Source organism: Lepisma saccharinum, chromosome 16 (assembly GCF_977018435.1).
Source record: "Lepisma saccharinum chromosome 16, izLepSacc3.1, whole genome shotgun sequence".
Classification (NCBI taxonomy): Eukaryota; Metazoa; Arthropoda; class Insecta; order Zygentoma; family Lepismatidae; genus Lepisma; species Lepisma saccharinum.
This window is the reverse complement of record NC_139244.1, coordinates 27,331,811-27,403,899: the sequence shown is the minus strand read 5'-3', so window position 1 is coordinate 27,403,899 and position 72,089 is coordinate 27,331,811. Positions and strand designations below refer to the sequence as shown.

The window sequence follows — 72,089 nt, the reverse complement described above, 5'->3', positions numbered from 1 at the left end:
ACTGCTGTGTTGAAAGGTAATTTCTGCCCAAGTACTTCTGCTTAGATGTGAATGTCACCATAAGTTAAAATATTGAAATACTTAAAATAAAAACATTAAAGTTTTTATTTTTATTTACTTCCATCTCTTTCTTTGGCTTAATTTCGTTATTAACAGGAAACAATAGGCACAAGGAAAAAGTACTGTAGTAATATATAAAGATAGCAAATTACTGTTATAAAAACAATAAGTATAGTAAGCGATATTAGTTATATCTAATGAGTTCCCTATTTCAATGGCTGTGTTTCGAAATTTAAATATAATTTACGCTTTGAATGAAAATTTACGGCGAAGCCAACGTTAATGTTATTTAATTACGTGACTATCGTAAATTTCTATGCTACTTGATATCACATGCACGTATCAGACTGGCAAAACTGTATGCATGAGTATGTATGACATTCTCGAGGACATCTGGTGTCAGAACGAGAATCTGATCAGAGGAACTGTTTCTAAGAAAAGTTATTAGCTTTCTGTGTGCCTGCGTAGTAATATTATTGCGTGTTTCACACAGTCTCAATCCAACTTTAAATATTTAGATATCCGCCAACAATCAAAATTCGCAAGCTACAAAAGCGACCCTTTGTTTTGATTGCATCATCTTTTCGTCATTTTCCCCGCATTTGAATCATCATACCATCATTGAATAGCAGAAATAGAAATCCAAAAGATACCAAACGAAGTGAACTAAACATTTATATTCTAACCGATGTGAATGTGAATGTGAAAGACAACCATTTAAAAATCTTCTTAAAAAATAATCACTCATAAAATGAACCAATCAAAAAGAAATGAATTTTGTTAATTCTTTCATTTATCTTGTCATTCCTACAATCATTTTTGGACAAGCACGCATCAGCCACGCTCTTTGTGTCCTAAATTTATGTATTTTTATTATTTTCGAGACGAATTTCTTCATTTGAGAGACTGGAAAAGTAAATATATGAGTTGATATACAAAAATCTGTAGCTCAAACCAAATGTTAAAGTGCATCATCAAGAAAGATGCTGAAGGTGCATCAAAAAACGCATAAATTGATGCAGTGAAGTTCAGCTCAGCACAAAAAGGAATACTCACATGCATCACATGATGCACTTTGTGCAAAAATGCATCAAACTGTAAGCCTGATTCTTGACAACGGCCAAAAATATACACTTAAGTGCATTAATCGATGCGTTTTGGCGCACGAAATAGATTTGATGCATTTATTTTTGTATGTGTACAATCCCGCATTGTGGCTAATAGTGTAATTATCTCAATTTATTTTCTCAACACCCCCTCCCCCAAATTAATATATCAGATGTAGAAAAAAGCATAGTGAAACATAAAAAAATAGACAATTTTGAGTCAAAATTGACATTTAAATTTTAAGAGAATAGAGAATTTTGCACAATATAGCCATACTTGGAAGCAATAAATTGAACACAAAATGTAGCGAATGTTGTAGGTAATTATTTTGCAAGTCAAGAAAAGGCAAAAGCAAAGAAAATAGAAAACAAAGAACGATGACAAAAACTAAAAATGAAACGAAAGATAGGAAGGGAAAAATTGTTAGGTGACAATAATTCTAGCACACAAGGGGTCCCGCGTTCGAATCTCGCCTGGGCATGACTGTTCTCAATGTGTTCCCTCATCAATTTCATCATATCATCACTCATCCTCATCTTCGCGATTAACCAAATGTGGTAGAAATGCAAAGTAAAATACACCCTATCAATCAACACCTATAGGATTTGAACCAGGTAACATGAAACTAAGAAACTATGTTAAGTTAATGAGAAATACATTATTTAGCCCAAGAAAACGCAGATAAAATTTTCGAAACTGCTGCCTTCATCTCCAATAGTCCACAAATTTCTAACTGGAATGAGGTATTATTATACTCCGCTCTGTAATACTCTCTAACAATTTATGTGGCTTTAAAACTTTACGAATAATAAATAAAACGCTTATTCACCCTTCAGCGGCATTGTAGATTCTGCTGTAAAATAAAAGATGGCAACACTTTTCATCTTACTTGAACCTATATTTATATATAAAGAAGAAGCGTAAAATGTTAAGGAATTATTACGTAATTTTCAATTTTCTTTCATACTCTGTGTTTTTCTGTGGCATCTTTATCTATCTTACACATATAGCCTTTTCCAAGCTTCACATATGATTCCCCTGATTATTATATTATTTCTCAATCATAATAATAATAATTCCCTTTATTACATTATTACATTACATACTGAATTTGCATAATCCTATAATTTATACAATTATCAACTATAAGCAACAAATATACACAAATATACAGCTATTCTTTACATGCAATAAGGGGGGAACCCCCGAAGTAAGCCCGCCTCCTCCCGCCTACATTCGAGGGTATGGTCTTATTGTCCTGGTTCCTAAAAATATACCAGGACGTCAGTTGCTCCGAATTTGACGTTTCCCCCGACTTTATTTCCTCTATTTATTACTATTTGCATTTTAAAATAGGTATAATAATAATAAATTGTAATGCTATACAAGGAATATATACATTATATAATTGATGTATACAATACTTTATGTGATATTATTTCTGTTCTGGGATCCAGAACAGATGACATGAACCTCGTGAGTGACGTTACATTACATAACAATATTAATAATATTATTTTAACAACATCATGAAGAACATCTTCAATAACATTCTCGATAACGTTTCCCTGGCAGTGAGACAAGCATGCATAATCTTGGAGTCACAGTGGATTCCGTTCCGGCATTCCAGAGCGGTTTGATATACAAGATTATTTTCCTCATCAAACCCACAGAACCCAACTCACAAGTCGAGAACCACAGTCTGGCATACGAGAGCAGGGAGCCCAAAGAAAGGCCGCACCCTGCGCCCACACTGATTGCTATTCATTCAATAAGAAAGAAGAGATAAAATTAAAATTTGGGAGTGTGATATTTGTATTTGTATTTGAATTCTTTAGGGTCGTTACCGCGGCGTGCACAACTGCTGATCTGGCACACGTCCATGCAAGGGTGCAGCGTCTGCATTCCAGGGAGGGGACAAGGGATCACGACGGACAAGGAGCAATGTCCGTGTGAAGAACGATGCTTTATTGTCGTTGCGTCTCTACATTATTCTAAGGGCCGTGCATTATGTTTCCTGCATCGAGTTCGTTGGAAATGCCAAAAATAGGATAACGTGTAGCCTAATTAAAATAAAATGGCATCCTATCACGCCCGTCTCACTACCAGGGGTCATATCAACGAAAATCAAGTCTGATATCATATTGTATATTTAACTATTTTAGACTGGTAGAGTCGGTGTTAAAAATTTTGAATTTGTTCCAAGTATGAGATTGACATCATATAACCATATAATTTGGAAAACGTAAATGACTAAATTATAAGAACTTTTGTTTTATTACATTATTATTTAATTATTTAATCAATGTAACGGGAGTGATTAATGTTTATGAAACTAAAAATATCCCTTTATTACCTTCACCTGTTAAAATTATATATGTTTAAAGTACAAGAAATATAAACATATTAATATTACATAAGAAAAATAGAATATGTTTAACCATGCTAAGCGTACAACTTGTGTAAGTTAATGTAAGTTAATTAATATAATCATATAATATTACATTAACATTCCACAATGATCCGGCCAACTACAGGGGCTGTAAAATGTTCCAATCAGTACACCAGACGAAACCAAAAGCCAGATGATGGGAAGGAACAACAGAAACAACTACCATTCAGCTTACCACAAGAGAAGCCACCTGCGAAGACCACACCACCGACTACCATGAATTATAGCCAGACACTTCAGACTCCAACTGAAGAGCAAGAAGAGAGAAATGAAATCGTCAAATGGTTACTGGCAAAACTGCAAGACAAGAAAATAAGAACGCTCATCAAAACGGCGAAAGACAAGATCGAAAAGACGAAGAACGAGTCAGATAGAACTGTCGTAGCCCTACAGGCACTAGTCGAGTTCGTCACAGAAATATTCTAAACAGACAACCAACAACAACTCAGATATAACACGAAATGCCATAGCAAAACGGCCCATTTAGGACCAAAAATTTAGTTAGGCCCTTCTTAGGACCAAAACTCTATCGGCCCTTGTAAGGACCACAACACTCAGTTCGTAATTGAACTGCCATCACAGACCGAACCTCGAGCGACAGTTGCAGAGGTAACAGAAGCCAATTCATCGCACTACGCCATTACCACAACTTTAAAACAGATGGGAGTCAAGGAAACGGTACTTCTACAACAAAACTTCAAGACAATTCAACTTCAACCACAATGATATTTAAATGAAATTTTTTGGACGTGCACCCAAACTAGACTTTACAGATTGATTGAGTAGGTTTTTAGCTCCACTTTACGCACAGGAAGGCTAAACTGGACTGGAACTATAGTGTAAAGTGGGGTCCTAACCATTATGTGCATTCACTTGGAATCAAATCCGGAACCCCTCGATTACAAGGCAGCGACGCTATCACTGCGCCATCGGGGAGGCCAAAATTATGCTTAGCATAAGTATTTAGAATGAAATAGTGTGTGTAGGTTAACTTCAACCTATCTATTTGACTATTCCTCTTTGTCATACGAGTATGTTGTACACAGCTCTACGGACGGGCAGTTCCGAATCGGAATTTTTTATACTTTTTTTTACGCTCGCGACGATGACAATGAGTGATGATTAGCTGAAATTGATGAAGGGACACATATACAACACCCATGCCCAAACCGGTACTCGAATCCGGGGAATTTCTGTTTGATGGACACTTTTCATGTGGAAAAACCGTGCCGAACCCAGTAGATCTAAAAATTCGTACGATATTTGTATAAATGTATGGTTTGAACGTCTCGAGAGTGAAGGTCACCTTGAGTGCACTTTGTGGAGTTTAAGGATAGGCCCCCAACATTATAATTACCCACATGAAAGCCTTAAAGTACCCAGCATTCCTTCTTGGATTCCAGAACCGTTCCTTGCGACAATAGCGGCTCAATTTGTCGACAAAGCATTTAATCAAACCGTCACTGGAAGACTAAACGGTAAAAACAACACCCACTCCAAATAAACAGGAGCGTGACAAGGGGAACTGATTGCATTATTGAAAGTATATCCCTACAAGGAAAACCGGAATCCATGTTACCAATTTATAGTGAGTCCCATCGGGAACCTGTTTTAAGAATAACAAAGCGAAAATTCTGCACAAACATGTGCGGAAAACCGGACATGCACCAATAAACTAAACTGTATCGAATTAAATATATGACGCACAGTGAATAAAGATCAATATTTGCACAAATAACATCAAATAATGCACGGTTTTACACACTTAATGTTTACTGTTATGTGTTGTTTTCCAATACGCATGAGTACCTTAAATTCAACCAATGGTCGTTTTAATTTCCAAATGTAGAGGTCAGCCTATTATTATTTATACAAGTATTAATATAATTGCATCTTTTAAATCGGATTTAAGATATCTCTAACTAATTGAATTTCATTGAAATATAACCTGCAACTAGTATTGAAATTTGTGTTAATTTATTGCATAGATTTTCTTGTTCTGCATTCTTGAGTGCAGGTTCTGTATATCCTCACCCAAAAGTATTCAATTAATAAAACATGTAAGAGTTTCAAGTTACAATAATCATGTAAATGTATATTTTGAACCTCGTGGATACGGTATATTGTGACAGATATATACTCTATTTAAAAATAGTATGTATTATTATAATTTTGGAGACACAAAATGTATTTCATGCTGTGTGAGTTTTTCCGTTGTGCATATATTGATACATGAATGGCTTACATGACATTATTGTATGTGCTATGGTTACGGTAAAGTAACACTTAATATGTTCTTGCCGACGTGTAATGTACAAACATCTGAGAACTAAGATTTAATCCTAAGATTTTGGTTGCCGACGCAGGTTATCAGCAAGACAATTTCTGGGAAAAAGTTCCATGATTTCTGTAGTTAACGTCACTTTCATCTTGAGTGCAGGTTCATCCAAACAATTCCACGATTTCTGTAGCTAACGTCACTTTCATCTTGAGTGCAGGTTCATCCAAACAATTCCATGATTTCTGTAGCTAACGTCACTTTCATCTTGAGTGCAGGTTCATCCAAACATTTCCATGATTTCTGTAGCTAACGTCACTTTGATCTTGAGTGCAGGTTCATCCAAACATTTCCATGATTTCTGTAGCTAACGTCACTTTCATCTTGAGTGCAGGTTCATCCAAACAATTCCATGATTTCTGTAGCTAACGTCACTTTCATCTTGAGTGCAGGTTCATCCAAACATTTCCATGATTTCTGTAGCTAACGTCACTTTCATCTTGAGTGCAGGTTCATCGAAGCGATTTCTGGAAACAACTCCCAAGTTTTCCTAGACTTACTCACTTTCATCGTGAGTGCAAATTAGACAAACAATTTTCGGAGACACTTTAAGACGTAGAGAACTAAGGTTACTTTCAACTCCAGTGCAAGTTAACAAACACATGATTTCTGTGTATAATTAATTCTAAGAATTGTTATTTTCGACGCTGTTTTCCTCGTACTTGGTAGGCAAAACTCGTGCTCCACAATCCCTTCAACACCCTCTGACAAATCTTGTATTTGTATATTATAATGCGAAATATGCCTTGAACATGCAAGTACTGAATATAAACAATCGTCGAAAACATAGAAATGACAAAAATATGAGCATGTACCTCACTGTTAATCAACAATGTGTCTTAAAAAGGCGGGAAATTTTTAAACGTACCTATAGGAAGACAGTAAATATTTGCAAGAGACTTAATCATAGAAATGAATAGTATAGAGGAGGCCATTATATATATTACAAGCTGGTGAAGAGATGTGTAGGTTCATGTCCTGAAGATGACGTCCAATAGATGGCAACCTTTTCTAAGCAACCATTCCTGCAGTTGTAGAGGGGCATCCTGCATAGTTTGGCGTAACATGTCTGCAAAAAGTTGGGCTATTTCCTCACGGATCATTTCGACTCCGCCTGCTACAACTGAGGAATCGCTCAGAGTTGGAGAAAGGTTTGGAGCTAGAAATGCTACTAAACAAACAATTTGTCCTTGATGCAACAAACGAACAGATATGGAGGTCGAGTATACGAGAATCTTCCTCCCCCCTGACCGGCCCCCTTCGAATTTCCTGGGTCAACAATTTATTTTCATGTATTTCAAATCCTTTCTTGTATCATCTCTCCTGTCTATTCATCGGTCTTCTAACTGTAAGTTTTTACTCAACCATTTGTTAATCAACATGTCTAGCGCTTGAAGTGGGGATTTTTTAGTCAAGGTATGTTTACTTGAGCTTTGGCTTAACTCGCAGCACCGAACCCATCTTCTTTCATACGATTTCAATGTCAAGAACATTTATTATGTTCTCATTCTAAGTTAATGTGTCCAATTCTGCTTCTGTAGTAGGCATTAGTCGTTTCGTTTCGTGAATTATTTTAAGACCTGTCTCACATACAATATGTGTGTTGTCTGGTGAGGTGGTTTATATTCAATCTGGACCACCCTTTCCCCCCCCAAAATGTTTGAACGTCTTAAAAGAACAGTGACAGATTCGTTGGTTTAGAGTCCAATTTATGTCATCTCTAACTAGGCATGGATTCTGTCACAAGATAAGGAGAAGTGAACGAAAAATATGTTCCTCAAGAATGTATGGAGGGGGCGGTATTCGCTTTTAGTGCAACTCCAAACCAACTTTCAACAACGTAATTTTGCATTAGGAATGGAAAATACCTATATTCAAGAGCTGTATTCTAAGTAACTCTCTAGTTATAACACCATTAAGCCTTGTTTCCATGATTATGAAGAACTAAATATGCTGACCAAGGCAGTAATTTATTTTATTAGAAACATAAACTAAACGTAACGTTTCAACCTTCTAGCAAGGTCTTCTTCAGACTCTGTATCAAGTACAAAAGTAACAAGATACAAAAACAGGGCATTATATATACCCAAACATTACTCCCTCCAGACTATTTAGAAAGTTGTTTGGAACTTTCTAGCAGGTGACTTTCATTTGCCAACTTTACTTTCACCTAAAAGGCTAAACACAATTACTTCCATATAGAATGTGGTTGGACATTTAATCTCATGATCTTTTCCCTTCATTTTTCTTCCTTCTCCTCTCATCTTTCTCTCTTGTCCTTTCCACTCTTTCTAACATCTTCTTCCATTCTTTGTTTAACTTCAGTCCCCCATTCCAGTTCATTGTGTCTTCTTCACCTTTCTTCTCTATTTCCTTGGCTTCCTTCCATTTTCTCACTAGCATTCTCTTCTCCCTTCCTATCTGTTTAGCCTCATCCCACTCTATGTCATGTCCTGTTTCTCTCGTGTGTTTAAATATTGCATTTCTCTCTCTCTTAAGTCGTACATCATCCCTATGTTGTTTCAACCTGTCTTTCAGCCTTTTTTCGTTTCTCCTATGTACACACTCTGACATTATTTACATTTCACTTCGTAGATAATCCCTTCCTCTTCCTCTTCTCTGTTTTCCTTTTTCTTGTTTGCATTCCTCGCTATTCCTAAGATGCTTCTCCCTCCCTTCCTGTAAGTTTTAATTCCCGCTTTCTTAAGCACTTTGCATATCTTTTCTGTGGTCTTCCCCATACGCCTTATTCCAAACCTTCTCTCTTTTTCTTTCTCTTCCTCTTTTTCTTTCTCTTCCTCTTTTTCTTTCTCTCCCAATTCTTCCCTGCCCGTTTTCTTCCTTCTTCTGTTTATGTCCAGTCTATCCTGCTTCTTATAGCCATTCTTTTCCAGCTGTTTCCATAGGCTATTTATTTTGCCTTCTTTTTCACATTCTATCATGCATATTTTCTTGATTCTGTCCTCCATATTCTTTATAAAATTTATTTTTGTCACCTCACTTACGTCACTTCTTTTGTGGCAGAATACCCCTGCTGCACACTTCTTCTGATGCCAAGCGGTTTCAATTTCTTGTCCTCTCTTCCTTTTCATCAATATATCTAGAAAGCTTAACTTGTCTTCTTCTTCTATTTCAAGTTCCAATAATACAGAAGTATCCCTCTTTCTTCATCACCTGCTAGAAAGTTCCAAACAACTTTCTAAATAGTCTGGAGGGAGTAATGTTTGGGTATATATAATGCCCTGTTTTTGTATCTTGTTACTTTTGTACTTGATACAGAGTCTGAAGAAGACCTTGCTAGAAGGTTGAAACGTTACGTTTAGTTTATGTTTTTAATAAAATAAATTACTGCCTTGGTCAGCATATTTAGTTTTTCATAACTCTCTAGCCTTCCCAAACCTGAAGGTTTATGGCTGCAGCAACACAAGTCTTCCATCTGTCCTTATCCTGAGCAAGATCAATCCAATCTTTTCCATCCTTAACGATTCCCTTCAGGTCCATCTAAACGTTATCCCTCCATCTGCGTCTTGCTCTTCCTACTGGTCTCTTACCATCAGGTTCCCCAACAAGAATCCTGTAAACTCTTCTTTCCTCTCCCATTCGTGCCACATGACCTGCCCACCTCGCGATTTAATCATTCTAATAATATCAGGAGATGAATACAAAATATGCAGTTCTAAATTATGTATACAAGAGCTGTATATTTTCATATTCAAGTAAAGCTGTAAATATTTGATAATAAGCTCATTAGCAAAATATGTGTAATTGACTGCAAGATACATTAGAACAAGATAATTATGATTGATTTGCTTGCTCTTAAAAAAAAAGTGTGGGTGTTGATGCCAATGTGACGCACACGATAATTATGGTTGTTTTCATTTCTAGTTAAATTGCAATTCGAATTTCTCAACTTTGATCTTTTTTAACACTCTGCTATATCTGTGTGAAAGTTATGTCTGAATAAAGTTCATACTGAAAAATGTTCTGCAAAATAAAAATGTTTTCAAATGATTCATTTTCAACTAGGAAACCCAGATAGCAATGAAACTTCTCCTAACGAACACACTGATCCGATCCGGTCCGTGATCTTGACGGTTTTGCATTTTTGGAAGTTTCGGCAACGCCTTGCCTTCCAATTTTAGTTTCTTTGGCCTTTTCTTTACATGTCCTGTTTTGTGTTTTCATTGCTTTATGTCGATTTTCCCTTTCGCACAACTGTCATGCGACCTGGGCAATTGACATTAAATATATGGAGCAGGATTTACTTATATATTTCTAGAACTAAGCTAGGCAGCTAAACCTGATCACAATCTAATATATTGGTAATTATTAGAGGCATGCAAATTTTGTTTTTGACGAAAACACGAAATATGAAATACCACGCTGTAATGTTCATTTTTCATGTTTCTGAAAGGTGTGAGGCGCATTATTCTACCCTGTTTTGTCACGAAATGATGCGAAATGAACTGCAAAGTGCATTAAAATTAATTTTCAAGATTTTCATGAAATGAAAGTGACATTTTCAACTATATTGGTTCCTAACGAAATGAAAGGAATCCTATTTACAAAAAATTTCTCTTCTCTTCTATTATCAACTATGGAAGAAGATAAATAGTATGCAAGAAACAACAACAGATGGCAGTCGCGAGGCAAGAGTGGTATTTTCTCCATAAAACACTAGAATATTTCCTATATTAGGTCTCTTCCTAGGTGAGAAATTGTTCGAATTTGAAAGAAAGTGTATAAAAGTTCTCCACACACATCAGCAACTGATACGCAGTATAATTTTCATTTAATTCCACGGCGCTCTTTGCTAAGTTATCACCTTTCGCCATGTTGTTTACATAGATTACGTAATCTACGTGTATAACATAGTCTACGTGTAGAATGTAGACTATCGTTGTTTACGCGTAGATGCACATCACTGGTGCTCTGTTCTGATTTGATGACCAATGGCGACGCTGCTAGACTTCTCGTACATGCTCTTGCTGTAGCTATGTATTCGGTATTAGTCTCCTATAGTACTATGACATTGCAAACTATCTTTTTAAAGCTACGGATATTTTTTTATATATTAATGTATTTGCTTATAAACCGTCTCACTTTCGACAGAGATAACTAAATGTTTGATGCACCAGAAACGCATCGATTGATGCACTTAAGTGCATTGTTTGGCCTTTGCAAAAGAACCAAGTTTACTGTTGCATTTTTGCAAATATTTTGTAAAGAAACGTCAAGGTGCATCATATGATGGATGTGAGTATTCCTTTCAGTCGAGATGCACTTTAATGAATAAATTTATTAAAGAACACACTCCTTCTTTAGGATAAAGAAGGTATATTTTTAGTCTGTTATTATTGGATAACAGCAGCCTTCATGGTAATGAACAAATTATAATTCTGCAAGGAAAAGTACTGACAAGCATTTACTAATAGTTCCGTGGAAAAAACTAAGATATTACACAAATTATGTAATTGCCTTATCTAAGTGCCCTTCTCTTGCTCTCCTGCATAAATTCCTTAAGGATTATTTGCGGTTCGGTACAATTTTCCTTTCCTTGATTATTTTGTTCATATGCCGCATGCATTTTTGAAAGGGGTTAATGCCAGGCTCTGGGGGTGCTTAGGCCCCTAGCCCTTTCCTAACTACGCCCATGCTAGCAAGTGGAGCGTACCATATTGCTTCTTGTAAGTATATTTCTCATTACTATCAATTCCATTCATACATTGTTTAATGATTTGGTTTATTTTACTTCGCATTTCTGATCGTGAAGATGAGGATGAGTGATGAAATGAAATTGATGAAGGGACACACACACAAAGAACATCCATACCCGGGCCGGGATTCGAACCCCGGGACTCCTGTAATTCCGTTCAAACCAAACTATATGAAATGATAAGAAATTAGGGTTGCCTTCACCAGTCACTAAAATCCTTACGGATACTTCTAAATTGGATATCGGAAATGAGGCATATGTTCGATTATTCAGTTATTCCCTAGCGGAATACAATTAGCCCTTCTGGAATTTTGTTGCTAAACCCGGGGCTCCCTCGTTAAGTGCGTAGGGAAAAAAAGAAGGGTGGGGCAAAGGGGGGGCAGATCGAACCTTGCTCGTGTCGCGGAATGGCCTCCTATGTTCGCCTGAATACGAAATGAGTCGGATTGACAGGAAAATGACCAGAATTTGAACTTTGAAAATGGCTGCGGAGGTACGAGTGGCCTAATGTGGTGCGCGCTTGCGGCTGACATTTTGCACTGTCATAACTTCAACGCCATATTGAGTTATGCATTTTGTTTGGTCTTTTGGGACGCATGCACGAAATTTAAGATTGGTGCGGTGACGCGTGTGGAGAATGTGCAATAATGCATGGAGAGGCAGGTTATAATATATGTGTGCGTCATTTCTAATGATTGTAATTCGTATCCATAGGAAATGGAAGGGGGCCCAAGTGTTTAGACTACATGGTAAGACAAGGTAAAGTTCCCCGTGCACAGAGCACCATGCTATGAAGACACATTTAAGGGATGTGGGGGTTAGGGCCCCACACATTCTATATTCTCAGCAGAAACATATGGAATATATCGTGCTTTGCTGAACGTTAATAATATTCCAGAAAAAAGGAAACTGATATTAACAGATGCTAAAAGTGTTCTATACAATGTGCAATCTTCATATAAAAAGTTACAAAAAGCATCAGCATTGACACTATAATAATAGTATGTGATAAGTTAATTACAGAGGGAAGGAAAAATAATTCATTTTGCATATATACTAGCACATTCAGGGTTCCATTATAATGAACTGGCAAAAAAAAACAGTAAAAATGCTAAGCAAGAATAATGGGTCACAGAATGAATATATTATTACCATATACAGATTTGTCACCAAGAGTTAAAAACAAAATTCAAGATGATTGGGAGATATGGGTTAAACAAAAATTTACATATATGGGTCATTCACACAAAAATGTACTAAATGTAAATAGTAAGACTTCATGGTTTTATACATTTAATATACCTAGAAAGTTTTTTTAATTTTAGTACTAAGATTAAGATCAGGGCACATCAGATTCAATCACCATTTATATAAAACTAGCTGTTTGCCCGGCGTTGCCCGGGTATTTATTTATCCCAATCTTGTATTAGACAGGTTAATAATGAATTCTAACTATAGTGTAAATTGTAACTAATTTTATATGTGATCGTGAATGTCACCAATTAGCTTAGCGACTCCGAAAATTACGGATTCGACACTAATCTAGGTCATTTGTGGCATTTTATTTTTCACCCCCTCTCACACCATTGCCGATAGGTGATGAACTTGGAGTTGAACCGCATTGGGAGTGTCACGAAAACTATGGATTCCATTCGCAACACAGCCTGAATGTTATACAACAAGAGAAACACGATCGTTGTGCGGATTGCATAGAGTCACGGTTGTCTGTCTGTGCGGAATTTAATATCGGTCGTTCTCGATTATTTTTACATGTCACCCCTTCCCACCCCACCCGTAGGGGTGCCAGGGGCATCTTACCCCAAAATATTATTTTCAGATTGCAAGTGATACGTGTACCAAGTTTGGTTGAAATTGATCCAGGCGTTCGAGAGTTATGCCGGAACAAACAAATACATACACACACACACGCGCGCGCACACACACACATACATCCATTTTTATATATATAGAAGATTAATTTAATTAATTCACCTATGTGCAAGTGCAATCTAGACCAGGAAGATGCTCATCATGTTATATTTCAATGTCCACTTTATACAAATCAAAGGGAGATCTTATTCAAGAATGTAATATAGAAAAGGAACAATTCTCCCAATCTCTTTATCCTCTTTAATATCGGCACTAGATATAACAATTGTATTTATCATTTTTAGATTTTTAAATGATATTAATGTAGACATATTAAAACTATATGTATTCAAAATTTGTAATTTAATGTAACAATATCATGTATGACTTATTTGTTAAAGAACACTTGGTGTAGAGCTGATAACAGCAAATTCCGATAAAAAAAAAGAATGAATGAATGATCGCGCAGTTCCGATTCCAATGCAGTCTGTTGGATAGACGATATCGAAATATACTTGCCACAAAAGTTAGGCTATAGCTGTTATGGACAGTAGGCATAGGGTGCTACACACACAAGAAATGAATCTGTCTAACTATCGATAGGCTGAATGCTTTAGACACTCACGCAAATGGCTCATGATTTTGTAATCGTCGGTCAAGTACCCTTCGTGGAATTGTTCTCTCCTTTCGGTGGTGATGGAGCATACGAAGAACTACTGATATCTGACTATGATGGACTTCGTTCTGGCAGTGACGCTTTCTAGGGTTCCTATATTTCATAATCCGGGAAGCTGCTGAGCGGAAGCCTGTTGGGGAGGGGGGGGAGCCTGGACCCTACATAGTAGTATGTACACCGTAATTCTTATGAAACTGCCATAAGGTCCGGAAGATGATAATGTATTTCAGAAACTATTTTCAGGGACGCGGAATTAAAGAAAAAACGCCGCCTCGTGTCCTAATTTTAGAAGAAACATCTTTGCAACAAAGTTCGCAAAACTTCAAGACTTAAAAAGCAAAACCATTTTTTACCTTAAAAATACATTCGCGAATAATAATGTATTTAACGAATAACGAAATTTATGCTTTCCCACCCTGCGGGCGCCCTTAGTCTGATGATGTGTGAATCGAATACTTGTAAGCTTTAAAGATACAGTGTGTTATCAATGACTCAAAACTTCACTTACTTCTTTTTTTCCATACAAATTTGTTGAGCGTAACGTATCATTCGACCTATACACTTTAGACCAATTTGTACTTTTTTCTTTGTTGTTGAACGTGAAGTATCATTCGACTTATACACTTTAGACCAATTTGTACTCTTTTCTTTGTTGTTGAACGTAACGTATCATTCGACCTATACACTTCAGACCAATTTGTACCTTTTTCTTTGTTGTTGAACGTAATGTATCATTCGACCTATACACTTTAGACCAATTTGTACTTTTTCCTTTGTTGTTGAACGTAAAGTATCATTCGACCTATACACTTTAGACAAATTTGTACCTTTTTCTTTGTTGTTGAACGTAATGTATCATTCGACCTATACACTTTAGACCAATTTGTACTTTTTTCTTTGTTGTTGAACGTAATGTATTATTCGACCTATAAACTTTAGACCAATTTGTACTTTTTTCTTTGTTGTTGAACGTAACGTATCATTCGACCTATACACTTTATACCAATTTGTACTTTTTTCTTTGTTGCTAAACATCCATTTTTATAGCAAGTTTACCGCCAAAATTCACCAGGAGGGTCTGCCTGTGAAGGCTGACTGTAGGACTAGCTGCCAGAGCCTCATTATTCTATGAAAATATAGTTTATAAAAGAGAGATGATGTTTGAGCATTTTCCTAAAATGTAATCGCTTACACCCCATGACACAATGCTGAACATACATAGAAAAAAAATTACTGAAAAGTTACAATATGATTTTGGAATTAAACAGGAAAACACACCGACTTTCAGCCCCGCCCCCATCCTCTCGGTCGCGGAAATAGGGCGTTAATTTCAGTTGTATTTAATATTTTAAAATATTTCGTTTACAAGTAATGTGAAACTTCAATAGTTGGGCACATTTTCGTTGGATAGTTTCACAAATATGCACACGCAAAAATTCAACATTGTCTTCTTTTTTACTTCAGTTAACTCATCCTACGTTAGTGCATATGTGAGAAATGATTTGCATAAAACTGTTACAATTATAATATTACTTTTTTTTTTCAAAAGTCAAGGGTCTTCATGACGTCATATAATCGTGTTCGTAAATATTCTGGACGGGCTTATCTACATAAATTCCATCTTTCTTTTGTTTTACAGTCACTCCAATTTCTAATGTATAGATGGCAGGCTATAGGTATTACTACTAAAGTCTACTTTCAGTTCACATTTAAGAAACGAAGTATAATTCTTGTCATACCAAGATTCTAAACTGTTGTTGCTGTGAAAATTCATGTTTAAATTATGTAGTTACCTAGTTTTGAAAGTATATTTAATGCGCATACATTGTATCTTCCACACAAAAGATTTCATTACACGTATATCTAATTGATGCATTTCATCTTAAAATGGGAATTCAGCAATGCAGAAGTGTTCTCATCACCGTAAGGAACAACTTTAATTAATTTAGTTTAATATATCATACGAATTATAATGCTCAATACATAAAACAAGCATTCAACGCCTAGTCATTGCAACAAGGGTAGTGGCGGCGATTGGGTTCCAAAATTTGGGGTTCAATCTGCCAAAACTAGGTGGAGGGGGAGAGGACAGTTTCTTTTCCTTGGTAGATAAGGTTGAGCATAGTGCTTAGGCGAAAGTGCCAAAAAGTGGGGGGCAACTACTCATCACGCATCCCTAATCGCCGCCACTGAGCAAGGGCGTACCGATAGAGTGGGGGGTGGGTCGACTCAAGTTGTCCAGAAACACAGTAACAACGATAGTAGCATAATAGCAGGAATTTTCTTCTGCCGCTTCTTTTATGTCGCTAGTGTCGAGGGCCAGATTTAGTCCTAGATCTAGTCCCAGATCTAAGGGCGCACGAAATTAGGGCGGCAAAATTGTTCCATTGTGTAAAGCGATATGGTCACTAACTTTCTCCTTTCACTTCAACTTTCTATATTCAGCTACCACCGGTTTGGGGTAAGAGTACAAGTGTGTGTGTTCCATAAAGTAAAATTAATCCACATGTCCGTGAATAAATCAGACAACACATGCATATATCATCTGAATTGAACCTTTCACACTGTTTTAAAAGTAACTAATTACAAAAATTACCATAATACAAACAGAGAAAGTACAATATGAATTAGCATATGTAGCATATAATAATTATATTGATAATAAGAAAAAAAATAATTAAAATGCCAATGAAGGCTGTAACACACCCAAATGCCAAATCCCTTACACGTAGTACATAGGTGAACTGCATTACTGTAGGATAAAAAGGCTCCTACACATGGATCCACTGCTAGTACAATACTCTGTTGTCATGTGTTTGTCCTTACATGTGCTGAGTGTCCCTTTACAACTTCAACTTTTAGATTTTAGCCATCAGGTGTACTGGATGGCTAGAGGCATGGGTCCACATAGTGTGACGGACCAAATGGTCTAAGTGCTGACGCATACATCATTTTAATTTAAGGCCATCAAAAATGATAAAGAGAAGGAAAAAAACATTTTTCTAAATTGTCCCTTGATTAGTTTTCATCCCGTTGTTGTTCCAGTATTGCTTGAGGATTCTTTCAAACATTGTTTGTGAATTCACAGTTTTCAACAAAACTGCGTTTTCCCAATAAAAATATCTACTTTAAATTTTGGAGATATTATTAATAGAGTTGTGTTACTACTCAATTTCCTGTAGTGTGGGTCTTGGTACTAGCAGTATGAGAACAAGCTTTCAATATTTTTACGGCACGGGCATGCAGAAAAATATGTTTTTAAAAACAGTAGAACGAAAGGCATCCGATCTTACACTGTAGTGCAAATGCTTTAAACTTGTTAATAAAGGTAGACATAGACAAGAGGCAGGTAAAGCTATCCTAGATCCTTGGATAAGGTGACCAGACGTCACGTTTTACCAGGGACAGTCCTTTGAATCTCTGTCAAGATTTTTAAACGTAAAACGGAACGCCAAAATGTCCCTTTTTTGTGACAGTGACTTATCAGCATAGAATTACTGCAACAATACACCTCACCTATTACTATGAACTATGACATACTAGCATTCAATCATTTACATCTGACAACAGCGCGGTTTGTATTAGAGATCTTCAGTGCTGCATGTGGGAGCATAAGAAACGATTGATGTGCCGACTTCGTCGATGGTAAGAAGAAACCGACGGTAGTTCTGTTTGGAAAACACAGATAACATGTAGTGCTCTGCGGTAGATCGTTATCTTCAAACAATTCGTGACCTTTTGAAAAATATTATTTCGAAAGAAGGATCTAATGAATAAGATCCATTCATCGGCAAAATATCAATTGAAGCTCTCGGGTGTAAAACATGCTATGTGAAAGTTTGGTCATTTCTGAGTTCAATAAAAAAAAAAGGTTATTAGAAGCCATACTGTAGATATATTTTTTCATGTTGTGTTTACCAATTTCAGAAGGCTTCAATAAGCCCAATGCAAATTGTATGACATGGCAATTGCACTCGAAAATTGAAAGATGTCACATTTTACTTTGTAACTCGAAAATGACCCAAATGTCACCATGTTTTACATCCGACCCTTCAATTAATGACTTCTAATTCTAAAGAAAACTGCTTGATTGAAGTGCAGTGCGTATCACCACATTATGTAAGTTATTTACACAATATTTACCTTTTAGTTACCGAACATAAGTATTTATGACGAAACAGTTTTTATTCTAAAATGTGTACATTTTGCCGTCCCGTTTTAGCTTCAGGGAAATATTAAAAAGTCCAGTTTTGTTGCTTTAAAATTGTTACTTTATCCTTGGGGCATGAAAACTGCATTTAGTGTTGGTAGTAATTGCACATGCGCGTAATGAATAATTATAACGCAGAGTCCACAATTCCAGTCCATTATAATCCGCCCCTGATAAAATAATGAAACATTTAAAAATTATCTACCATTGCACACCACTTTTATATCGCATTATGCAAGTCGAACAACTTTATTTCTTACTCACAGATGGAGTAGAAGTTTGACATAAACATCTGAAAGCATTGTGCCGCAAAAGAAATTTCTTAAATTACAAAACACTGAATGAATAAGAATATAGTTCCCAAAATACAACAGTCTTGTGCAACGTAAGTCAAAACTAATTTGGTTTGGCTCTGCAAGTGACGACATAGTGTTATCACACTTTCCAGTTCTTGCAAATAACTATATTAGCCTCCAATGGTAATTTTTATATATTTAAATCCGCGTAGTTCTATAACCAATTTAAGGCAATTTAATAGAATTATGACGAAGATACGTAGTAAAATATACTGTGGAAAAAATCAACTTTTTTTTTCTTTCATCCGGTGCTTTTGGAAATGTGAGAACATGAAAGAAGTGCAGAGACGATGGCGGGCAGAATTTGATACTGCGCCACCGTCACGTGTAACAATTACGAAATTCCGCAACAAGTTTGGGAGGGAAGGAACTGTGTGTGATCTGGGACGGTGTGGAAGGAAGAAATCAGTATCGCACGAAAGAGGGATGGAAGCAGTGGTACAACTTTCACAAGATCCCCCAAGAAGTTTATACATCAAATTCTGCCCGCCATCATCTCTGAACTTCTTTCATGTTCTCACATTTCCAAAAAAAACTTTAAAATCCACTTCCGTTGCTCAACGGAAAGGTTCCCAGTCATCTTGTCAACATAACTCTCGAACGCCTGGAGCAATTTCAACCAAACTTGGTACACATATCACTTACAATCTCGAAAGAAGTACTGTGGGGGTAAGACACCCCTGGCACCCCTAGGGTTGGGGGTGGGAAGGGGTAACATGTAAAAATAATCGATATTAGTGTGGAATACATAGTTTTCGGGGTCGCTAAGATGAATAGTGACACTGCGAATGCCGTTCAAACCCCTGACACCCCTAGGGGTGGGGGTGGAAACAGGGTGACATGTAAAAATAATCGAAAACGACCGACGTTAGTGTGGAATCCATAGTTTTTGGGGTCGCTAAGATGAACAGTGACACTACGAATGTCATTCAAGCCTCTGGCACCGCTAAGGGTGGGGGGTGGGAACGAGCTAACATGTAAAAATAATCGAAAACGACCGATGATAGTGTGGAATCCATAGTTTTCGGGGTCGCTAAGATGAATAGTGACACTACGAATGCCGTTCAACTCCAAGTTCATCGCCTATCGGCATGGCGGGTTAGAGAGGGTGAAAAATAAAATGTCAAAAATGACATAGTTTAGTGTCGAATCCATAGTTTTCGGAGTAGCTAAATTCATTGGTGAACCAACCCTTGAGCAAGCAACACTATAGTTAGAATTCATTTATTTTCCTGTCTAATAGAAGATTGGGATAAATAAATACCCGGGCAACGCCGGGAAATCAGCTAGTGTAAATATAATAAGTGTTTCTATATTACGTGTAAATGATATTATAAGACTTTATGACCTAGATTGGAACTTCTGTTCTAAGAACGTAGAACCACAAGTCACTAGTTTCGTTACCTGACTAGTAACATATACACAAATTTGCATGTCTAAAATAGAACTTACCTCCCAAAATCAAATCACATATACGCCCCAAAGCAAGAAGCTTAATTCGCACAGTGGAATAGCATATTTCAGGAACAGAGGAAAGTTATTATTCATGATTATTTGGTACCCAATTCCTAATTATGTGCGTGCTTGGTGGCGTGTGATTGCATTTTAAAAACAGCGGAAAACGAAAATGAGCAAACTTGTCATTTCCCTCTGACTTTGGTCAAATTTATTTATTTATTTAATTCAAATAGTATCGGTAGGTACTGTGGTATACCAAAAATTCCAAAGTACAGTATTTTTACCCATGCACTTATAATCAAATGTCACAAAGTGAAAGAACAAAATTAGAAAATAAAATGATCATAAGAATAAAATGTAAAATGTTTGACAAGGGCAAGAAAGAAAGAAAAAAACTGAACTCTAGTATTAAAGAAGTCCAATGCTCGAGACGCACGCTGAGAACAGAAATTGCAAATAAAACACGTATACATTCAGCTATTCTTAGTGGTATTACATTAGAGTTATTAAATTATGTAAAACTGGTTTATTTCCATTATATTAGTGAATTACTGTCCCTCCCAGATCCCCTGACCATGCACGAATTTTTCCCTCACACGGATTTCCAAGTGACGGCATTTTGAAAATTTCAGTTTTTTTTTTAAAACTACAAACATTTTCCCCTCGATTATTAAATGAGATTCAAACCTCGGAAATCAACCATATTATATCAAGGTCAATATTTTTAATAAAAATGTCACTTGGGGGAATATGCCCATCGGGGATAAATGCCCACCCCCTCGTATCTCGCGCAATGTTAATGTTATGGCAACTCTCCGACTTTTGTTTGAAAGCGCCCTCCGTGGTGAGACGAGGCAGCAGGTTTGGAGCTTGTGAGAAGAATCTGAAGCCATTCAGGGTTCATTTCATGAGGTAAGAAGACAATTTTTGAGGTAATAATTTTCTGGACGTTGCTGTATTAACAGTGTGCAAAAATATTACCAAGAGAGAAAGAAACTGAATTATATTTGGTGTAAAGATCAAGAGTCAGGGAAACATATCTGCAGAGTGAAACTGCCGCATGGTGCTCAGAGTTGCCAACCCAGTGATTCAATTTTCTGCTTGTAGCTGTGGGGTGATATGCCCACAGAAATTAAGTACAATATGCCCATAAGCATTATTATGAGAAGAAGTGACCACAATGTGACTGGATCCAGTGTATTCGTTGTAGTATGTGAATGCATGAAATATGTATCAAATTCACATCCATGTGTCCAAAGTGCAATGCAATTTCTCACAAATGTAAAGAGTAAAAGAAATTATGGTAAATTCAAAATAAATGTTATTAGGAACGCTATGCTTGTCTGTACAAATCATGTTCTGTTTACGAAACAAACGTTAATAATCTTCCAGTTAATGCTGTATATTATTTTCCTTTAAACGTGTCATGTGATCATGTGAAGTATTACAACAATTTTTTCTTGGGCATTTTACCCTGAACACAGGGTGATTTGCCCAAATTGACGTTCATCTGTTTATTTATCTATGGTTCTTTTGCTATAAGACTTACAGTAATAAAACTTATAGGTAACAATAACAAAACATGTAGCTTTCATTTGACATCCTCTTCATTGCGACACTCCATCATTTAGCGAAGCTATAAACCGCCAAAAAAAAAGTTGGGCGTATTCCCATGAGTGACTCTATCCAGCTAGATACACTTGAAGAGTTTGGTGAATATGATTTTCTTTATAATGGAAAAAAATGAATTCTACATGGCACTCATGCACAAACAACGACTCTTCAATGCCCACTGTGCGTTAAGGTTGAGCGATTTTTTATCGAATTTCAAAAACATGTATGCTTTATGTGATAACCATTCAGCATATAAAAATTAAATAGTGGGCTGGAATGCCCCTCCCCAAAAAAATAAAGGAAATCCATAATTGTCATTTTTAAAATTAATTATTTTACTCGCAAAGAAAAGTGGTTTTCTTTGATATCCTCATGTATATTCTGCTGAAAAGTAGTAGGTAAGAAACTAGGTGGGGCTGTCTATCATACACGGAGTGTGAGGAGGGGTACACCTTGTTCAGGTGTAAATTTAAATGTAGTAGGGTCATTCAGGGGCGGCTTAAGGTTTGGGCTACACGGATCGCCGCCCTTGGGGGCGTCAAACCGGGGCGTAACGCCAAAACCTTCTTTCTGATTACATAACCGTGGCTATTTTTTTGTCTGAGTTTAAATCCAATTTGTGCACAGAGAGGTTAATCGGAACTCGGACCTACAGTTTAAAGTGGGATCCGAACCATAGGCCCCGACTTCGGAGGGGCAGGGCACCTTCTGCTCCCCCCTCAAAATTCACGTAAAGGGACAAATATTACATATTTTTACATAAAGTACTGTTTATGCCAACCTTGCCCCCCAAAATGTATTTTAAGTTTCCGCCTCTGATCTGAACCACAATGTAGCTCCACCGGGTGCGTGGCTATTTTTTTTAGAAGATTTGGATTTAATGACAAGAATTAATTGAAGTGTTATTTTGATGTAATTCTTTACGTATTAAACACATACCTACAATAAATGCGTTCTTTACCAGTAAAACTTAAAATATTTTTAAAATAAGGCTATTATTTTTCGTCATTATACCGTAAATACAGGGTATCTATACAAGAGCTCCGGGGTTTTGAAGCTAAATATTTTATTAAAAACTGAAACTAAGGAAAAAGTAAATACATATTTTTGAAGGTAATGTTATCAAGTTTTGTTTACAATTTAGTAAATTCCAATGTGTGCCCCGTTTCTAGCACGGCACACATCCAAACTATAATCAACTTCTTGCTACGTCCTGGCCAGCATGTCTGGGGGTGATGGTTGCCACAGATGCGATAATTCTTTGCCTTAGATGGTTGACATCTTGAATTTTCTCCGTATAAACCATGTTCTTCACATGTCCCCATAGGGAAAATCTAAGGGAGTAAGGTCCGGACTTCTTGGAGGCCATGGAATAGGCCCTTTCCTTCCAATCCACACTTCCAGTTTCCTTAAACGCCTTAAGCCATTGATGAATGTCTTTTTCCGAAGGCTAAACACCACCATACTCCCGTCGAAAGTTCCGCTGTACAGTTTTCTACAAGCCATGTCACACACTGCGCCATCTGTTGCGGCGTCGCAGTTGCACTGAACTGCACTGACTGTGTTCGGCTCGGCCCGGCCACTTCAAGGTCAACGCTGCGCAGCGTTGCCAACCTTTGTTGGAATAAACTCCAAACGGTGTGAATAAAACTTGAAGAGCTACTGATTTCAAAGTAATTAACTAACCTGAGTTACCTAATACCGTTTGAGCGCTATCAATGTTTAAAACCCCGGAGTTCTTTTATAGACACCCTGTATACAATATGGTCTTGCTTTCTATTAGAGAAAGGTAGAAAGTAGAGGAGGAGGTGAATATTTTAACTCGAACCTTTCCTTTCCCTGGGATCATCTGCCACAAGAGCGTCTGATTTTGATAAAAATTTCAGAATGTGTTCCTATCTCTGAACATACAGCTATATTAAATTTATGTTAGGAAGACATAACAATTTCTGAACTACTGTATATTGAAAATTTTAGGTTTTCTTTAATCGTTTATTTCTGCTTAGAATGAGAGGTAGATGGGTTAGCTCTCATAGCAGCACGTAATTCTCTCGGCAGTTACTACCAGAAACAAACAGCATGTAACATGATTTTATTATGTACTTATTCATATTTGGCTGCTTGATGTATTTCATAATTTAATAGCAAAGTATCATTGCCATCTATTATATTTTAAAAGTACTATGATGATTCAAACCCTTAGAAGTACCTTGGTATTTTTTTATCTTCGTCCAGCGGTGGCAGATTAAGGCAACCAACTTGAAATGCCGAATCTACACTATTCATATGTTCGTCGACAGTGGCGTAGCAACATATCGCGAGTCTCCATCGGTTGTTTAAATTTTAAATCTCAATATGAAACGATAGATACAAAATATTCAGGCATACGCCAGCAAAATTATTATCAAATTGAAATAATAATAATAACAATAATGGCTATTACTTATTAAAATGATACTTAATAATTTCACTCACCTTAAAAATGCCTTTCTCTGGTTTTCCTGGAGGTGAATAGTCCGGAGTTGAGGTGATTCGTTCTCTATGGATAATATTCCGTTCGTTCGGAGTTAGGTTTTTATCAACATCAACTTTCAACCCTGAAGATGAAAATGAAAATGATGTTACCTTTGGAAGGCTTGGAATTCTTTTCACACGTCACCTGGTCGACAACCTGAGAGAATCATTTAACCAAATTTGAAGTTCGAGGTGAGGAAACAAAACATCCTAGTTTTCCGCGATCTTAAAATATGGTGGCAAAGACTGCACACAGAGATAAAATCCTTTTACTTGGTAAAGTCAGTGTCTGCTGTTACTGTTACGAAAGAATAAGGCACGGGAATTTGGTTATATCATCCCCCCCCTTTTATAAGAAGGATGTATGATGCGGAGGTGCACAAACTACGTGTCCACCATCTTGAAACACGACGCCATAATTGATTTTCGCAACGCTCTCTTTACAGAAAGTTTTTCCGGTATCTTTTTGTTTACATCGAACGTGTTTTAAACCTCACTTTATACTACGAAAATTAATTCTAATTCATAAAATGCACTTGAACTATTGTAAAAATTTACAAACTAGATGTTAAGGATTAACTTCGTTTCAAATGAGTTTCTACTAAGTCTGAGCCGATATCACGTTAATCCGAGACATGTGCTTGAAAATTGTTAACAATTAAAAAAAATGTTCAAATATGAATTAATATTAGTGGGTGAATATTCTTCCACTCCGCGGCACATGTTCACCAAAGTTTTTCTTTTAAATATTAAAAAATTACACCAGAATTGAGAAATACCTATTATTTAATCACAAAATACATGATATTTGTATAAAACCAATGGAAACTTTGAATTTGTATAGCTTCTAGGATAATTAGATTCCGCGAAAGTGTCGAACGACAAAATGCTGTAAAGGTATGGGTCAGTATCGCAAATAGAATTCAACCGATACATTCCGAAACCGTTACATTGGCATGGGCTCATTCTTGTTTCTAGTGAAAACGGCTAGGACTGGAGTATTTGCAGTTGCAGAGCTTCAACTTTGTACAGAGAATATCTGGTTCCCGGATAGGCTATAGCTATATATTTCCTCCCTTCACAACAATCCGAAGAAATTTTCTCTACATTAAATTAATAATTAATAGCCCTACTTCAAAAGATCTGAAACTGCTTTCCTCTATCGATTTTTTTTATATTTTCATAATGAATTGGACATTATTAAATATTTTGAGTCCATTCTGTCTAATATTATACTAGTAACAATGAATATGTAGAGGAAAATTCTACATGCACACCAGATTTTTTTGGAGGGTAAAGGAGGGTGTCTATAACAAATACATTCCCAATGGATTCCTAATTATATTTTTATGTGAGCAATGGCTCATTGGTATTCCATCAGCTAGTCATTACATGCATGTAAAAACTACACTTCCATTATTTTGAATGTTTTTTTATTATAATCTATCTTCATCATTATTACGTATCATTTTATTACTATTATCAGTTACATGAAATAGTACATGGCTACAATTAGACAAATTGACATGATAGGTCTACCACTTCTATACTAGTAATATGAAGCATAACATATTAAAATATTAGGTCGGTAACACACGAGGCTATGAAAATTTTAATATTAAATAGATATATCTTTTTCAATATAAAAATTCGGAGCGAATTGACAATATAGAGAAAGTCTCCAATTTTGTTAATTTTCGGTATACTAACTAATTATGGCCTCCTAATCACGAATCTGTTGTAGAAAACCGGTGGTCACGTCTGGAAGTTTGAAAGAAAGCCGATTGAATTTATTTTATATAGGTGGTGTAGTATATCCTATGCGGTTTTACGAACGAAATGTTATAAGATTTACAATTTAAATGTTATAACTATGCTTGCCTAACTAACTGAACCTAACCTTCCGTGAATGGTTTGTGGGCCAATGATCACTTTCAATAAGCAATTCCTAGTTTTGTAGCACGTAACAATGTTTCATCACTACGGAACACGCCATATGGAGAATTATCGCGGTAAATAACAAAGTTATTTTACAACATCCACACGTAAATGTACAATTTTAACACGCGACCCCCACATCTTAACTCCAGATACGTCACCGAGAGGGCATAAGAAGTAGGAAGTGAATTACATACTTTCTCTATATTGTCAATTCTTACCAAAAATTGTCAGAAAAATATAAAAAAAGGAAAACATGATATTTTTCGGAGAGTATAGACGAAGAATATCTCGCATAACCATCTGCATATCATAATGTGTACAAAAAATTTACTACTAGAGTCATCTACAGAAGATTTGTGAAAATTCCGCTCTGATTGTTTTCTTATCACTTTCAGGACCGTTGGATCGACTTTCTTTCCAAAATGGTGTACCAATAACATCTGAGGGGATACAAACGCCCTGGTCCTAGCAAAAGGTTTAATCGTCACAACCTTTCAGGTTGGCATCGCTTCATATCACATGTCACAGATAGTTACAAGTAAGTTCCAAACAGCATGTAATTTTTTTTAAAAAAAATAAATATATTCTCCTAAAAGGGTCTCCTATTTCTGATATTTCCCCCCAAGAAAGGGCACAAGAGCAAAATATATATATTATTTAGCGTAGTAACAGAATACCCAGCAGCATCAAGATGCGGATAATCAACGGGTCTTCTTATTTTAATGAATAGCCTTTCCGAAGTGAGAATTAAACATTTTCCTTTTTGTGAGGCAGCTGAAATCAGCAGAATAACTTTCGACTTAACGGGGGGGGGGGGGGGGAACGTGAACTTCAGACTCCAGAAGGTGAACAAAAACCTCTAACATGTAAATGTTAATAAAGTTGGAAATTTTAGAGGGGATGTAAGTGTCTCCCTTTCCCCGCCAAGGTACGCCTATGGTTGTAATGTTCCAAAAGTTACCAAATAAGTATAGGCGAATGTTACGACACGGTTTTAGAACACTAATATAACTGCGAGGAAGGTGCAGCTTTCAAAGTTAACATAGACTCTTTTACTTTATGTGTTTCTAACAAATAAATTACTGAAAGCAGATCTTCATGCTCAAATATAACTCAGAATTGTTACTAAAGTTTGCAATAAAATATATTGGTTGTAAGTGCATTGTTGAACCACGCAAGGAAAAGGAGAATATTTATCTAGAAAATATGCAACTTGTTAATTTAGAGATCATCCACACACTTAGATGAACTTGTGTTTTAAGTTCTGATAAGATTTTACACGTATCATGCTATTTCTTCAGAAGTTTCAAGACTAACCACAAATGAATATTCACTAAAAATAGGAAAATGTCTGTGTTCTGTACAGTCTGGCCCGAATATTATCATGTACGTGCAGTGAATTGTGATGTAGAGAAATGTTGGACCACATAATACTTATTCAATTGTTTTGGAGGAGTATTCTAAGCTTTGAAAATTGGCATTGTTGTACAGTTTATGTCAGTGAAATTGTGCCTGTGCAATTGTCAGAAAAGTTTGTCAGAAAAGTTTCGGTAGCCAATAAAAGGGTTCGAATCCCGGAATGAGTGTAGATATTCTTTCATCAACATCGCTGTTATTAGTAGCAGCTACTAATAGTGTCGTTGCTATTAGTCTAATGTGGCTGAAATTCCACGCAAAATAACAGAAATTCAGGCAGTGGTTTCAGAAATTACATACGTTTTGCTACGTTTCTAATGTTCAGAAGACAATCTTGGAATCCTGGTGACCATCTTAATTTTTGTTTTCACTCTTAGCGATCTTGTAACTTATGTTGATTTAGAATTGTAGCTTTAACCTTCTGTAAAGTGCGCCAGATAAAACTATATATCATTTTTACTTTCAGTGCCCTTTGTCTGAGGTACGATACGTAGTGGAATAATAATAAGAAATCAAAAACACCATCTTTATTTTCCTCAACTACCCATTCGGTAATGTGTGTACGAAAATGATTCTCGACGCCAACTAAAGTTATAAAATATAATTAAACTATTCTGATGTAAAGTTTAAAAAAATCCAGAGGTTTCTCGAACGTACAGAGTTGGAGCCTGGACATGAGTGTTCTTTGTGAGTGTCTCTTCATTAACTTCATTATATCATCACTCATCACTCATCATCATCTTTTCATTAGATAAAAGTGACACAAGTTCGCCGTAAATTAATTAAAAAATACAAAATCCAAAGTTTATGCAATTTTTTAAAAGGTAATATTGACAGACTAACAAAAAAAGTAATGATTGCTATTGACCTTCCATTAAATTCATAACTGTCATTGCTTTCAGTCAATATTTCTCGAAGTTGAGTATATACTGTAATTTTCACAATAGTCCGATGTACTGTCACCGATTTTACTATACTGCTGGACAAAAAAAACCGGACACCTTAATATTTGACATCTGAATTGCAATTACTTATGAATTACGCTCTCAGTTAAGTATTGAACAATTGAACATTCATTATTGAACATTTTCCATAGTTTTTCCGTTTATTATTTATCTATTTATTTATTTATTTACTTGTATTTACTTATTTGGAACACCTAGTAGGCTTAAAATCAATTTCATGCAATTTTGTTTTAATTTATTGATTTTCAATTCCTGTTGGTATTATTTTGTTTAATGTCTAGAGAGCCATGTATTTTGGTTCATAGTAACCATAGTAACAGATATTATTGACATTGTCATTGCTGGTATTTTTCTTGCAAATGTATTGTAAGTTTACTAGCTTGAAAATGAGACGTGAAGAGGTAGTAAAAGCAGTAGCTCTTCGCGATGATGGTCGTAGTGTACACTATATTGCTAGGGTGCTAAATATAGCACGAAGTACTATCCATGAAGGTCTCAGACGGTATGATGCAACTGGTTCCTATGGTAGAAGACCGGTTTCTTGTCGTAAACGATGCACAACAGCACGGGAAGATCGTTTAATGCGTATCATAGTCTTAAGAGACCGTCGTACGACTTCAAATATTGTGGCACAGCATTTGAGAAATGTTCATAGAGCTGTGGTTTCTTCACGAACAGTTCATAGAAGACTGAATGAAAGTGGTTTATCATCTCGGAGGCCAGCTGCAGGTCCCAGGTTGTTAGCACGTCACCGGAAGCAAAGACTGGAATTTGCTACAAAACACTTACATTGGAATGTGGAGCAGTGGGAAAAGGTTTTATTCTCCGATGAGTCAAAATTCAACCTACGTTCATCAGACGAGAGTGAACATGTGTATAGAAGACCTAATGAGCGTTATGCGCAATGTTGTTTCGTTGAAATAACACCCTTTGGAGGCGGTGGTGTCATGTGGTCTGGGGAGGTATCTCTTTACAAGGACGTACAGAGTTGGTTTGTAGAGAATGGGGCACTGGCAGCTTGTAGGTATATTACAGAATGTGTGGCAGATCATGTAGTACCATATGCACCATCCATAGGCCTGGACTTTGTTTTTATGCATGACAATGCGCGTCCTCACATTGTGAATATTGTCACGGAGTACTTGGACGAAGTTGGGATTACGCGATTAGAATGGCCACCACAAAGTCCGGACCTAAATCCGATAGAGCACGTCTGGGATCAACTGAAACGACATATCAGAAACCGCGCAATAGTTCCAGAAACAATTGAAGAGCTAAGACGTGCTATTCAAGAAGAATGGGAGCAATTGGACCAAGAAGTGATTGCCAACCTTATTCGAAGTATGCCACGGTGGTTACAAGCTGTAATTGATGGCAGGGGAGGTAACACCCGCTACTAGACAGCTTATATACCCCAACAGTACCAGTTAACAATATGAAAAAAAATATTGGTAAGATTTCCTTTTTTCTTTTTTCTTTGGTAGTTTTCTGTAACTTTCGTTTTTGTTCTAATTTATCTTATTAACAATACATTTTAATTTGCCTTCTGTTGAATATATTCAGGTTTTCTTATTTCCAATAATTTCTGCAACCTTTAGTTAACCTTCGAATCAGAATTTATGCATTATCACAAAAAATGCAAGTGTCCGGTTTTTTTTGTCCAGCAGTATATATTGGCTGAGAGTATGAAAAGTTTTCATTATTTTTCGAAGAAACTTACATTTCGGAAATATTTGCTTCCATAGGCGTTACTTAGCCGGAGCGAGGGGAGGACATTTGCCTTCAAAAAAATTTTGGGTTTGTTAAAATTTACAAGTAAGTCTCCTGAGATCTGAAAAGCAAAGTAATAAGGGTTAATAGCTATTTGTGATTTCGCAAATGTAACATCTATTTGGGAAATAATCCTAGACGCTGTTTTTGTGGGATGGAAAACTTTTTCCATTCTTCCTCTCGCTCCCCCCTCCAGAAAGTTAGATCCTAAGTTATGCCCATAGTTGCCTCTATTGCCAAGGGTGCTTGGGTCTATTCGGGGGAATACCTGACATTTGTGGCATCCTTCTCATTTAGACACACTTTCAAATGGCAATGAAATTTTGCTTTAGAATATTTAGCTTGTATTGGTTGTTCACAGATGGCAGTACAAGACCATTAATATATGTCGGTTAGTAAAATCACGTAAGTCTTCAAAACTTATCATTAGTTTAAACATTTATATGAATAGTAATTTAGGTATAAATTAACTGAGAAATTTATAATCTGTGATAAACAAGAAATAAAAATTCATTCAATTGTGAAAATAAAAACATGCTGTATTACTTCAACTGTTCAACTTGACACTTCTGGGTTCACTTGCCTAAACAATAAGAACTTCTATTGTGAAAACTTCCCCCTGTTCGTTACTTCGATTCGGCTCTTACTAGCTGAATGATCTCTTTATTCGTTATTCTTACACCCCATTTGGCTTCGGAGATGCATACATCTAGAATTCATTCGAATCTCCTTGCAATTTCAGTTCTGGTATATTTGATTAATAAGTGCATTCATCTTCCTTTCTTTCTTTTAAATCGATTTCGAGGTACAGTCAACGGCATTAAAAATGGGACACTTCTGTCCCGGAATGCTTGAAAGGCATTGTGCGTTTGAAACGTTTGTAAATAGGTTCGGTCATCGCAACGCATAACGTTTTTCAGGTAAGTGAGCATTTTAGGATAAAAACGTCTCATTTTTTTCCTCTTGACTGTACTTGAGCTTGAGTTAATAACTATTGATGAAAGTGAACCACCGTTCCCGGCTTTCCAGAGCTGGGAAGTGTCAAATTTTCTTTCACGTATTACGGTGGTGTTCAAACCGCGAATGAAAATGAAAATATGCGAACCAATGAGTTCAAAATATGTGAGAGAGTTAGAATTTCATGTTCTGCACAGAAGTGGAAAGAAATACTCCCCCCCCCATAAGACTATTGGCATTAATGCTCCATGGTTTTACACTCATTCCCCATTCAATGACCTCTACTCTGTACCACTCATGCCTGCAACCATCAAGAATGTGGAATCAAAGTTGAAGAATCAACTGACCGACACACATCGCTTCACCTCTTCAAAACTGTTTGCTAGTAGCATCATCAAACTTCAAGACTAATATTGCCATGCTAGTGAAGGAAAGACAATCACTCTCTTTTCAATGAAGTGTTAAATGACAGTTCTTGTGTGTGAATAGTTAATGTAAACTTTTTCCTAACAAATACCACACAACATTGATTCATTATGTTTATTTGTTGCGTTGCAGTGACAAATCTCAATTAAGATCGTGACAGTGTACTTTCCAATAGCTACGCACTATGATATATTCTTTCATAATAAAAGAGTAAGTAAGTGAATGTACAGTCTCGGACACTTCTGCGTTCTAGCGATTTCATTGAAAGTAAATTAAACCGTTACAACAGAAACCATGCAATTATTTCCGGAGCTACAAATGTTGTCCCCCCGCAAAATATTACCAAAAGCCCCCTCTACCTACCTACCTTTAAACACACACAAACACACGCGCGCACCCCCCCCCACACACACACACATTTACTTTCAATGAAATCGATACAATGCAGAAGTGTCCGAGACTGTACATTCACTTACTTTACTTTTTTATTATGAAAGAATATATCATAGTGCGTAGCTATTGGAAAGTACACTGTCACAATCTTAATTGAGATTTATCACTGCAGCGCAACAAATAAACATAATGAAACAATGTTGTGTGGTATTTGTTAGGAAAAAGGTCACATTAGCTATTCACACACACAAGAACTGTCATTTAACTCTTCATTGGGAAGAGAGTGATTGTCTTTCCTTCACTAGCATGTCAATATTTGTCTTGAAGTTTGATGATGCACAATATAGATACATGCATTCACATACAAACACATATATAGTATATGTGTGTGTGTATAATTCTTGGTCTCATGTTGACATAAGGGCCTAGAAGGTGATTCAAAAGTCCCTTAACAACCCTATAATAAGTAAAGGCGTTGGACTGGGTGTACAATTGGTCATGATAGAAAGAGGCTAGGCTTAGAGGAAACCACATTGGCGTGTTCCAAGCGGACGTCCGCCATATTGGTGGCCGACATATTGAATTCAACTCAAAAATTTTAAAATGGGAAGGGGGTGATATGATATATATATATATACATGGCATTGTTTTCTCACACCTGGAAAACGATACATTTGTCACAATCATGCAATCGTAACTTTTTCCGGATTACAGTAAAGATAGGTTGAAGAAACCTTCCCCGCTGCATTTCTCGTGAAATTCTAGCCTGATTTGATTCTAGTTCGAATGCCACGCGGGAAACCCGGAGTGGGTGATTTTTCTGTCCCAGCATAAAGCGACTCTGGGCACACCCAGCCTCAAACAAAACGGCACGGGAGTGGGGGTAAAGGCGGACGCAGCGTGGTGCTGATCACATCACCTCCAAGATGGCCGACATCGAAAATATTTTGGGTCCACATACCCTAAATGTTCTTTCATGGCATGGTGCTACATGCACAGGAAACTTTACCTTTACCTGTATTCGTTTCTGTACCCCTGAGTAACTAGCCTACGTTTTTTCTTACATACACATATACGAACCCTCTACTATGCCAATGGCTGAGGGCCCCCTAAAGGCTCACTTGTCTCCGGGCCCCCCGCACTGCGGGATTTTGCGGCTTGTAGATCCGGCACTGAGTTATTTGTAAAACTCATCGATGAGCTTACGGAATGTAAATATCGACCCGCTCTACGAAAACATAGGTCACTGACGTAATACATACTGGGCTGCACTCTTACAGTCTAACGAGTCTCTTGCGTCTGGATCCATAGCCAGTGCTCTCTGTGAGGCCTGTGTTGTATCCTGTCCATATGTATTTGTCATTGTCCTCTACTCAATTTTATCTTATCACTAGAGACCGGATTTTAAAAGAAAGTCTTTTTTTCTATTTTTCAAGATGTATCATGGAATTAATAACACTGTTGATAATTATCATCCACCAACAAGATTACATGGTTTTGACTTCCCTTTTTTTCATTTTTCAGCCCACATTCCCATTTCTTCCCTTTTTTAAAGCATTTTTTTCTTTCTGGTCCCTTCATTGACTAGTTTTTCAGCCTAAATTCCTTTCTCCCCTTTTAAAAAACATCCTTGGTCCCTTTACTGACAAGATATCAAATATTTTGTACGACTGTTTTTTCCCTGAACAAAACATTCAACAATTGTCTATTTGTTGCAGTTTAGAGCTAAGAAGGAACAAGCGCCTCCTACCTTACCACTCCATGAGTGTTGGGAGTACGTTGCAGCGATTGTTGAAACAATGCGATCTGGCTTACGCAGCAACAAACACATTGTAAGCGGCATGCTTGTAGGGTTGAAAGTGTACTGATCTGCTAGATTTAGACTTTTAATGTGAAGTGTTTTAGAATAGTTTTAACTTAACTGTGTGACAGTGACGACAGTATTGAGGGTCAATGAAACGGCTAAGTCAGGTAGAAGTGACAGCAAGCTATGGAATGCGGCAAGCTGTTGGAAGGAAGATTTCGTCAAAACGGACGGTATGATTATTAGGTGTACTTTTATCTTAAAAAAGAAAAGAAAAAGGAAACGAAACAGGATTATAATTTATTTTTGCACTCCACTAAAATTATTACTTTAAATGAAAGCACAATATATACCATTCATATATAAAAAGGGATACATTAATACGAGATTTAATGTACCCCTTTTTATATGTGAATGGTATATATTGATTGCACTTTCATTTAAAATAGAATTTTTAATGGAGTGCAAAAAAATTATAGTCCTTTTTTCCACATCATTTGGCAATAATTTTCCCATATTTTTTGTCCTCATCGACGTGATTAGCCCGAAGTGGCAGAAAAGCGACATAAATTAACCAAATCAATCAATTTCTTACCTGTCTAATGCAGAAGCTTATGTAAGGGGTGAAGGGGCGCTCTGCCTGGACGGTGACACAAAGAGCAAGACTAAATATTGCGGAGCGCATTGAAAATGTTGGCTCCCTATTTAATTAATTTTGTTGTCGGCTTCGAAAAAATTTCACATAAAACTTGATTGATTGAGTTGGTGTTTGAAGTCCACTTTATGCACAGTAAGGCTAATCGGGACTGGACCTACAGTTTAATGTGGGATCCGAACAACTATATGCCCCCACCGGTATAGAACCCGGAACTCCTTGATTACAAGGCGACGACGCTACCACTGCGCCAAAGGAGAGGCCGATCACATAAAACTGCTAGAGGGACAAGAACAAAAAGAAAAATAAGGTTGGACTCGAACCTCAACCTCTGGTGGCGAGGTAGCATTGTATTAATTGCTCACATCCATCGAAATAAACAGTGAGGCTTTCTTCTTCTTTTTTAAAACTATTGATTTAGTTTATTTTATTTCCCTTTTCTTCCACTTTTGGTTCGCGACGATGAATGGTGATATGATGAAATTGAGGAAATGACAATCGCAACCACGCATGGACTAGCACTAACGTGCGGAAGGATTACAATCAAATACTTCGTAATTACAATATTATACCTTTAAACATTTAAAAGTTGTTTCAATAGAAAAATGGTAATTTGGGGGGACTCATTTTAAGGGGGTATGCATTTGCCACTTTGGTTTCTCTCGACTTCTTCACTGCTTTTATATGACAATTTTGATTTTCTCAAAATTTCGGAGCGCGCTGTAGCCCCATCAGCCCCTCTGCGTACGCCATTGTGGACAGGACATAACACAGGACCCATAGGAATATTCTGGCTGAGGGACCAGACCCCAGAGCCGCGGTAGTCTGCAAAAATACAGTCGACGGTGTACTACGTGAGAGAGAGGTTAACATTTGAGTTTATTCACACCATAGTGAAATTTAAGATTATGTTTGTGTTTGAGTACAATATATACTCTGTTATTGCAAATTACATTATTCCTAATAACTAGGGAAAGCATTTTAAGGTGCAAAATTATGGTCGAGAAAGGGAAAATGTTCACAAAAAGGTGCAAGAAAAGGTGCTGATGAAATACGTGCTTTATTCCTGCCCTCTCCTTCTGCGCCTTCTGTATATGATGCGCGCGGACCGCAGAGAGAACTGTGGTTTGGCCGAATAGGTTTTGTTGAAGTTTCTGTTTTCTTTCGCGGGTTTTGCTACATTATCTTGGGAACTATTGGGGCTGCAATGATATTATTATGCCATTTTACAACTCTCGTTCTGTTCTACAAATTGAGACTATAGGATTTTATGTAGCTGCTCAAGAAGAGTGAAAATCATTTATTTTTCTGTCCAATTTTTTAACAAAAAATGAAAGAAAAGGAAGGAAAAAGGTGCTGAAGCATCAAAAATGGGGTAAAAAGGAGATAAATGTGCTAATTTCACGAAAACGTGCAAAAAGGTGCAACAAAGTGTGTTCATTTTACTTGATTTCATATCCTAAAATACATATCTCAAACGACCGGTATGAAAACAGCTATATTTTTGAAAAGATGCCGTTTCGTACTAATTACCATATGTACTGCATTGAGGACAATCGCTTATTCAGATAACTCTAAACGACAAAACGATATGAAAATGTATAAGACTACAATTACCGGCAAATGAGATAAGAAGATTGTAGTTCAGAGATGAATAGGGCAATGTATTCAATCTACACTTTCCAGATTTTCACATATTATACGGATTTTTTACAATAATTTCGAATATTCAAAGATTCATTATTCACAGAGCACTTTGACTTTTTTGTCATTCTAAGCTCTATAGAAGATTATCTGACACTCTGTTCATCTCATGCTTTTTCTGACGGTTCCATGATTATACACCAATTGACATTTCGTTCAGTGAAAACCATTTCAACTTCTCTAATGCGCCATTATTTTAGTGCATTATTTAAGAGAAATTTGAATATTCTGGGCCAAAGCTCCATTATCTCGATGATTTGGAGACTGAAATTTTCATACCTTCCCTTAATCCGCTCCGACTGTGATTCTTTCAATCACACGTTCACGTCAATATTGAAGTAATAATTACAATAAGTGCCAAATTAACCACCACTAGGATTTTAGGAACCAGAAAGAGATTTGAACGGATGTAAGCAATGAATTCGTGTCACTTTTCCAGAAATTCTCGCAATTTATCCACAAGGAAAACAGCTGAAATTTGACATCTAATTTCCCTAAGCTTATAACTTTTATAGGTTAAAGATTCACGTGCTGATGCCAAACTTAAAACATGTCTCTCCTTCTATTGCGTCAGTTTCCGGATTAAATGTCTCAGTGCATTTGTTTTACACGGTAATGTAATAAATGTAGGTGCTTGACTGCTTCGCGGAAGGCCCAGGTTCGATTTCCAGGCTGGGTGATTTCAGTTGGAAATTTTTACAGTAACGTCCGGTCCCGCAGGGGCTCTGGGGTTCACCCAGCCTCTAATGAATGAGTACTTGAGACATGTGCGTGCCCAGCGGGAGGCAAGGGATGACACTTGCCACCCTGGAAAACGAGTGGTGATAAATTTCATTTGGTTTAATGTGCTTCTTCCTTTGGAAAGTAAAATAAATGTTACTCCCTCCTCAAATATATCAAAATAAAACTATGCCACAATTTCAAACTATATATTCCATGCTCTCCCTGAGAAAGTGACCAGATTTCTAAAACAACAAAAAGAGACAATTGTCATACTTTCGTGAAGGAAAAATGGGACGCCAAAATGTGCACATTTTAATATAAAAACAGTTTCTTCATAAATACTTACGTGTTTGAAAACTAAATAAATAAATAATGTGTAAATAACTTTCATAATATGGTGACATGCACTGCCATACATACTTCATAGTAATGCTAGAGAAGATGTATTTTGAAGTAATTCTATCCCCATAACTCATTGTCACAATGACAATTACGTTTAAAAAATCGGGACAGATGCTAAAAAAAAAGGGACTGTCCCGCCAAATACGGGACGTGCCACTTTAGACCACGCCCATGACTTGGAAGCATGAGTAGTAAAGAGCGTGATGCTGATCACATCACCTCCACAATGTCCGAGATTGTGAATGTGTGATGCCTTCTATACCTTCACAGTATGTCGCAATGTGCAGGGACAGCTAACAACTTAAATGTACTCTGAATATGTTATATTTGCAGGCTGATGTAGGTTTGCAAGAGCGTCTTCACATGGTATCGAACCCGGGACCACAACGGCGTTACCACTATGCCATGGGGAGGCCGGTTTTGCAAGTAATCTGTGAATATAACCGGTCGGGCTTGGTTGGTGGAGTGGTCAGAGCAACACGACACCAACACAAAGGTCCAAGATTCAAATCCTGGACAGGATAGGATGTATCGTTGAGTTGATCAGTTAATCATTCAATCTCATCGACGCTATTAACGCAAGAGGTAAACAAGTCACGTAGATTAACCAGAATATATAAACAGTGTAACTGAGGAAAGGTTTGCACAACATTTTTTCGTCTCACATCAACAAAACGTTTGCAAATAGATTAGTGTAAAAAAAATATTGTTTCCTGTGACAATATACAAAATCAAGTAGGGGGAAGCCCGGGCAAAAAAACCAAAAAACAATGCATTTTTCTTAGAAACGTCAACATATACGCATGCTGCTATGTTGGGAACTAATCCCAACTAAAAACATATACTGGAATCGAAATGGCGCGATTGTTGCGAGACAAGCGTGTATTTGAAGAAAATTTGCTGTTCTCTTAAAATTTATCAAGGTAAGTGAAACGTGCGACAGCACACAATACTTTAAGAACCTTAGGTTATTAGACATTAGTTCATAGATGATGTAGATACAGTGCCATAGTTAATAAAGATATTGTTAAGGATTGTATAATCATAACCTCAATTGCAATGTTGAAAGGCGTTCTGCTGGGGCAAAGCGAATAGGGTAAAGTTGATAAGCAATCCGCTTTGCCCGCTGTTTCATTTTCAGTATTTAAGGTACATAATGTTATTTACGAACATTCTACATTGTACATTGATTGATTTGCTTTATTTTACTTCGCTTCTTGTGCCACTTTTGGCTATTTGCGAAAATGGGCATGAGTGATGATATGATGAAATTGATGAATCGGCACGCCCAGGGCATGCCCAGGCAAGGATTCGAACCCGGGACCCCTGGCGTCGTAGCGCGATGTTCTAACCACTCCACCACAGGGGCCGGCACATTGTACATTGCTCTGTATTATAATGCAAGACAATTTACAGTATAATCTATTCGAATTATTGGCATTCTCCATTGCGAAATAATAATAATAATAATAAATAAATAAAGGATATTAGGATGCTCTCATACTGAAGAGAATAGGGCACGTGGTTTGCAGTGGCGGACTTATTCTTCCTCTCAGCTAACTCCAAGGCTCTACCAAACACCTCCCCCCCCCAGCTAACATTTTCCACTTCAAGCTCTGTGTAGATCTATGCAGTCCGCTAAGTTTCGTCTGCATAGGTCTGTTAGTTTCTGAGTAACAATATGCATTAGCAGGGTTAGGATTTTTATGACCTAAAAATCACCAAAATATGCGAAATAAAATATGCTCTTATGACCTAAAATTTAAAAAAAATATGCTCTTATGACCTAAAATTTAAAAAAATATGCTCTTATGACCTAAAATTTAAAAAAAATATGCACTATAATTTGAAAAATATGACCTTATAACAGGACTGTTTCAAACATCAATATCTAATATATGCTGAAATATTTTGTAACGCTTGCGGGGTGTCTGGCGTTACGAGGGGGACTATTTTCTCAGATGGTAGACATTAACACACAATCCGTTTAATATATATATCTGTTATTTATTATTCTAATGGTTAACAGTATTGATTATAGACTAACTCCCTATCTCTATGGCCATTTAGTGACTTGAGCTATTCCTATAAGTAATAAGTCCCAAGTGTCACCACTTGGTTAAGTTGAGGCTTACCCTCTAAGATAGGAGCAGCGAGCTATGGCGCGGCCTCTTGTCGTCTCCCGGAATATCTGGACTCCGCCCCTTTTCTATGATTCTCCTAGTATTTATTAACATGGGCGTCCTTGTCTCAATTCCCCAACCCAACTTAGTATACCGCAACCTTGTGGTTATTTTAGCTGACAGTCCTTTCTGGGGGGGAAGGTATGGCCTTGCTGACCATGACGAAGGCTTGTGGTCCGTAGACCTCGAGCTTATCGTCCGGGATGCCCCCAGAATATTCACGGTCAAGGCTCTGGCCTTGTTGAGCTAAACCACCAAACTTCCTGTAGGTAGCCTTGTCAGGAACCTTGCCCTTGATAGCTTTTGGGGGGAAGGAAGGGCCTGGTCTGTATCACACGTGTTGAGGACGAGACAAGTGATAGTGACGCAAGTCCTATTTCCTGGTTTTGCTTTCCTACTCTTGGCAGAGACAACGCCCCATTATGTAACTTGCAGAAACGCTCGTTACATATCGCCCCTCCTTATCTTAGATGGCCTCCATCTAAGCTGACTATTGACTGGTTAGGCTTCAATTATTTACCTATGTATTTAAACAATCTGATTGCTCAAGTCACTGGACCCATTTGGAGTTAGATATAAATTACATGATAAGTTAGTTTACATAATAAGAGTATAGTATTCTTCAAAAGTTTATGGTTAAGATTCGCCTTTTATTCCGTTGTTGGTCACTGCACTATTCACTTTCACTTGTGTTCGCTAATGGTTTAGGGTCCCAGGATTCCTTCCTGTTTCGTCCTAATGTGGGCGACGGTCCTAGGGCGGCCCTCGGAAGTGGCTCCCCGTGGATAGGAACAGGTGCAGTCATCAAAAGGAGTAAAGTTGTCCATAGCTCTGAAACTGAGACTTGATTTAACAATATGGTAATTACTCCAAGATACATTCATATATTGGACATTTCGGTGCTTCGTAGGAAGGAGGTCTATCGTTTTGCCCACGCATAATGACAGGAACTGAGGCATTTCGCTGGGTTGTATGGCTTCTGCGATAGATTCGGTAACCTAACCATGATAAGAATGTGACCATTACACATGTCAGTAAGCTTAACCAAATGTGAAGATGAACTAAAGATACTATTTTCTGGTTCGTAGGTGATTCCATTTGTTTGACAACCATACATTTAGGTTTATTAATTATATCAGATGTACACTCATAGTTAGTTATATTAGTTTGGCGGTGATTTACCCAATGTATTGGTAAAAATTGGGATATTTGTGCCTTCGTGGGATCTGGGAGAATGCAAGGGAACTGAGCCCTATAACATTTAGAATTTATACACATTACACATTGACAACCTAACTGAACTACTAAGGTTCCATAAGGGGAATCTCTCTTAAAACTAAAAAGTATGCTTTCGCATTTAACTGTTATTTCCACATCTGGTGGTGTCAATACTAAATAGGTCGAGACGTTTAATAGTACAGGTAAGTTAAGTACAGGGTCTTCATGACAATGTAGTGGGCAGTACTGTTCTATAGTAGTAGCATCCTGTGTAAATATAGACTTTAAACATCTGTAATCTGAGGTGTATATGTTTCTGTAAGGTGTAATAAAACATAGTATATCATTAGTTAGAGAACAAGAGTGTTCGTAAAACGTCTTTTCATATTCATCGATTAGTACTTCATCTGATGTTAGTGTTATTTGGCATATGTTGTTTTTGAATTGAAATGGTAGGGGTTTTATGTTGTACGCTCGAAATTTGGATCGTTTACGCATAATTGGTATTTTCAGGCCAATTAGGGTATATTGTGGTCCTATGGTACATTCTAGTATTGGAGTGTTGTAATATTGCCCTAAATTGGTCGTGGAGATGGCCAGAGTATAATTATATTTAGCTATCTTTCCTTCAAGTGTATCTAGATGAGATACGAGGGTGTTGAGAGGTAATATAGCTGGGTGTACCTTTCTGTTTTGGCATGTTGAGGTTAGAATATGTAAAAATTGAGGTGGATTGACAAAAGTAAGATCTCGAATATTAACCCAATTTGTTGCTGGAAAGTTCTGGATTCTATGTTGAATTTCGTTTATATCCTGTTCCTTTAAGAAAAGAGTACGTATGTGGGTTTTAGTAATGCGGAAATAACTCCATCCTTGAAGTGAGGGATCGGTAGTAATCGTAGTGTTTCCCAATGAGGAGGGCAAATCTTCCCAATCAATTATTTCAGAAAAAACAGCATTGTACTGTAGACGATATAATAGTGGTACAGAAGTTTCGTATAATATAGGTGGGTCAATTTCGTTGATATAGATTCCTGATGTTACGAAGGTTTTAATTGTTAAGCCATCTACGAGTATGGGTGAGTGTAATGTAGAGATAAGGACGGCTAGTCATGCTGTCATTGAGAAATGTACGGGTTTATTTCCATCATTGAGTTTACGGGGCAGTGGTTTAGGAACTGTTCCTGTTCCTGGTTGTATTTGTACTTTAGAAGTATTGTCATTTGTGAAGAGAACCTGTCTAGAAGTGGCGTGTGAGGGTTGGCTTACTAAAGGAGTGAGTTGACAACAACATTTTACATATTTCTTACATATCCAATACACAATGAATATCATTAGAATTAGAATTAAAATAACAATAGAATAATTAAGGAATTCATGAAATATTTCCAGTGAAGTACCCAAAGCTTCAGTGGTTTGGATTTGACTGAGTGCAATCAATTGAGTGGTCATAAGACGATTCTTATATATTGTCCATGCTACCGCAAGAGTAAGGACTATATTCCAAACAAGGCTTAATGATATTTTGGAAAGATTCTCGTTAGAGATATCAGTTTTTATATCTTCCAAATCAAAATTAAGATCGTCATTTTCCTCATTCGGCTCTGTCTGAGTTGATATTTTCAAGAATGGTATCTTCTTGGGCCAACTAGCGTCTAAGCAATCATTAAAATGTTTGAATTCTGCGGCTTTACCTCCAGAAAATAAGACATCTATTTTCATCGTTGGTATTTTTCCCCATGAAGCGGGCAAAATATGGTAGCTACGCAGCTTGTCACTAGTCTGACTAGAGCATGGAAAGGTTCTAGGAATTACAGTTTCTTCTGTTATTGATAGAGAGCAATTACATGGAAGGGTAATTTCGAGTGCACCGGCTTGAGTTTCATAAGTATCTAACGTAAAAGACCTGCCGTTGCATTCGCCTTTTATTTTTGACGGCGGGTTGGTGATTACATACTGGTCTTGTGCAACTTCCGTGACGATAACATTACTTCCCTCGTAGCATTGATACATACAGTGTGCGGCTAATTCCTGAATAGTTGCGCCTTGGCGTATCTTTTGGGCACACGAAGAGCCCAGGGTGGCATCGTGACCAAAACGCGGTAGGTAACACATTGGAGAATTGTGCGGGTCGCAGGTAGCTAGGAAAGTACCTGACAAGAGTCGAACCGAATTAGTACTAGTGGCGGAAAATAAAGGTGGATGTATTATGTTACAAGTGCTGTTTTGCCATCTAAAAGGCACAGTGAGGAATTCTTCTAAAATAGGGATCTCGCCTATTTTCGTGATTGGAACCTTTAATGTGACTACTACCTGTTTAGGAGAGAACAAGCAATGAGCCAAAGGTACAGTGTAGTATTTCATTAGTTGAGATGTTGGGATAGCTAACTGATATCCATTTTTTGCCAAGGTAAATTGCAATTGTTTAAGATCTCTTTTTAATGTTTGTGGCCTGATTATATATAAAGGAATTTTGTGTGAGAAGCAAGAAGTTCTAAGTTCCCTTATTTCGGCATTTATTGTCGAGCTCATTAATAATTGGTGCAACACAACAGATTTCAAAGCCAATATGTTCATGTTATGAGTCGTTCGATTTGCACTATTTGCTAATTCAACTAGTTTATTTCCGAAATTAGATTTTAGTATGTCTACTTGAGATTCGAGTTTAATCACAGTGTTATTCGTTTGTTGAATTAGTTCGCGAAGTTGGGATCTCAATAAATGTACCTGCTGATGCTCGTTTTTAAGACTAGATGTAACTTTGTGGATTTCCGAATTAAGTGTATGCTCATTAACCAAAATGTCATGGAACTGACTTTCACTCAAAATTCCGCAACACCAGTTCGCGAAGTTGCCAATAAAATTTAATCCAAGTCCACGCGTAACTCTGTCATACTTCTCAGGAGGTGATGGAAACTCTACATAAGTATCATTTAAATGTAATAAAAATAGTTGTTGTAATTCACTTACCATATGGTCCAAGGCATTGAATATTTCGGCGTCGTGGTTCGTTTCCACATAATTTACCTTTCCTGTTTTTGCCAATGTTACCAATGAATGGTCAACCACGTTGTTCACTGGAAGATCCTCCATGTAGGTAAGGGGAACACTTCCTTCATATAGGATCACCTTCGGCAACTGTCGCCAGTAGGCTCCCGGTGTAAGCCTAATAGTGGGAATGGTCCATACACCATCCAAGCATAAAAATAGGGTTAGGATGATCATTCTGAAACTAAAGAATGCGTGAGTGACGGCAATAATCCAATTTTTCTCCCCACCAGAAAAAGCTTCGTCCCGAAGCGAACGAGGAAAATAAGAAAGAAAAAAAAAAAACTTGGAATTAGTATTTATAAGAATAATAATAAAAAATAATAATAATAATATAATAAGAATGAAATAAAAATAAGAGAATTCTGATCATAACGTCGATTAACATACTACCACCAAAAAAAAAAAATATATGACTAATACTGAAATGACTAGAGCTATAACGGTAATATAAACTTTTTTTTTTTTTTTCAACTGACCATTAGGGAAATGTAAAATAACTAGGCAATTAAATCCATTAACACAATGAAAAAGGAACAAATCGAACTTAAACTAAACTTAAAACTAAAGAGTATAATAGAAAGTAATATATACATTATGTACATAGCGGAAGGAAAGTGAAATTACGGCTCATATAATCCCACTCGAGCTTCCAAGAATGAAGGCACATAATGGAGTAGTCCAGCCTCAGAATCATAAAAGGTATGTAAGGTCCACAAATCTCCAGCAATTCCTATTAAAGAATGAATAAAAGATCGTAGTTCACGGGCTCGCTCGTCGAGCCAGGTGAGTCTTAATTGTTGAGTAGGTAACCTATGTAATCCCGCTCGCAAAAAGGTGATAATGTCATGAACAACATACAAATATGCCGCGGAATCACGCGGAAGTACCGCGGGTAAAACATTGAGACCTTCCTCAACATAGGGGTTGTCACCAGCGACAAATGCTCCCGGGAAATCCACATTAAGAAAAACGAATATCAGTAATTCAATTTCTTCATCCGGGTTTGAAGGCATGAAAGCATCCTGAATATCTACTGCTCGTGGTACGTAGAAATGTAGAGGTAGCGATGGGACTTCCGGCAGAAAGTCACGCTCAAAGTCCTCTGTAGAAATGACATTAATAATATCATCCTCATAATCCTCTTCTGATATTGACATGGCAAGAGGGGATGAAACAAAAGGAATCGTTGTGAGACTAGAAATTGAGTCTATACTTGCAACGTCCATGTCTGGGTGATCTGGAGAACCATTCATTTTAGTACGCAAATAAATCTAATGTTTGTGAGGTGACACTAAATTCACAATCAAAGGTGAAGTCTAACTGGTAACTTTCATAGCACTTTAAAATAAAAGATTTAATGTGCCCCAAGGACTGCTCCAGGAAATTGTCCTTTTCTTCAGCTTCTCCTGAGCATTTGTCCACAAATTTAATAAATAATAAAATTTCTGCAGACACTACTTGTTCACACACTGAATTTCGGATATTTCCGACACTAGGAATCTCAAAGACTTCCGTGGTCAATCTGTATAACCAATGGTCAACATGAATGGCCATATCTGGCGAAGGGTATGCAGGGTACAAACATATATATGTAACACCATTTGATGGTCCTAATTGTACTACTATAATTCTTATGCAAAGGAAACGTCACTTTTACGAAAAATATCATTAAACAATTAGAATTGCATCTCTATAACCATTAATCAATCTTTCCCGAAGTGGGGACTTCTGAAGGCGCCTTTGGTATTAAAAACTCATTTAGTTGTTGCAACAATTGTAATACTTCCAAATTATCTTTATCGCCGAAATCAAGCGAAAAATTCCTGTAAATTCCTGCTTTCATATGAATTCGAATAAAATTTCTGGCAATTTCTGTACAATCGGAAAAGAATTTGTCGGCCGACTGTGTTTTGAACAAAACAGCTAGATACTTGTTTATTTGTTCAATTTTCAGGGGTTCTAAAACTCTAGAGCACGGAACATTCAATTGAGAGGCTATTCCTTGGACGATTGATTGGAATTGAGGTCCTGCAGGCGTTATTACTAAATCCAATCCTTCGATGGTGACTTTTCCTAAATAACCGTTAGACATAGAATTTAAGAAAGAGAAAAGAAAATACGCAATGAGTTCCACTTGACCTTAATTTAATGAACTACGGAAATGAGAATACAAATTAAGCTACAAGGGTATGTAGCATTTACAACAGAGAAAAAAAAATCGTGTATAAAGCAATATAAGTCTTAAGATTATCGAAGCGAATGAAGCGGATACACAGTTTACATTTGTATTTGTGTTTTATTTGCTGATTTACGAGTATTGTGTAGCTTGCGTATATTACACGCGCATAAAAACTTTAATTTCTTACGTGACCAATTTGAATGGAATATCATACGGCAACTAGAAAGAGAAAAAAAAATATATAATAACTTTGTTACATATTGCGTAGTGGCAGAAATACGACTGCTCATAGTTATTTGATTATGCTACCAGATATGCGTTATATAAAAAGAAGCAAATTTTATGCAGCTCGTTTCAGCACAGAAAGTCGCTACGGTGAGGATTGTTTACCGGAAACGAGATAACTGGGTGACCGCGAATCGCTCGAAGTTTGACGAAACGAAGGGGGGGGGGGAGAAATTGTTACTGATTACGCACTACGGAAAGGGAAAGGAAGACGACTGCAGCTATTTGATGTTCTTGTTTGTCCGGACTTAAGTTTCGTCTTTTCCTCCTGCCAATCGTATGCGTTGCGATAATCCAACAAGTGTAAAAAGAGAAGGAAAAAAAAAAGAATACATCTACATATAGTCTTAGGAAACCTATACATTTCGTCTATGAGCTAGAACTACAATTGCACATTGATTGATTGCCAGTATAAAATAACAAACTTTGACTACCACTTGGATGATACCTGCCTGGTAATCAAAACACTTGATTTGAGTCGCGATTGTTCTTCAGTATTTAAATCAATTTTTTTTTATACTAAAATATCCACTAAATCATTCTATCATAATATTACGTGTAATCGGCGTCCCGATTAACTTTGGTGCATAAAACGAACTTTCTCTACTCTGGTTGCTGTGCTGGACGTGTCCAATACCGTTTTAAACGAGATATGTTTACCCGCAATGTTTTCTTGCCTTTTACTCTTTCTACATCGTAAACATTTTTTCCTCTAACATTTACAATATGGTAAGGGCCATCATATTTGCGTCTCAACTTATCTGAAAGCCCTTTTTGCCTGGCAGGCATATATACCATAACTAAGTCACCTTTCGCGTATGAAGGTTCTGTTCGTTTACTGTCGTAGCGGTTTTTAGCAGTGTGATGCCGTTTATCATGCAATTCCTTGACTAAAACCTGTACGGAGCGTGCGTGTGTGCGATATTTCTCAGTAAATGGGTCTGTTGGATTTGAATTTAATCCAGCCTCAAGGGGAAACGTCGGTTTTCTTCCGAACATAATTTCGTATGGACTTAGCCCAATGCCGTCAAGTGCACTACAATTTGAGGCATAGACGATGAGGTTCAGATAAGATACCCAGTCTTTCTGATGACGTGCAACATACTTGCTCAAAATATTAGCAAAGCTACGGTTCACCCGTTCCGCCTTTCCATTACATTCAGGGTGGTACCCACTTGTATTTAGATGCTTGATTTTGAGTTCGCTTAAAATATTTTCCACCAAAGTTGCTTTGTACACTGATGCATTATCGGTAAGAATAGTAGAAACCGGCCCAAAGATAGTAAAAATTTTCTGGACGAAAAATGAAGCTACATTCTTTGCCGTTAAGCTCCTAAGGGGTTGAGCCACTACCCACGAAGAGAGCATATCGACAGCGAAAATAATGTACTTGTATCCATTACTAGGTGTTATTGGGCCAAAAACATCCGAACTCCAGGATTCGCATATATTCCCGACAGGTAGCGGGTGAAGAAATCCTTGTTTCTTACCTGTAGGTGTATTTTTCTCCTGGCAAATCTGACATGAGCGTACATAATCTATTACATCCTTACGTGCTGTTTTCCAATAATACCTATCATTTACTTTTTGCAAGCATTTTGTTTGACCTACGTGACCTCCTGTGTATGGGGAGTCATGTATGTCTGATAACACATCATTTACCATATTATCAGGGATGACTAGCAGTTTCCTATTGCCGTTGCGTCTATATAGTACGCCGTTTCCTAGTTCGAAATATCGGACGGAAAGATGGGTAGGATCAGTTTCCTTTAACTCGATTATCTTTTTTACGTTAAGGTCTTGCAATTGACGTGTTCTTATTTCAATTGCTCGTTCATTCACCAATTTATCGACCTGTTGATCGATAATACCTACTATATCACCGTGGTCGATAAAATCTCGCTCTTCTTCTGTTAGTGGGTTTGTAGCACTGCGACTGAGGCAATCCGGAACGCAATTAAGACGTCCTGGACGGTGTCTTATTGCGAACTTAAATTCCGAAAGCCTTATGCTCCAGCGAGCCAAACGATTGGTGAGATCCTTCGCTGTTCGTAACCAACAAGCTCCTGCACTATCTACTACTGCTGTGAAGAAAGTGTCTGTCAAGTATTGACGAAAGTGAAGCACTGAGAATACAAGACAGTATACTTCCTTTTCGCAAATACTATAGTTAACCTGGGGTCCCGTGAATAACCGTGAACAAAAAGATACTGGTTGGGTGATGGTTTTCCTTTCATTTTGTGGGTCCGTTATCACGTGACACAACATTGACCCGAATCCAAGGTCTGAGGAGTCACAATGAAGCTCTATAGGCAACGCCGGGTCAAAATGTCGCAACACGGGGGCGGACGAAAGTCGTTCTTTCAACTGATTAAATGCAACCAATTGTTTTTCCCCTATTTGAAAAGGTACGCCTTTCTTCGTAAGATCAGTGAGCGGTTTAGCAATTAATGAAAAGCCTTCTATAAACCTACGAAAAAAATTTGCACAGCCAATAAAGGATCTAACCTGTTTTAGATTCGTTGGGACTGGAATATTCCTGATAGCTTCCACCTTCTTTGGATCGGTGGCGACTCCATTTCGTCCTATCACATGACCAAGAATTTCCGTTTCTCCAAAGGCAAAATGGCATTTACTAGGCTTAGCCTTTAAGTTAGCACGCTCTAAAGCTAGAAACATTTTTTCTAATCTCTCTAAATGTTCTGACCAGGTGGTACTAAATACTATTATGTCATCCAAAAAAACACACAAACTATTCCACTTCAAACCTGCAAAAACTTTATCTACGCATCTCTGAAAAGCTGCTGGAGCGTTAGCCAAGCCAAAAGGTAGCCTAGTATATTCAAAGGTTCCTAAAGGGGTAACCAGTGCCGTTTTGTGCCTATCTTTTTCTGCAATCTTCAACTGATGGTACGCTGAGAAAAGATCAAGCGTAGAAATGTATTTTACACCACTCAGGTAATGAATTATATCGGAGATTACTGGTAGACAGTAATTTGGAACCTTCATCTTTGCATTAATTCCGCGAAAGTCAACAACCATGCGGCAAGAACCGTCTTTTTTCGCTACAAGGATAATAGGTGCTCCATATTCAGATTCCGATTCCTGTATAATACCTAAAGAAAGCATTTTCTTTAATTCTGATTCTATAAATTCCCGTTGTTTTGGAGACACCCTATATGGCGTGCGCCTGACTGGAATATCATCCGTAAGCGGAATAGTGACTTCATAAGCATTAGTTACACCTAATTGTTCAGGAGATGATACAAAGCAATGTTTATATTTCTCTAATAATGTCAGTAACTCACGTTTTTGTACCTCTGTGATATCTGATGAAATATCTAAGTCCGTTTCTACATTAAAGTCTTTATCTTCAAACTTGAAAGAACTTTTCAGATTTTCGTCTTTTATCGCGTCTACATATTGAAGCCGCGAATCGTTTTGAATGAAAGAAGTAGAGGGAGGAAATATTTCCTCCGGCTTGCACAAAGTTCCAATTACACAATTTGGTGGAAAAGTAACCTGAAAATGATTCATGTTAATAATAGGTATACAAGATGTGGTGTGCGAATTTATGAGTAGCCTAGGAACTAAACAGCGATATTGGTCATAAAGTCCATTGTTTACTTCAAGAAGTAAATCTTTGTTAGGGGGAACTGACGAAGAAAAACTTATAGTTAATTCTGTGTATTCGTAAGGTTTTAGTACTGCAGAATGCGAAGAGAAAAGTTTAAATTTAGGTGTGGCTTCACTGTCTGTCGTGTTGTCCTCCGTTTCTAAGCGCGGAAGTTCGTCGAAGAGAGTCTTATCTGCTACGTCACTAGGATGTGTCATTGAAATACTTTTCCTACCCGAAGGAAGGTTATCGCTGGCCGCGCTCGATGTTTCTTCCGGTTTAACTTCCAGTCGGCATTTGCAAACTACGCGAGACAATTTCCGTTCGCGATTAGTATTGGAAGCAAATGCGACGATTTTCTTAGGAGGTATGAACATAGATGGTATTTTTATAGATTTATTGTGTAAGTATACTGAGTCTTGTCCGGTTGGCGATCGTGTAGTCGTGTTTTTGCATTGGTCGTCTTTCCGTATTTGGGTTCGAATCTCATTACTCACACTAGTTGTGTGTTTTTCCTGAACGTACGGTACAAAGGATGGATGAGGTTTCCGTAACATTACTCCTGCTGGGTTTAAATATCTAACAAAACAATTAAAGAAATCTGCGCCTAGAATGATACGGTCTCTTAATGAAGGATTTGCACAGACTGCCATTTGCATACCAATTTTATGTGATCCAATCCAAAAATAAAAGTTACAAACTGGAGTGTTCCTTGAGGCAACACCCGATAGTGTAGACAATGTTACTGAACCTGTCCTTCTAGCAGAAATCTTAATATTGCGAGGTAACATACCAAAATGTAACAAACTACAAGTACTACCTGTGTCTATAAGTGCTGGAAACTTTTTCCCAAAAATTTTTACATTTATCATTGGTCTTTTGTTATAGTTTTCGTTTCCTAATGAGAAAGAAGAACAATTTTCTGCACGATACGATCGTTCTTTCAGGGGTTTTGTCTGACTTGGGCGAAGGCGACCCCTGTGGCGCATTCCCATTATGCGTTTGGGTTTTCTGAGTTTCTTGGAAAAGGAGAAGGATTTCGTGGCCCTCTGTTAGGATTTCGCTCATAATTCCTATGATTATGACCCCTGGAATCACGGCCTTGTATTGAAAAAGATCCGCGTCCTCGGGTGGTCGAATATCCATTATTTGAGGGGTATGATCCTTTGTTGGGACAGTAACGCGCAAAATGAAATTTAGATCCACACGTAAAACATAGCCTATCACCATTTCTACCATTGTTACTGCTATTAGGTCTACCTCTAAAAGATGTAGAGTCTCTGCCTCTTCCTACACCTCGCTGCGAATGAGATTTCCATCTAATTTCTTGTCTCTGATTTTCCGGGATTTGAGACTGCTCCATCGCATGCACATAGCGCTTTTGATTTTCCGATGGTCCTGAAAAAGTTCTCTCTCCGGGATTTGATCCCTTTACAACTTGCGCGTAAGATCGCGAAGCAATGTCAGCTTGTCGTTTAGCACGCTCTAAAAGTCGCAAGTTGGCTAATAAGTCGTCCAATGTTTGCGCTTTCATAGTTACTAATTTCTCGGCGTCTTGCGCTTGTAACCCATTACAAATGAAATTAATTTTCCCTTCGTTATTCATATTCGGATCTGCTTTGTTACACATTTTCAACACATCATAAAAGTAATTCTCTATTGACTCTTCGGGTTGTTTCTTTCGTGCAGCTAGATCAAGATAAGCCTGTCCTACCGGTAAAAGAGGTTGAAAAGCCTTTGTTAACGCTTCTTCAACTTGTGCAAAACCTTGGAAATTTTCCAGCATTTCACGGTTTAAATCCCAATACGCTAACGCACTTTTTTTTAGATACGCAGGTAAAAATGTGACCTTTTGTGTGTCTGTCCACCCTAAAATCGAGGATACTCTCCGATATGTGTTAAAAAAATCAGATATACTCTCTCCCGGATCCGCGTTGAAATTTTCTGGTTGAATAGACGGGGTTCTAGCGTAAGAACACATGGTAGGATTCGAATTAGTAGCTGCAGATGGAGGGTCAGGCATTTCTAGTATGTCAGTTTCGATAGGTAGAGGTGTACGTATTGCTTCCTCAGAGCAAGCAGGAAGTGGACACGTAACGGTCGCAGTAAGTAGGGGTTTGCGTTCACCAGACGTCTGTTGACGCGTAAGAACCATTAAACAACTCGATTTTTGTACAATGACAAAGCGGACATCTTAACAAAACACTACAATCAAGTTTCGACAAACTACCTCATTTCGGACAACAGTCCACCAAGAAAGCACCAGAAACAACCTCACCAAACCAAACCTAAAAATTTCAAACAAACCTTCGTCAGGAAACATGTGATATTTGCTCCACTGTGAAACAGAGAGAGTAAAAACACGTAGCAAGGTACTGGGTTCTTCCCTCAGCTGTAAGCAGAGAACCGCACCTCCACCATTCTGTAACGCTTGCGGGGTGTCTGGCGTTACGAGGGGGACTATTTTCTCAGATGGTAGACATTAACACACAATCCGTTTAATATATATATCTGTTATTTATTATTCTAATGGTTAACAGTATTGATTATAGACTAACTCCCTATCTCTATGGCCATTTAGTGACTTGAGCTATTCCTATAAGTAATAAGTCCCAAGTGTCACCACTTGGTTAAGTTGAGGCTTACCCTCTAAGATAGGAGCAGCGAGCTATGGCGCGGCCTCTTGTCGTCTCCCGGAATATCTGGACTCCGCCCCTTTTCTATGATTCTCCTAGTATTTATTAACATGGGCGTCCTTGTCTCAATTCCCCAACCCAACTTAGTATACCGCAACCTTGTGGTTATTTTAGCTGACAGTCCTTTCTGGGGGGGAAGGTATGGCCTTGCTGACCATGACGAAGGCTTGTGGTCCGTAGACCTCGAGCTTATCGTCCGGGATGCCCCCAGAATATTCACGGTCAAGGCTCTGGCCTTGTTGAGCTAAACCACCAAACTTCCTGTAGGTAGCCTTGTCAGGAACCTTGCCCTTGATAGCTTTTGGGGGGAAGGAAGGGCCTGGTCTGTATCACACGTGTTGAGGACGAGACAAGTGATAGTGACGCAAGTCCTATTTCCTGGTTTTGCTTTCCTACTCTTGGCAGAGACAACGCCCCATTATGTAACTTGCAGAAACGCTCGTTACAATTTGCACATATGTACTATTTTTAGTTGACTGTATGGGCCCTGAGTTGCAATGCACAAAGAATACTTTCTGTAAATTTTCAAATAAAAATGAAAAAGATTTTGGTGCAGTCCAAAAAAAAAAAAAAAAAACTGAAGTGAACATGGGCGTAAGAACGAATTAACTTTAAAAAATGACTGTATATTTCTTGAAAAAGCGAAAATATGCTGAATATGACCAAAATCAATCAAAATATGCTCTTATCACGCAGAAATGACCAAATAAGTCAAAATATGCCCTTATAAAGCACCTTAATTCAATTAGTTTCTTCACAATATGAATTTCTATATATTTAGGGAACACATCACCCTTACCAAAACAATATGCTAAGTCATGAAAATCCTAGCCCTATGCATAAGTATCCGAGAAAGAAAATCAGTAAAAATAACATTGAAAAGGATTATTAACAGTGCTGATATGGAATACTATGTTCGTTCTGAATAATGGTTATGGTTCACATAATAAGCAGATAAGCGTATTATGGCATTAATGCCAGTGTAAAAATATACAACGACATCAAACTACAAAACCTTGAAAGAAAGACTATGGTCATTCGTATATTTCTTATTCTACTATCTTTCTTCCTGGTTTTTACTAATCGTCTGGATGAGGATGGATGATGATTATATGAAATGGATGTAGAGAGTCTCACATAGAATATCCATGACCAAGCTGGGAATTATATGTGTGTATATGTCGGGTAAGTGGTCTGTAGATTTCTCAACTGAAGTTCAAATCCCGGCGTGAAAATGGGTGTTCTTCGTGTTCCTTCATCAATTTCAACTCAGAATCACTCATCCTCATCGCAGAGATTAGCGAAATGTTGCAGAAAAGCGACGATAAAAACAAAAACAAAAAATTGTAAAAAATTAAAATTTCTGTCTCTCACGGAAAAATACTTCTGGATGCGCCAACGAATGCATTCAATGATCAATTAAGTTTTTCCTCGGTTTATCAACAATTTTTTTTTTTTTTTTTGCATATGAATGTTTAATTTTGAGATTTTCACCTCATTATTTAAGACATAGTGAAATTAAAACAGCATCTATTGAGTTATAAATTGAAAGGACCGGGTGTAAAACATGGTAAGTGACATTTTGGTCATTTCTGAGTTCATTAAGAAAAAAGATTATTATGCCCCGCGACAGGTTAACTTTGCAGCAGGTTTAATGTATTAATCCACACGAGAACGGTGCTAAGAATCTTCCGTACCAGTCTTGCCTCAACCGCAGAGATGTTCATATCGTAGACAGTGAGAAAATCGACAGTATTGCAGCGGAACTATTTTCTGCGCGCACGTTTGTGTCTCCACATGCGAAAAGTTGCTGCAAACTTAACCTGTCGCCGGGCTTAGAAGCTACACTGTAGAAAAATTGTTTTCGTGTTGTGTTTACCAATTTCACAAGGCTTCACTGAGTCCAAGGCAATTTCACTCAAAAATTGAAGACTGCCACATTTTACTTGGTAACTCAAAACTGACCAAAATTTCACTTACCATGTTTCACACCCGAGCCCTTCGATTATAGAAAATATATTTTTGTATTTCCTAACAATGATGAACAACAATAATACCAGGTAGTTGCTATCAACAATTCTCATTAGTACATTTGTAACCAATTTCTCACTAGTCACGAGGCATATATCGGGACCAACGCAGGCAAATCAGAAATTTCAAAACAACTTGCAAATCAGATTAAGAATGTAATAAAACCGTAACAATTACATTTTCAAACCCTTATAATAGCCATTTGAGAACAGTTAATCGAGGCAAATTTAGACAAAACTTGCAACCTAAAATTAACTTAGATCGTAGAAGCTTTTCACTAATTGTCGAAAATGTCTTGTTTCAAAATAGAAAATCATGTATTTTTTGCTCTTGCTGATAATTATGTGTAGGTTTACATTGCGGAAAATGACGGAGTGAAGTGGAGAAAGAAGGTATTTATTTATTTATTTATTTATTAAACACTACAGGCAAATGCCCAGTTACAGTGCTTTGAGGTTAACTGAGTTCAGTTTACATACATATTGACAAAACAAGTATCAAATGATTCTGTAAATTGTATCCAAATTTTCAGTGTGATGCAGTGTTTAAAACATACACTGATATCCTACGTTCTATTGGTGAAATTATATCAGTTTTAGTCATACTGTAATTTGTAATTTCCATATCTAACGTCGTTATTCTACATATCCAACCACAGCCCCGTACCTACATATTTTGGCGCCCTGGACAGAATTCTGGTTTGGCGCCACCTTTCCCCGCCCCGTTCTGTTATGTACGTTCTTCGATATTTTCTTCTTATGCCATGCTTTGTCATACTTACAGCCTACAAAGTTTGAAATAATGAAACAAACAAAACTCATTAAAAATAATATAGGTTATATTAAAAAATTCTGATTTTTTAAAAAGTTTAGAATTTTAGAATATTTCAGTAATATCTAGCGTCTGAAGAAATCTAAAAGTAAGTGGGTCTCAAAACCGGGGGGAGCACATTTCCCTTTGTAGATAAGATTTAGCATAGTGCCAGAGCAAAAGTGGCGAAAAGTGGGGGGAAACTGCACCCTCGTCCCTCCTAATCGGAGCCACTGATAAAAGTATATTATTACTACTACTTTGAGAAACAGAAAAATCCATCAATGTGTTACCAGAATATAAGACTACAAGTAGAAGAACAAAATAAAGTTAAGAATAATATTTTAGTAGATAATACAGTTTTCAGAATGGTATAAGTAGAAAAAAATTGTAATTTAAAATTATTCAACTCTGCTTGGAAAAAATAACACTGTTATCATGTATGTATTACACATTATTCTAATTAAAGTTTACAAAATATTTATAAAATCGAATTGATATCTTCGAAAGGAAATAATTACAGTTTTAGCTTTCCTTGCTTTCAATGAAGTGAAAATGTATTCCATCAAAAACGACCATTTTTGTAATCTCTTCTTCAACTGACAATATTGAGAGATCATTTAACCTCTGCTGATACATTGACTGTCTCGGGTATTTTTTTAAAATTATTTTTAGCTTGAACAGGGAACGTAATATTCAGAGTTGAATGGTGATATCTATTTATACTTGTTTGACTCACCCCCAAAAGGAAGTACATACGGCTCACTTCATGCCTTGAAAATCTTCAATGGAAACAAGAGTCGAGTAACACCGTGCATGTTTTCCTTTTCTCCTTACCTCTGCCAAGTGTAAATTTGTCCGTCGCACATTCTGGCTTTATTATTTAAATATTTTGTTATTTAAATAAAAAAGAGAGCTTTGAATGGCGCCCCCTGTTCATGGCGCCCTAGGCTTCAGCCCCCTCGCTATGGGCCTGAACCATATCATCATTTTACGTAATACTTAGCCATCTCTTTATGGAGTGAAAAGTGTCCTCATTGCACCCCCACGTGCTAAGGTTATTTTGTTTCGCTTCTTCAGAATTCATATTATAAAATAAAATAAAAAATGTATTCAGCTTTGAGACCATGTTTTTTCTTAGCCTTCTCAACTCAATAGAGGACTTCAGTGGCAGAATTCGAAAAATTTATAATTGCTTGGTACTGCATAACGCCTTGTGAATGAAACCAAAAAAATTCAAAATAACACTTGTTCCACTGAAACGGGGGTTTCATTACATAACAAAAATATGATGCTTTGTTCCTTCCTCCAGTATTAATGTAGTGTTGGGGTAAGGAAACGCGAGTTCCTTCCATTTTGAAAATTCATAATATTGACAAATTTCAATTCACCGTGAAATTTTCACGTATAACTTCCACGCTTAGATAACATAGTTATCAGTATTGCGTAATTATTACTCAATAAAATCTTAATTTTGCAGTGAACCACTATTAATATTTGACAGTGAATAGAGGATATCAATACAAACAATTTTCCTTGTATTCTTGATAAATCATTGCTATTTGAGGTCTTATTTAGGCGTTATAAGCACTCAAAAAACATATTTTATCATGTTTGTGTGCAGCTATGTACTACAGATTCATTTTTGCCACTGATATTTATTGCTTCTGTCAGGTAATATAACGTCAGTACTCTATGTAAACAGGATCATGCTAGCAGAGAAACCGACAGGATGAAAACCTGATATTAACCCTTTCGCTCAAGTCATGCATTGTTGAACGTTATTTAATGGTAGTAAAACTTTTCGAAATCACTTCTCTGACTTAAAATCCCATCTTCTCCCTGTCCTCTTTTTAGCCTTTTAGCTTTTGGTTTGGTTTGAGTTGGTGTTTTAAGTCCACTTTATGCACACTAAGGCTAATCGGGACTGGACCTACAGTTTAAAGTGGGATCCGAACCACTTGTGCCTCCACCGGGTATCAAACCCAGGACCCCTCGATTACAAGGCAATGACGCTACCACTGCGCCATGGGGGAGGCCCTTTTTAGCCTTTTAGCATCCCGTTTCATGTTTGAGTTTGGTAAACATATTTCGAAGACCTGAGGCCCTCAGCTATGAGGCGGCCTAGATTAATGGCTATGAAAAATGACAGTTATTCGACTTAAAAATTATATACACATTGATACACATTTTTTATGTTGTTGCTAATGTTCTGGCAGCTTTTTCATTTTGCCTACTTTACTTATTTTGTACCATACTGCCAATTCTTAATTTTAATGTCTTTTTTTTTCATTTCCAATGAAATTTTAGAACGTTTTTAAATTATTGTATGAAACTTATTTCTCTTTCAAAAATGATATTTATTAGCACAATATGGTGTTGCCATGGACAATATCAAAGCTAGAAAAAAAGGGTGAAACCCATGAAAATCTTCGAGGAATCGGTGCAGCAGCTGATTAAAGTGCCAGGAGACAAGAGGTTACAAAAAAAGTGCTCGGAAAAAAATTGAAAACAAGTTTTGATATTCTTAAAGGTGAAAAAATCTTCTCTTGACGATATGAATCCGGTTACAATAGCCTATTTCATGTATGGTCCAGTTACTTCTGTCAAAGTAAAGACATAATTTTCTGTACGAGTATGAAGGTCGACTTTTTATATAAGTCAACAGAAGAGAGTAAAAATGTTATTTCCATCTAGATTTTAGCTTTTTGGATGAAGTTATAAGTGACTTGCAATTTGCCACTTTTTTTTTGTTTATTGGCCATTTTGTTTGCTGTTCGTGCCTATTTTCCACACTATTTTAACCAACAAAAAAAATACTTGAACTTTCAAGTTCTACTAATAAGTTTTCAAGCACGTTTTATTTGTAAATGAGCTGAAAGACTTTTTTAAAAAAAAAAAACTCAGGCAAGGAAGACATTTTCAAGTATCTCTTGTACTCTAAAAAGAGAAATTCAAAATAACATAGTAAAGAAATTACCATAAATTATCATAAACATAAGCCTGTACCAACCTTGAGAAAAGACTTCAAGACTTCGGAGCTGCAAAATTTCCTATTTTCGCGCTAATGCATTACACGCTGTTAAAACTAAGAAACGCTAAATATGGTGCACGAAAGCCAGCAACTTCGTATGCATAAAAAAATGTTCTCATCATGCAAATTTATCCACTTGTGACCACCACAATAAACATTTTGGTGTTTTCACAATTGTGAACAATCAAGGTCCGTAGAAATAGGTTTACTTTTACTTTTAACAAACATAAAAAAATCTATAAATTTGATAATTAAACAACACAGGAATCAACTTAAGAACGCTGTATCAATGTCGATATTTGTTTTAAGTTGTTGCTTTCGATTCGTTTTTGTTATATGTAAGAAGATTGACTTAAAATGTCTTGTGTCAGAAATCGAAAATGAGTTTATATCAAATGTTATAAAGTGAAATAATATTTTGGAAGTTGAGTTGTGTTGTTTAATTCTTGCAATGTAAGTATAATAACATTATGATAACCAGTTGAGCGCTGAGGACTTGCATACATTTTTGTAACAGTGACAGTGAAAATGAGGTGCCTTTCTTCTTACCAAAGATTTTAATTGATACAATGAAATTGTGAGTTTATATAAAGAATGACAGTCACACCATTTTCTAAAGTACCCAAAAGGCAGACTCTCTACCACGTAGTACACTATGGAAGCAAGGTTCTTGCAAGTCAATTAAGCTCTGACCCTTGAAAAATAACTCAGTATAATACTCGGTGTGGTTGTTTGTTGCCGTGTGTTTACTGAATGTCTCCCATTCAGCCTTTTATCATAGGAATGTAGCTTTTAGTTCTCCCATTCGTTTTACTTCCTTGCTGACAGGATATCAACTCTGAGGATGAGTTTAGATCAGGATGATGATGAATAGACTACATACATTACGAAGCCGACACGTTATGCTGCTCTTAGCTGTTATACCGACCAGTAGCGTAGACAGAAATTTGAAATTGGGGTGGGGCAATGTTTGTTGGGAAAATACTTAACAAACTTGCGCCTAAAATTAAACACAGTGGCATGGCTAGAAATTTCGAAAGGAGAAAAGTTGGCTGGGGGAATTTGGGAACATAATTAAACAATTTGCCCCTAAACCTATTTGAAACATTTTAAAATACAATACACATAATGCAATGACATTTAAAATGAATTTAGACTCACCAAATATTATAAAACAAAATCCAGTCTTTGCAAAGTTAATCTGTTGAGAACCTCCACCGACCAGAAACTAATCGCATTCTCTTGTCTTCGAATCCCCGTTTCCCCAACTTTCCAAACCCAGAAATAACCTAGGGCAGTAAGATTTTCTGTTAATGTAGTAAATACCGAGGCCAGCTGACCGTGGAATTCCAAGAGTACAGCTTAATTCTACCTTCCTTCCATGCACTGCGCCCACTCCACCCATTCCATAAATAGGGATGCTATGACCAAGCAGCCAAGTGTCAACTCGCAATGTATCGATGTCCAAATTTCAGTTTAACTATGAGACTTTCCTCGGACAATTAACGGAATATAAAGAGAAAAATCATATAATGTGTCACACTCCTACTCGATCGTCTATCTTTAATTTAAAATCGAACATTTTATTGAAAATGGGGGGGGGCTTGAGCCGGGTGAGCCCCCCTGCCTACGCCACTGATACTGACTAATCCGATACGGTGATCTATTTGTGATAATGTATTAGGCGCCATTATTTACTAGAAAAAGTTTCCTTGCTTTCATTAAATGTAGGTTTTTGAAGTTGATTTTACAATTTCGGAAAGAATCGAGAATTCTGCTTGGTTTTTCTCACTATAGTTGTATTAAAGAATAATGCTGTGTGAATATTACATCTACGAATGCATATAAGTGAACCACTTTCTCTGCAGTCGCATGGTCTTAGAAAAAAAATGTGCATTAAAATCGTTTTGTTTCATTATTTTTTTAAAAAAATACTGATTCTCATGGGCGATTTAAGGTGGGACTTTTTCAAGGAAAGACACTACATGGAGCGGTTCTGGAGTTCACCCAGCCTTTCACAAAATGGGTACCCGGGTCAGATGGTCAGAGCGTGGTGCCGATCACATCACCTTCACAAATAGACGAAATCGTGTACGTGTGTCGCCCTACGTTCCTTCCATATGTTTCCACGGCATGTAGCAATAGCAGGGGATAACTTTTAGTGTAGACTTTCTAGAAAGAGATGGGAAGTTTAGGATGAGAAGCTGAAAGGTTTTTCAGCTAGTTTGTAAATTGCACTTTACGTAACTAAACCTTTGGTATTCCTAAACACGAAGGTTTCTTTCGACAGTAATATATGTTTTCCACCTGTCCTTATCCTGGGCAAGGATAATCCACTCCTGATCATCTTCAACCATTTCCTTCAGGTCAGTGCCGGCGATTAGGGGAAGGTGTGGGAGGCGGTAGCCACTTTTTTGGCCACTTTCGCCACCGCATTATGGCCCCTTAATGCTAAGCCTTATCTACAAAGAGAAAGTAAACTGTCCTTGTCCTTGGCACCCAATCACCGATACGGCTAGAGGTACATCCTAATACTGTCATTCTCTCTTCGTCTTCACCTTCCCAAGGGTCTCTTACCATTAGGCTTCCCAACAAGAATCCTGGTAAGCCTCTATCCTCTTCCATGGCTTATCCACTGTTCTAATAATATCAGGGGATGAATGCAGATTATGTAGTTCATTATTATATAACTTTCCCCATTCACATGTTGTTTTATCTCTTTTAGGTTGAAATATGTTCCTTAAGATTTCATTTTTGAAACTCTTAATTTATTTTGCCCTTTTAGTGTAAATAATCACGTTTCACGCTCGAACAATTAATAAAAATTAATGGAAATATAATTTTTTCATTCTAATCGCCCCGATTAGTAAATGCAACTCTCGCCTGAATATGCACTTTTGTATGGTATTTATTAAATATGGCTGGCCTCTCACAAAAAAATATCCCGCTGCTTACCAAACAGTTTTCTGACGTTCCTACATGCTTCAGATCTTCCGGAAATGTACTCTACGTACAAGAAAATGCCACTGAAATATGGATTAACAAATCTAAATTCAAGTAATCTGGAATAAGAGTTTGAAACATGTGCTCTACTGACGAATTCATTTGAAGGAACTGGAGATTTCGTAGCCCCAATACACCATATGGACCTATCTCCTTGTATTTGTGCCTGGCGAAAAATCTAGTACAAGGGAAACTTGTCCTTGATCTTTTCATGAATAAATACGTACCTTACAAAACGATATACTCTACCTCATTTAACAAAATGTCACTTCAACCAACACATCAGAGTCTTATGTAATTCAACCATGCTTGTTTGTATTTTTTTAGGTTAAATATTCCACTTACATTACACTTGTTCATCTCTAGAGGAATCATGCATCATGCTTCAGAAGTTCGTCTTGCTCATGGACTATTTAAGATTGAAATGCAAGAATACCAGTTGAACACTAATTAGAGAATGACAACATATGTTAATTTCAAGCAACCACTTACGTATCTTTATGAAGTAAAACTTTAAAACTTTACTGAAGTATAACTCTCCTGAATTTATGATGACTATCAAGTCATAAAAGTGGAAAATTTTGAAGTTTCGCTTGTAAAAATACAGGGAATCTTATTAGTGACATGTATGAAATATTATTTATGTGGATCTAGCTAAGTAGGAAGTAGATAAGAACTAGGGTCCCAAGATATGTACATTAATTGCATAATTACATTAATATGAACATTAATTAATTAAATGCAAAGCAAAATCAATTATTTACAAATGAAAAGTTAATAAAAAATAATCACTTTCAGCTTTTCAAGGAAACTAATTGCCATGTTACTGTTCTGTTTCCTTGAAAAAACTATAATTTTAAGATTTCAATCTCAAATTGCATGTTTAAAAATCAACCATTTCTTTGTATCTGAATTTTATGTGAAATTATTATCAACACATACTGCATACATGAGTGTGTTACATCTGAGTTTTTATGAGTTTAAATTTTGGAATGAAGAAATGAATCATTTCACTCTTTTTTTAAAAAAAAATCTATATTAAAAATAGGTTTTTCTGTTTAGTGTCATGGGGATGTGTGTGTTTTTTTTGGGGGGGGTCATTCCATGTGAAATCAAGGGGAAAATAGGTAAATCTGCAACTACATCCTCTGATTTTTAACAATTTTGCAGAATGTACCGGTCTTTGTTTCTTTTTAATATGAGCAAAACCTGCATTAAGGCAATAATGCTAACCGAATTCGTTTTATTTGTGTAGATAATATCATAAGGCTTAATGTACCCTTATTCAAAATTCTTAGACCAGTCTGCTGAATCGTAAATAATTCTATGTTAAATGTATAGTGTACTCTTCCTTTAATGTTAGCTTTATTGATATATTGTTAATAACGAACTTGTCAAATTTACTCACTAGATGCTAACATAGTTACATACAATCAGTTATACCCATTTTTTGTGTTGTGTACTTTATTTTCTTTCCAAAATAGTTCAGTATTTAGGAGTTAATACTTTCATTTTACGAATTGAAACATTTTGCATAATGTAAAGTTGATTTTGTATTTAATGTTATTCCAATAACCGAATGGTTATAGAAATAATAGATAAATGGACGACAAGAATGAAATGAAATTCTTATCATTTAATATTTTTTTTTGGTAGACAACTTTGATAACAGATTATCCCAGTTTGATATATGTCAGTAAATTCAATCCTTTTCTTACATCGGGACACAATAGATTAATTTATGTGTACAATGTTACGAATAGGTGAGAAATTAAAAGTTAATCCTTAAAAAAACTCCTTTCTGCCATGTAATTTATTTAGTTCATTCTTGGAAGGAAGTTGTATTTGAGGTTCGTTTAATAACATTAAATCATAGGATAGAGCAATAGAAGGCAATATACATGTTCGTATGTTGTAAATTAGCATTTTTATGATTGTCACATCTCAAATGGGTGACGTTATTGATGACGTGCAAACGAAGCCAACATTTTCTGTGTGCGAATAAATGGCGGCCCCAGGAGGCAAAAAATGGCGATCAATATTGCAATATTAACAGCAATATGGCGGTCTTCTTTCTGTTCGGAACGCCCTCTACGGAGCGTAGAGGTGAACGGAACGTGTAGAATTATAATATAACTACAATTTATTATAAATGTTTAAAATATAATTTATTAAATTAAAAATGAAAGAAATTTTAAAATTCACAGGAAATAAGAACATGGAATATCATAAATATAATTTTCGGGTGATACACTGATACAGGAACAATTAATAATATGCAAATTGTAAAATATTGCAATTTGTGGCAACAATGGATCTCAAGTAGTCATAGTTTGCCTACAACATGGCGCAGGAATTTGGTACTATTTTTAACTTAGTCTAACATTCCTAATGAAATCTTATGCCAATGAATTGTGGTCCAATGTGTGTTCAATATTAACATTTATTAAGTAACACTAACGTAATTACAGTTACCTTTTTTTAAATAAGAAAAATAGGCAAGTTTTGGAACGCGTTCCTTTGTCGGTTTTTTTAAACATGTTAAAGATATTTTTTTGTTTTCGATCGTTGAAAAATGTTGATACCACGGGTTTGTAACATGTTCAGGATTACTACAAAATATATGTATGTGCCACACGTACATGTACCGGATGTGTCTTAAGAAGCAAACTGTTTTAGAAAATGCATCTTGCTTGCATTTGCACCACTATGTCATTGATTTTAAAATTTCAAAATATACTTCTTATTTGTAAATTGACTTCTTGTTGCAATAATAACAGGAGCAAAAAGATAGATAAAGTTCTTCGTGGATACAGTAGCATGCCATGAAGGTACATTTAGGGAATGTGGTGGTAGGCTCCACACATTCTCGATCTAGGCAATTTTGAAGGTGATGTGATCAGCACCACGCTCCAGCCGCCTCGAATAATTATAGGAGCAGGGTTCGAAATAACGGGGAGATCAGGGTCTCACCAACAGTATACCCAAGCATTCCTTACAATAACAGTCACCTTGTAACACAAGTGTATTTTTATTAAATTGTAAGTGTGAATTTGTTCACGAACAAGTAGGCCTTACGTCTTTCAGATTTAGAATTAGAAATTATTTTTTGTGGGCAAAGTTCAGCCTGTGACTCAGGCCCGTACCTAGGATTTAATTTGAGGGGGGGACTAGACCTATAGGTAAATTTTCATAAATTTTCTCTCATATTATACATTGTGTTTGTGTGTGTGGGGGGGGGGGTGAATAGGAGAGGGTGGGTAGGGAAATTTGCTAATTTTGTTACGAAATGTTGAAGAACAGCATTTTCTAACTTATATGTATGCAACCACGTGACAAATATTTTCTGTTGACACTGACATTAATTTCTGTCAGAGAGCGAGAATGTTTTGAGAGGGGGGCGCAAGCCCGAAACCTTGGTTATATGTGTGTGTGTGTGTGTGTGTGTGTGTGTGTGTGTGTGTGTACTCCTGGGTACGGGCCTGCTGTGACTGCTCTAACACAAACTTGTACAATCTAACATCATCAGTTCAACCGCAAACCGCATTTTTTTGAAACATCCCATCGTATTATCAAAAAATAGTCAGCATGTTTTAGGTAATTGTTAATGTTGGCTACAAAAAAGTATTTTGTTTAAAACGTTTCGTCACACTCACATTAATCCTTGAGATGGCAAAGTTGAGGAACTGTTCGAAGTAATGCATAAAGATCAAAGAAAACGCCAATATGATTGGTTTTAGAAAAAAATGTCAAATTATGTCCTAGAACAAGAAAGCGCCATAGACGTTATGAAAAATACAATACAAATTAGTAAAAAAATCAGTGTAAACCAACAGTGGAACAGTAAATACTCGAGAAAGGTACTTGTGGTAAGGAAATGAAGCCACAGAACCACAATTTTCAGCAAGTGCAACTTGTTTTAGCATTTTAATTTTTCCAAAAATGCAGTTTGAAGGAAGGAAAATGCCGTACAAGGTGGAAAAATCAGAATGAAACCAAGTTTTCAGATTTTGGCCGTTATTAATCACACACCTGCGTATTTCTCCAAAGATACGAGGTTCACTTACTGGTCGCCAGGGAAGTAACAATCCCACTGAATTTAATATTTAAATTATTTTTCATTGCATTTACAACTGTAACGAGTGTTGTATTCTGCTAGTCTAATACAAAAAAGGCAACAAAATAAAATGACTTGTAAATATCAATGTATCAGAAATACATTAAATAATGAGCTGGTAAAATGTTCTTCCTTAGTGTATGATTTTTAACATTAATGAAGGCTAATGTTGTTCTTCGCAGGTAAAGAAACCAGCTTGCAATGAACATACAAGTGAAAAGCATATTAAAGAGATTTTAGAGGTGACAGCCCAAGAGAAAAAAACGCAAATCTTAATTTCATTTTCAATCACAGCCTCAGATTATTACCTTCAAATTAAAACATAGAAGTAAGCAAAGGAAAATAAGTTGTAACTTACTCAACTTAAATGGTAATAATATTTCGAAACGACGTTATTATTAATGGTGATAAATTTCAATTGTATATATTTATTTATTTATTTATTTATATAGTGGTTTGGATCATATAATATGGTGCTAAAATCAACTGTAGCTATTTTGTGCTTCTATTTGTTATTTATTTAACTTAACATTTAATACTTGTTTGAAATTGTTTCTCAAAGAGCACCTGCATTGATATTACCAACGTTTGTTAAATACATGTATAATTCTCGTAAGTTATGATTCTGAAGTAACGACTAAATGTAATGTATCCACAAATTTAGTTAGAAAAGTTTCACAAGAGAGTCTTCCACTATTAATCTATAACCATAACATGTTTTGTACGCAGGGCCGGATTAACCTATGGGCAACTGGGGCAATTGCCCCGGGGCCCCCACCAAAAGGAAACTGTGAAGGGCCTCCACCAAAAAAAAAAAAAATCGCCGAAAAAGGTAAGAAAAGTGTGTCTACTATAAGTTTTAAGCCTTTGGAAATTTTCTTGAAGAAAGTGTAGTTACTACAATTTCCACAATGAACCTGTCGGTAATTGTCCAGTAGATGGACCGTGCATATGTAGTGACATATTTACTCTTAATTGTAAACAATATCATTTATAATAAATTATGTACAGTCTACTGCTCAGTTCTCTGTTTCCGTCTGAGCCCCCTTAGTATTTACTATATGTTGTAGTTACGGTGTTCACTCTTCATATATCTATACTGTAGAAATTTAGACGCAGAATTTTACTGCTGCTATAGCGCTACAATTTTCGTCCTATAACTTTATTTTACTGGGCTATTCTCCCTGAAAACCTATCTGCGATACGTTCGATTGAGAATGACTACTTATTCTAAAATCAGATCTACCCTTTCAACTGCTGAAAATTGGTGGTTAACATATTGAGCTAATAAAGCTCATAGTAAAGAATAATAAAAAATGGGGGCCCCCACAAAACATTTTGCCCAGGGGCCTCCAGAAACCTTGATACGGCCCTGATTGTACGACACTACATGAAAATTACACAATGTATGATTTATGGGTTTCTTTTAGTAAACAGACATACACACTATATCATTGGTGTAGAATTCAAGAATCAATGGTTGATTCATAGACAGAGAAAAATTGTTTCCGCTGTGTAGGAGTAGGAAATGTTTTGTATTATTCATTGTAAGAGTACATATTAAACGCAAATCGGGTTTTATTCCGTACAAATTCATAGTATATCGACATGATGAAAAACATTGTCATTATTTCTTAGGTAGTACAGTCACGGACACTTCTGGGTTGTAACAATTCCATTAACTTTGAATGGAATCGTTACAACCCAGAAGTGTCCATGACTTTACATATATTATATGTGCAACTAAGATGATTTACCCGTCGTTTGAGATAAATAAATATTACAAGACAAATATTCCACCATTATGTTTCATTATTTTTTCTCTTTTATGTTCATAATGAATAGAGAACTTGATAAAAGGTTGATTGCTTTGTTGGTGAATTGTTTCAATTCTTGAACCCAGTATTGGTTAAACATGGTGAATATGCATGACAGTGTGAAAACTTATCTGGTAACATTTATGCACCCTACTAACCTTCAGTACATTAGAAGATCTCCACACGAAAAATATATATTTCTATGGAGAGCATTTAACAGGTAAAAGCCGTTACATTTCGTTTAATAAATATGTTGTATTAATTACACATTCACATAAATCAGGATGAAGAATTTGAAAAATAAAACACTACAATGTTTGGAAATTTACACTAAAATAGTTCATTTTGTTTCAATAGTGCCTGATTTTCTTTATGTACTCTTCAATTTCAGGAACATAATCTTCTTCATATAGCTAATATGAACATATTGTTTTATGGCTGCATTATGTTCTGTGCCAGCATATGTTTTCTACATAATTTCCAATATATTGTTGGGTAAAGATAAAGCAAGAACAAATAGGCCTGCTGCATATACATTTGACTTTATAATAACTGCGCATTTAACAACATAAACTTGACAATATTAAAAAGATTGTCAAAATTAATTCGTGACCAATAGTTTTAACGTACATAGTTACATTAGCGTCTAGCTAAACTCTATATAAACCTAGGCTGATTAATAATAATTTAATAATAATAAAGTTTACTTTATGCCCATTTTATGTTCCGATATGCTCTTCAGGACTGTACTTACAGTTTGAAGTGGTGCCGAAACATTGTACAATGTGCCTCAGCCGAAAATCGAATTCGGAATAATCATAACATTTAAGAACAATATATAACAATAATTATTAAAATTGCATTATCCTTGAGCTGGTGAATCCACGGTAAGGACGTCAAATGTTATTCTCATCTACTTTCGTAAAGCAAATTTCGATTGCCTTCAATTACTGCTGGATGAAGAAATTGCTCTGCTTGAGTATGATCATAATTCTCAAGCACATTCGCTCAAGCATATCATGAACGTGTTACGATAAATTTCATAAACTCTCACTATATTCAGACTGACTAAAACACGATAATTCTCATGTGGATACTACGTGCTCAATGAACAAGAGTTACGATAAATCTCATGTACACACAGTATATGCAGCATGATCAAAAGTTTGGAGAAAAATCATATACTCACACTATATGCATAATGAAGAAGAGTCACAATATTTACTACCCGATAACAAATTCATTGGCATCTCTTTCGTGAATGTAGTGAAACTTATAAAAAATACTGCAATATACTTTAAGAAAATTATGTTTTAACGTGATATAATAATAATAGTTTATTTTAAGTGTTGAGCACAGTATGAAACCTAATACAGCACTAAGTCAAATACAAAAGTACAAAGTTACACGAATCAAATACATAAGCTGCAGAATAACATAACATAACAAGTTAGCACATTTACACTTCAAGTTACAGTTTTCAATGAGATCTATTATATCTCTGATACTAATAATTGTTTATTGTTATATAATATTGTGCAATTAACTGTGTATTGTTCTAATAATAATAATGATCATATTTATTGAAGTGATGATAACGATTAAACAACCACTGTGTTATACAAAATTAAAAAATTGAATACATAATTATAAAATAAAACAGTAGATCCTAAAATTTTATACATCAACATAAATTCAAATTGTAGGTTTCAACAAGATCAGCTACTAAACCTCTTGCCTTGTTTAGGCATGTGAGAATTGAGATATACCTATGTGAATATCTGGGAATTTTATAAGCTATATTTTTCAAAAAGTATTCACTGTCAACTTGGAAATTTAATATCTTCTCTACAAAATTTAACCTTTTCATTTTTCTTCTTTCTTCTAAGGAAAACATATTCAACTGTGATAACCATTCAGAGTAATGTTGGTCATAGTAATTTTTTTTAAACTTTGTGCATAATAACCTGATAAAAAGTTTTTGAACTGATTCAACTTTTTGAAGGTGACTGGTTGCAGTCAGAAACCATAATTCATTTGCATATTCAAGAATAGGACGAACTATCGTTTTATACAGGAATATTAAGGTATCTTCCTTTTTAAAAACTTTCCATGAGAAAAATATATAACCAAGCATTCTCTTTGCTCTTTTGCAAATTTCTGAAATGTGCTCATCAAATATGAGAGAGGAGTCTATTACTATGCCTAAGTCTTTATGACTGTCGCACACTTGGATTTTATTTTCATAAATAAAATAGTTGGAGACTATATAATGAACTTTCTTAGTACATCTTAAAACTTTACACTTTTTCAAGTTAATTTCCATTTCATTAATCTTGCACCAATATGTCATTCTATCGAGATCAGCCTGAAGTTGAGCGACATCATTATTTGTTAAAATACTCTTAAAAATTTTTATATCATCTGCATATAGTAAACATGTGCTAGATTTAAAACATAATGTAACATCATTGATAAAAACAGCGAACAGAATTGGGCCGAGTGGCGACCCTTGAGGTACTCCACAAAGTATTTCTTGTTTAGAAGAATTTGTTTCACCAATCTTAACAGAGAAACTTCTATTTACTAAAAAGTTGGAAAACCATTTCAGAAATCGTGGTGATAATCCCATTTGGTCGAGTTTGTAAATTAATAACTGATGGCTGACACTATCAAAGGCTTTAGCCAAGTCAATAAATAAAATATCGGTCTGGGATTGCTTCCTAATGTTAGATTTAAGAGAGTCTATTAAAACCAATAAATTTGTGATAGTAGACCTTTTTCTAAAAAATCCATGCTGATTTCCATCAATATATTGTTTAAAAGAAAAAGACAAATAGTCAGCAATTATGTGTTCAAAAACCTTTGCCATGGAATTTAATATAGTAATTGGTCTATAATTATTAAGATCATTGGCTTTCCCATCTTTGTTTTTAGTTACAGGTACAATAAACACATTTTTCCAGATATCTGGAAATATTCCAGAAGTAAGTGACATGTTGTAAATTTTAGTTAACAATGGTACAAAAACATCTTTGTTTGCTTTCAAAATAAAATTAGGTATGCCATCAGGACCTATTGAAGACCTGCCTTTTAGTTTGTTAATTGTATCACTTACATCCTTTTCCAAGATAACAGGTACATCAATTAAGTTGGTGTATGAATGAAGAATAATATTTTTAAAATTTACATGACTTCTTTTTGAGAAAGATTTGTGAAAAAGCTCACTAAAAGCATTAGCAATATCATATTCATTGAACAGTACATCATTATCATAAATAATTATTGTGTATATATATGAAATTATAATTTCAGTGATAGTATTTTCTCTCTTCTTTCTATTAAAGTGAAACCAAAAAGCATTCTTGTCACCATTAACATTGTTTTCTAAGGAGGAGTAGTATTGCTCCTTTACATTAGAATATTCCTTTTTAACATCTTTCCTTAATTGGGAATAAGTAGTGTAATATACACACTTATTTGTAAGTTTAAATTTATCATGATACCTTCTCTTTTTATTGATTATTCTCTTTAGTTTCCTTGTCATCCAAGGCAGTTGATTGTTTGTTCTTTTAACTTTTGAAGGAATATTGTTTTTTAATATTGCATACACATTTCTAGTCAGTTCCATAACAGATTGTTGTACATCATTAGATATTTCAACCATATATCAAGTGTTATAATGCAGAAAGATTCAGAGTTTATATTGCTACACTAAAACTACTCTTAAATGTGTGTATTTACTGTTTAATTCCTGCCAAAAATATAGGTTTAAATATTAAATAAGTTTCAAGAAATAAATTAAACTTAAATAACGAAATTTATTATTCTGAATTTTAGAAACGTAGGAATAATATTAACAGGTGAAAATAACAATCGAAAAGAAAGTAAAACGGTTTAAATTATGTTAATACACGTTATTTTTCTTCCATGGTTACCCTTTTGTTTCAAATAAAGAAGTCTGAAGTCTAAAATATGATGCATGTAATCAATTTCATTCTACAAATCGAACCATTCGATACCTGGTGATAGCTTATACTGTTCTTAGATACAAAGATAAATTGTTACGCACTGAAGGAAATACAAAGTTCTAGTATAACTTGATACTGAATGTCTCGATTGATCTGTCTGCTTGCGAATGAAACTCAAACTATTATCTCTACCAATCGTCGGTCTATCCTTATTTCAGAACCAAATATAAAATATGGTAGTGATTGCTGCTATAACTGTTTCAAGCATTCCCATTGGTTGGTAGCTTTTTGGGGTAGTAAATGATCTGTGGTGGCAAGATTATGCTAGCTAGGTTTGGTTGTATGGTTGTAGCACGACATATAAATACGTATACGTATTGCTATAAATAATGAATTCAACACAATGGATGGTATTCAGGAAACAACTTCCCCCATAGTTCATTGCGCGAAATCACGCTCCGCCGCCATATTTCGGGCAAACAAATCATATCCTGCGTTGAAAACATGCCGGATAAGAATTGTGCGTATGATCTTTGCCGAAGTGATTCAAGA

General features: G+C 36.3%; 1 protein-coding gene across 1 annotated transcript; it reads right to left on the bottom strand.

Moving 5' to 3' along the window:
• Positions 1-40,370: 40,370 nt before the first annotated feature.
• LOC146000359 (uncharacterized) lies at positions 40,371-53,039 on the bottom strand. Its single transcript, XM_083137912.1, has 3 exons — positions 52,705-53,039; positions 46,345-46,376; positions 40,371-44,159 (listed from the first exon to the last, which is right to left on the bottom strand). The coding sequence occupies exon 3, from the start codon at positions 44,150-44,152 to the stop codon at positions 42,038-42,040; it is 2,115 nt and encodes a 704-aa protein (XP_082994038.1). The 5' UTR covers positions 44,153-44,159; positions 46,345-46,376; positions 52,705-53,039; the 3' UTR covers positions 40,371-42,037.
• Positions 53,040-72,089: the final 19,050 nt, after the last annotated feature.

What these genes read in the sequence shown, in the direction of transcription:
- LOC146000359 (XM_083137912.1), bottom strand. Translation starts at nt 44,152, where the DNA reads ATGATCATCCTAACCCTATTTTTATGCTTGGATGGTGTATGGACCATT.